Genomic DNA, 72,089 nt, shown 5'->3' on the forward strand with positions numbered 1-72,089 from the left:
TGTAAACCATGTGCAATTATGCATGCTTGATGTTCTTTTGGTTCTACTTGGTTGTCACCCGATCAGTTATTGGTATCCTCCATGGTTCTTGAAATGAGATTCAGAAAATATTACAAACTCCTTGATTTGATCATGAAGAAAATTTGATAAAATTGTTGAAAATAGGGATTGAGATCCTATTGTAAATTGTATTTTTAAACCTTTTTGTATATGGCAATGAAGCTGGGTTTTCTTCCTGATTCTTTCCTGGCTGAGCCTTTGAATTAGGTTAGCCAATAAAATAATGGTTGAGTGTATTTGATTCTCATAATTTTTGATCATAATGTTCAGTTGTAAGAGTGCTCATAAAAATAGAAAAAATAAATTTGCATATATATATATGGGAGAATAGAATCATAGATAATGTTAGGATTTATGAATGTTCAAGTTTTAATTACGATAATGAAGAGTTGAATTGATATAGTGAGTTCAATTATGATGTATAAGTATTGTGATGAGACCTATCAAGAGCAAACCCTATATTACGAAATCAAAGATATTTCATTTCTTGATAAATTTCATGGTGGTTATAATCAAATTCGAATGAGGATAATCCACCACCTTTTAGTTTTTAATTATGTGTATAGTATCATTCACCTTCTAAGTTCTTCAAATATGATCAATTGGACTGAGAGGTTGTATTCTTGAAATCAATAATAATAATTAGAACTTAGAACTCTTACCATGTCCTTGAAGAACCAATATAAAACATACATGTTTAAACTAGAGATGGAGAGACTATTCGTAATATACCCCTTTGCATTGGAATACTTGTATTAAGGAAGAATGTTAATAGTAGAATTATTCAAATCCTTAGTAACATAAATGAAATGCATAAAATGGCATGACCATGCCTTGTTAAAATTATGCTTCAAAAAAAATATGCACTCCCAGGAGTAAAAACTCTATGGAAAATACATGGGGATAAGAATTCATTGCTTCCAAACCACAGAGCATATTCTTGCTCAGATTCCTTTCTAAATGAAATAAGAAACAAATAAATATTATGTAAATCTCATGGGTGCATAATTTCGAATTCATAAATAGGTATAATTTAAGAGAGAGAAAAAAGGGTTATCATCATTATATCTTTTCTTTCACCTAGAAAACTTTATGTATTCATTGCCTCCTTGATCTTGGACGTCAGTTAGCCTTGTTTTAAAAAGGTTTAGTGTCTGTCTCAAGGAAAAGTGTATGGGATGGGTGGGTGACATCATCCTGCCACCTTGTCCCATCCCCATCCTTCTCCATTCCTAGTGGCCAGTTTGGGGTGGTGGCATTTATGTTGAGAAAGGGTATGGAGGTGGTCGCTTTCATTCCCTTAAAATCCCCTTGCTCATCTTTGATCACGTGCCCACCCTTGGGGTTGCATTCCCCTACCTTGGGCTACGTGGAAACGTTGGGAGGAGAGAGCAATGTCAAGACATGACATTAAAACTTGGACGTTGGCTTGCTTGGGAGTAGTATTAATGTTGCAAGTGACGTTTGTTAAAAAAAACTTCAGAATTCATCTCCTTTGCGTACCTTCTTCATGATGCTAAGGTTTGGGGTTGTGTGGGGGGCCTAGGATGAGGTGTAGGGAGGGGTCAAATCAACCTGACTTTTAAGCTAGTGTTATGATTAGTGGTTAGGGTAGGATAGCTGGGATTAGGATAGACTAGAGTTAGTAGGTTAGAGTTAGTTGTGTTTAGGTGTAGGTTAGTTTATTTAATTATTTGATTTTAGCTCCTTTATTAATATCATTTTATATATATTATTTTATATATGTATTTTATATTTGTAGTTAGCATTTTAGAATATGTTTTAGTATAGATTTAGATAGTTTATTATTTATTAGATGGTTGTTTCATTATGTTGTTTTAGTTTAAAGTTGTAAAGAGAAATTGGTTTAATCTAATCAAGTCTTAAGTTAGCATTACGCATGAAATTGACTTATAACCAATTAGTTATATAGTTAGTTTAAAATGAAACCTTAAATCGTTATAGTATAATTAGTTGATTTAATAAAGTTTAAAGATATTTTATGATTTGCTTAAGGACTTTTGTTGTAATTGTTAATAATTTTTAGTTACTTAGTTAGGAATTAATTTTATAAATACTAATTTAATTAGTTTTAATTTAAATAAACTCTAACTGCCTAAACCATTGAATAGTATAAATTTATCGATTAATTGGCTATTTAAATAAGTTTTAATGTAGGTTTGATTGATTCATTAAAGCAAGTAATTTTAATTTCGAACTCAAGTACATTGTTATTTAAGTAATTTTGATTACATATCATTGTAAATTAATGTAATATCATAAGTTATCGATATCAATCTTGTAACAAAAGTTTTCAAAATCTTAACAATGTGATCATTCTCATGTTATAATCTTAAGACGTAATGTAGAGAACCTGTACTAAAAATTCTATCTCAATCATATCAAACTTAGAGCATGTTTAATTATTAGTTTTTAAAAAAAAGAAAAAAAAAGTTGTGTGTTTTTTTTGCCCTCGTAGTTTGGGCATGACATTCTTGAAGATTGAAGCAAGGAAAGGGAAGCTCTACTCAAACTGGTTCATTTTCCATTACCTCTTTGTGAAGGTAAGAATTCTCTTCTCCCTTGTTCAGATTTTATTCTTGTTTCATGCTTATGCTACCTTGTTGTTGTTTGAATGTTTGTATGTTTGTGGGTATGTTGGGAAGCTTTGAAAACCATGTTATTTTGAATGATTTCCTTTCTTGTTTATGTTTGCAATTTTGAGATTTTTTCTTGCATGGGTGTTTTGGTATTACTCACCCTTGGATAGGGCAAAAGTGACAAAATTTTGGGAAAGATCTGTTTAGTTGGACTCCAACCAGTGTAGAGTCTCTTCTCAGGATGAGAAGAGGGAGAAAGGGTAGGGTGTTATGGGCCCCTACCTATCAGCATGAACCTTGTATGATTATGGTATGTTGAAATGGAAGAACAAAAGTTCTTGGTTTATAGCCCCAATTGGGCATCTGTTTGGAGTTGTGCTTGACTTCTCCTGGTTGGAAGAATCCACCTTTCCCTAGTTTTGATTCATTGTGAATCCTATTGTGTAAACCATGTATGAATATGTATGTTTGATTGTCTCTTGGTTATGCTTGGTTGTCACTCGATCAGATTCTGTTTCCTCTACGGTTCGTAGAAATGTGATACAAAATTTGAAATGGAACACTTGAGGAGGGTCATGAAGGAAATGTAATTTAAGTGTTGTAACTCGGGATTGAAATCCTATGTAATTTTTATCTCAAAACCTTGTTGTAATGGCAATGATGCCGAGTTTTCTTCCTGGTTTTTTCCCGACTGAGCCTTTCAATCAAGTTTGCCAATAAAATGGTGTTTGAGTAAATATGCTTGCATTAAGTCTTATACCTTTGTTTTTAGTTTTGCATATGTAATTTTAAAAATCAGATGTGATGGTGTTACCTTATTGGAAATTTTTTATGGTTGGTAATCACATTCGTTTAAATTAGATTTATCAGATAACATGTTGATATATACTTAGCTATGCAATTTTAAGTTTAAAATATGTTAAGAAAATTTGCATTTGAGTTGTGCTTAATTTTTATAATTATACATGTGCGTGAGGAAGTTAAGTGAATTTATTTGAATGCTTGTTTATTACATTTAATCCTATTATCACTTTTAAATATTAAAACAAGACTTGTTGGTGTTCTGGGCATTACATTTTGGTATCAGAGTGCCTGGGTTTCGTAACACTTGGGCAACAATGGATCCATATAAAGTGTGAATGTTTAAAACTACATGAATTAAACATTTTGCATTTTCATATTTGATTGGAAGGAAAATAATTCAATGTTACTATATTAACAAGATATTTAAACTCTGTGTATATTGTTAATAGGGGAAAGTATATCACTCTACCTAAGGTTTGTGAAATTTCAAAATAAAATCGAGTGCAAATTAGATTGCAAACATAGACTTTGGATTTTCCTATGTTGGTTATGATAAATTACTTGGCTTTTGACCTAACTGATTTAATAGATTAACTGGCATGCTATTAGTTAGTAATGATATATAAAACATTATTCCTTTGTCACTACTAAAATTCCTATGGAAGCACCTAGCTTGGAAGAAGAAAATAAAATTTGCAATTTTTATCAAATATTGAGAGAGCTAAAATGCTCTCTGGAAAATGTATGAGAAAAGTTTTAATTCTCTTTTGTAATAGAGAATATTCTTCTATATTCCCCTCAATAGTATATTAAAACAAATCCATATTGTTGGTTGGAGAGGGATGAGACACTGCAGGCCACACCTCCACTCTCCTCTCTTCTTTACCCACTCCCCATGTTGCCTATCATATTTCCTTTAAGGCGAATCAAATGGGAAATCAAATTTGCTTGTTTTGGGAACAACCATTGGTTGGGTGGACTGCCCAACCTTCTTTTTGCATTTACTATCTTAACGTATGCAATGGGCAGAGTCAACATTGGTATTGCAGGCAACTTAAGTTACCTGTCAACTCACCTAACTCTCTCTGCTTTCCATTTGCTCTTGGTCCTCCTTAGTGCCGTTTTCCCCAATGTGTGGTTTGAAGAAATTCAAATGAAGATTTGATTAACACAAGTTAACCTTCAAGGATGGTGAGTGGCACACTTTTCCATAGCAAAAGAAACTCTTGGGCTGCAGATAATTATGTTCAGAAACCCACTTTGCAACTACTGGATCCTGACCATGGTGCTCCACCACAACAAGCCTAGTGCCACAGGCTCAATGAGCATGCAAATATTTTGAAGGAGTTCAGTGTAACATTTTTGGAGGCACTAAAAATGGTTCGACTAGGTCTTCACCTTTGGGCATATGTTAAAGAGGAATGCTCTCAAGGATGAAAAGCACCAATTGATTCATTTACATGAGAACGTTGTAAACCATCAGCATCATAGGGTGTACCCCTTGGTGGAATGGGGAGCGGCAGCATATGCAGAGGCTTCAGAGGAGAGTTTAGACATTGGCAAATCAATTTTTGATATTTGTTTCTAGAGACAAAGGAAGGAAACAATATGCATCTGTATTGGCTCCAGGACGTCCTGAAGATCTCAGTAAAGGAGATGATGGGATTTCTACATAGGATTGGTGTTTGGATGGTCAATATTCAATATATCATGGACTTTTCCTAAGGGCCTGGACAATATATGATGGTGAGCCAGACCCTTAGCTGAAGATTTCATGACGACTGATCTCGCCCTTCATTCCACACAATTCTCGAGAAAGTAGTTTACCTACATGTGCTTTTGCATACACTCTAGTGAACACTGGCAAAGATGCAGCAAATGTGAGCTTTCTCTTTACATGGGCTAACTCGATTGGTGGAGCTTCTCATCTATCAGCGAGGCTCTGCCACCTTCCAAGATGCGTATCCATATTTCGTGCAGACCACCACCTCCAGAGCATCGACCCATTCCCACCTTCAACACACAGGAACAAGACATCCACATAACATCCTCCTTGGATCGCGGGAAGGAAGGATTTGAGTTCAGATTTGTGTTTGAAAATGTCTCCTATGTGGAGAAGCCCTTGGTCAACGTGAGGGGACTCTTGGGAAGCACTTTTCTTGAGTGGCTAGGCGGGCGGTCAAAATGGGGAGAAAGTTTTTATGAAAGTTGAGTTGCTATTAATTATGTTTGACTTATACCTTTTTAAAGTTCCTTTTCCTCCACCTTGCATTTGGGCGTATGTCACCCTAGAAGATCCCCTTGCTGCAATTTGCAGCTCTTGGGAAGAGCAAAGAAACATGGGGAAACTCCCATGACATTGGGTGAGGTGTTAGAGAGTTAGTGGGTAAGTTAAGTTATGTTAGTTATTGTTAGGATTAATTTTAAATGTTAAGGGGATAGAAGATTTTGTTTATTTTAATGGTAATTAACTTAGAATTTAATCAGTTAGTTTTTAGTTTAGTGGAATCTATTATAAGATTAGTATTATGTTAGAATGTGTTAGATGTTAGATAATAGTTAGTTGTTAGGAAAAGCAAGTTAGTTTTAATTTGTTAAATGTTAGAATTAGAATTAGTTTATTATTATTTATTTTAGTTAGTTAAATAAATTGTTAGTGAAATTGTATGTGTAAGAGTAATTGGTATCTTTTAGTTGATGGGTTAATAGGAAATAAAGTTAGTTGTTAAAGGGTTAAAGTGTTAGTATATAGTAAGTTTAATTTCGTGTTAGATGTTAAATTAGAGGTAAATGTTAGTGAGTTAATAGTTTCATTTTAATTTTAGTATTATGTTAAGTTATTTTTGTTAGATGTTAATATTTGTATAATGTTAGGTAAGTTTAGTTAGTATATATGTTGGTTTTGGATTCAATTATTATTATTAGAATTTTAGAGAGGATAATTAGTAATTTAATGTTGTGTTTGCAATAGAATAATTTCTTTCATGTTTTAAGTGAGCAAACAGGGATTGATTTTAAGTAGAGAGTTTTGATCATAGTGTTTCAGTAGTGTAGGTTAGGATGGTAATAATTTTTACTTGGTGATAAATATTGCTTTGTTTTTTATTTATGATTAGTTTTCATGTTTAGAATATGATTGGTTTCATGTTAAAAGGTTGATTTAAATGTTAGGATGACTTTATTTGAAGAGATTAGTGGTATGAATATGTTCTCATAGATTTTAAAAATATGGTAATTAAATTTTATTATACTATCAAGTAACTTGTTAAGTACATAATTAGTTGGCCTTGGAGATTGATCTAATATAGTGTTGATGGGGATAGCTTCATTACCAACTTATAAATTAAGAAACCTAATCGGGGAATGAATCTATCTCGAATGTGGTACTATGAATGCAATTAAAAGGTGATACGTATGTAGTTCGTATGTGGGATCAATTGGAGTTTGAGCGACATAGTCATTAGACCACCATCTTAAATCAATTATAGATCCCTGCAATGTATCTGGAAGACCTGAACTTCCTCATTTTTCTCAGTGACCTTGGTACGGCCACATTATGTCAGTAATGTAAATTTTGTGAGTAATTGGATGTATTTCCTTATTTGTTTGATTTTAGATTTTGGTATTTTAATGTACTTCCTTTTTGCCAATAGTATGATGTGGGGCTGTTTAGCCAACCGTATTATTGATTATTCTATTTTTCCTCTTGGTTATGTCTTTATTCCTTGAGTAAAATTTTACTTTTGTGGCCACTCTTTATTTCTTTACTTCTTTTGTTTCATACTTTTGCGTTGGATGTTTCATCCTTGATGTTGAATTTAAATTTTGAGGCACTTTCTTCTAAATGTTGTTGGCAAAAGTGACATATGATGGGCCTACCAAAGGGATTCATGACAATTAAGTGGATGTGTAACACTAGGGTATGGGGTTTTCAATAAGAGTAGTCATGCCCTACCCTTTCCCAAGACTTCAAGATTAAGTGCAATGATTTTTTGTTAACTATTATGAGTGATGGATTGCACCCCAACATTAATATGGTTAAAGGTTATAAGTAAACTAAATGAACTTCTAGATGAAAAGGTGCAGGTGTAGCTATGGGTTGTTTAGTATCCTATCGAGAAATCAATACGTCATGGAAACTCTAAAGTAACAATGTTTAACCTTGAATCAAGGGACAAGTTGCTTATCATGAAACCTCATTTGAGAGAATCTCATACAACTATTACTCTATGAGTGGGTACATGGAATTTGAAATACCTTCTTTTTTTTATTATTATTAGAGACTTCATAAGTTTTTTTTTTTTTTTTTTAGAGATTAAAATGTTGTTTATATATGACTGATATGTTTTAGGGAATAATTGACCCTGGAAAATGTAACCACGTTAGAATTTTGGATTGAATTTCTCTTTTAACATGGTAATCAGACAAATATGTTACCTCCCTATATAAGTATGTTAATTAGTAATCATTCTTTTAATAAGAGTAAATCTTGGAATAAGTCTAGATAAGGGCTAGCATAGAATGAACATTTTAGTTGTGCGACTTCCGGGAGGAAGTCAAATGCTAGTAGGGGAGGATGTAAGGTCCCTCCTCACATGTACTTATTAAATATGAATTTCTCTGTCAAATTTGTTGTAGGAGATTTGAATGGATATGGAGTAATTTGTAGGTTTTAGATGTCCTAATGAAAATTGAGAACAACAGATACATCCATGCTTTAATACTTAAAGATTAGAGAATGATAATTTTTGCACTAACAATAATACAAGGTGTTTCACTTAATGATGATGTTATTGATTTTGTTACCTCAATGATTAGGATTATATGCATTTAGATAGTTCAATATTCACTATTGGTGATGTTATGAGGTTTAGGTATATGCATGCCTAACAATGATTATTCTCGTACTTAATCTGAATTAATGAATAAGTTATATGTCATATTGATTTAGTAATTACCATTGATTAAATGATGTGAGGCCTCACCCTGACCCTTCGTAGTCTTAGTTGTTACTTTATCATTTTGATACTCACGACTCGAGATGTCAAGACATTATCAGATACTTGAACATATTATATTATTTTATGTTGTGTGATGTTACTTTTAGATATTGACGTTCGTCATTTAAGGTTTTATGTATATGTATGTTGATGAATTAAGTAAAAAGGTAGGATTAACATTTTGGTGTAAGATATTTTAAATGGTTAAGAATTGAATAGGATGAGAGGAACCTTGAATTTGTTATAGATGGATGTTTTAATTTATGTGATTCCTGATACGTATATAGACATATGTACATGTGATTTTTGGGACTACTAATGTGTGCAATGAGTGTGCAGATATTTTAGCCAAAGAAATCGACAGAGGAACAGAACTGATCCCTATGTGCTCATTGTGAAAACCTTGTTGTTCGTAATCAAATTTATTGTGAGATGTATGTATGTATCTTTCTGCGATTAGTAAATGTTAATGTTCATAACTATGTTCTTTTAGTGTTCCTTGACACTCGTGAATTGTTTGTGCTCTATAGTGTGCTAGTTAGGTTAGCTATGTAACCCTTGGACCTAAGTTCAATTAAGTTAGTATCTTTTGCTAATTTGGTTCTTAATCGAGTTTAGTCATCCTTAATCTAGATTAGAGCTTTATCTGCATTTTAGAGTTGTTAGTTGGTCCTAATTATTTCCTAGCTTTTATTTGGCTCTAAACCTATTCCTAAGGCTTTAAAATATGTAATAATTATACCCAAGGGGTATGGGTATGCGTTGGGGGTCTTTTCCAACCCCTAAGCCTCTTTTTTTGACTTTTGAGGTCACTCAAAAAGTCTCTTTTTGCCTTTGTGCGAAAATTGACTATGGCTACCATGAGTTGCTTCACCCCACCTCCACTTAGTGTTTAACCATAGTGTGGGTTGAGTTAGGAGTTTCTAGAATTGTAAGTGGGTGGGAGAAGTTATTGATCCTTTTGGCTAGTTGAGTTTGAGGCTTATTTAGAAGCCTTTCTTGGACTAGTTGAGGGGGTTACCCAATCTCTACTTTTAGAGAGGAGTTCTTGAAGATTGAAGCAAGGAAAGGGAAGCTCTACTCAAACTGGTTCATTTGCCATTACCTCTTTGTGAAGGTAGGAATTCTCTTCTCCCTTGTTCAGATTTCATTCTTGTTTCATGCTTATGCTACCTTGTTGTTGTTTGAATGTTTGTATATTTGTGGGTATGTTGGAAAGCTTTGAAAACCATGTTATTTTGAATGGTTTCCTTTCTTGTTTATGTTTGCAATTTTGAGATTTTTTCTTGCATGGGTGTTTTGGTATTACTCGCCCTTGGATAGGGCAGAAGTGACCAATTTTGGGAAAGGTCTGTTTAGTTGGACTCCAACCAGTGTAGAGTCTCTTCTAAGGATGAGAAGAGGGAGAAAGGGTAGGGTGTTATGAGCCACTACCTGTCAGCATGAACCTTGTATGATTATGGTATGTTGAAATGGAAGAACAGAAGTTCTTGGTTTATAGCCTCGATTGAGCATTTGTTTGGAGTTGTGCTTGACTTCTCCTGGTTGGAAGAATCCACCTTTCCCTAGTTTTGATTCATTGTGAATCCTATTGTGTAAACCATGTATGAATATGTATGTTTGATTGTCTCTTGGTTATGCTTGGTTGTCACTCGATCAGATTCTATTTCCTCTACGGTTCGTAGAAATGTGATACAAAATTTGATATGGAACCCTTGAGGAGGGTCATGAAGGAAATGTAATTTAAGTGTTATAACTCAGGATTGAAATCCTATGTAATTTGTATCTCAAAACCTTGTTGTAATGGCAACGATGTCGGATTTTCTTCCTACTTCTTTCCTGGCTGAGCCTTTGAATCAGGTTTGCCAATAAAATGGTGTTTGAGTAAATATGCTTGCATTGAGTCTTATAGCTTTGTTTTCAGTTTTGCATATGTAATTTTAAAAATCAAATGTGATGGTGTTACCTTACTGGACATTTTTTTATGGTTGGTAATCACATTCATTTAAATTAGATTTATCAGATAACATGTCGATATATACTTAGCTATGCAATTTTAAGTTTAAAATATGTTAAGAAAATTTGCATTTGACTTGTGCTTAACTTTTATAATTATTCATGTGCGTGAGGAAGTTAAGTGAATTTATTTGAATGCTCGTTTATTACATGTAATCCTATTATCACTTTTAAATATTAAAACAAAACTTGTTGGTGTTTTGGGCATGACAACTTGCCTGGAATTCATCACCAGTTGAGATCGATTTCAATCAATGGTCAGGATTAAACGTGAAGTTCAGTCATAAAGGGAGATTTTCTAATTAAAGGGAGTTAACTGATTTAATTTGAGTAAAATAAGGAGTTAACTAATTCAATTTGAGTAGAAAAAGGAGTTAACTGATTTAACTCATTTTTTATCAATAGTGAACTGAAAATTTCCCTTTTTGAACTAAAGAGATATTTTGTTGAGATATTTAATTTAATAAAATGAGATATGCTCTCATAATTACTTTTTTTATTTAATTAAATAATCTTTAATTAATTAGAGACACTTTTCTTATTTAATTAGATAACTTCATTTAATTAATTAGGAATGGCTTCTCATTTAATTAAATAACTCTGTTTAATTAATTAGAAGTAAGTACTCCATTTAATTAAATAATTTCGTTTAATTATTTTAAAATTCTTTTCCAAACTAGTCAACTCAAGTCAACTGTGGTTAAATTTGGTCAACTTTTGGTTAAACTTGATTTTCACGTATGTGAATATGAGCAAATGTGAGTATGAATTCCAGCAACAATTCGATGCAAATTCTCATTCAATCTTTCAAAATAAAGAGATGAGGGTCTCTTAAATAGACTTTCCTGGAAGTCATCAGCGGTTGAGATCGATTTCAATCAACGGTTAGGATTAAAGGTGAAGTTCAGTCATAAAGGGAGATTTCCAAATTAAAAGGAGTTAACAAATTTAATTTGAGTAAAATAAGGAGTTAACTGATTCAATTTGAGTAGAAAAAGGAGTTAACTAATTTAACTCATTTTTGATCAATAGTGAACTTGAAATTTCCCGTTTTGAACTGAAGAGAGATTTTGTTGAGATATTTAATTTAATAAAATGAGATATGCTCTCATAATTACTTTTTCTATTTAATTAAATAATCTTTAATTAATTAGAGACACCTTTCTTATTTAATTAAATAACTTCATTTAATTAATTAGGAATGGCTTCTCATTTAATTAAATAACCTTGTTTAATTAATAAGAAGTAAGTACTCCATTTAATTAAATAATTTCATTTAATTATTTTTAAATTCTTTTCGAAACTAGTCAACTCAAGTCAACTGTGGTTAAATCTGCTCAACTTTTGGTCAAACTTGATCTTTGCGTATGTGAATCTGAGCAGATGTGAGTATGAATTCCAGCAACAATTCGATGCAAATTCTCATTCAACCTTTCAAAATGAAGAGATGAGAGTCTCTTAAATAGATTTTTCTGGAATTCATCAATGATTGAGATTGATTTCAATCAACGGTCACGATTAAAAGTGAAGTTCAGTCGTAAAGGGAGATTTGCAAATTAAAGAGAGTTAATAGATTTAATTTGAGTAAAATAAGGAGTTAACTGATTCAATTTGAGTAGAAAAAGGAGTTAACTAATTTAACTCATTTTTGATCAATAGTGAACTTGAAATTTCCCATTTTTAACTAAAGAGAGATTTTGTTGAGATATTTAATTTAATAAAATGAGATATGCTCTCATAATTACTTTTTCTATTTAATTAAATAACTTTGTTTAATTAATTAGAAGTAAGTACTCCATTTAATTACATAATTTCATTTAATTATTTCAAAATTCTTTTCGAAACTAGTCAACTCAAGTCAATCGTGCTTAAATTTGGTCAACTTTTGATCAAACTTGATCTTTGCGTATGTGAATATGAGCAAATGTGAGTATGAATTCTAGCACAAATTCGATGCAAATTCTCATTCAACCTTTCAAAACAAAGAGATGAGGGTCTCTTAAATAGACTTTCCTGAAATTCATCAACGGTCGAGATCGATTTCAATCAACGGTCAGGATTAAAGGTAAAGTTTAGTCATAAAGGGAGATTTGCAAATTAAAGGGAGTTAACAGATTTAATTTGAGTAAAATAAGGAGTTAACTAATATAATTTCAGTTGAAAAAGCAGTTAACTGATTTAACTCATTTTTGATCAATAGTGAACTAAAAATTTCTCTTTTTGAACTCTAGAGAAATTTTGTTGAGATATTTAATTTAATAAAATGAGATATGCTCTCATAATTACTTTTTCTATTTAATTAAATAATCATTAATTAATTAGAGACACTTTTCTTATTTTATTAAGTAACTTCATTTAATTAATTAGGAATGGCTTCTCATTTAATTAAATAACTTTGTTTAATTAATTAGAAGTAAGTACTCCAGTTAATTAAATAATTACATTTAATTATTACAAAATTCTTTACAAAACTAGTCAACTCAAGTCAACCATGGTTAAATTTGGTCAACTTTTGGTCAAAATTGATATCTGCGTATGTGAATATGAGCAAATGTGAGTATGAATTTTAGCAACAATTTGACGCAAATTCTCATTCAACCTTTCAAAACGAGGAGATGAGGGTCTCTTAAATAGACTTTCATGGAATTCATGAACGGTTGAGATTGATTTCAATCAATGGTCAGGATTAAAGGTGAAGTTCAGTCATAAAGGGAGATTTCCAAATTAAAGGGAGTTAACAAAGTTAATTTGAGTAAAATAAGGAGTTAACTGATTCAATTTGATTAGAAAAAGGAGTTAACTGATTTAACTCATTTTTTATCAATAGTGAACTAGAAATTTCCCTTTTTGAACTAAATAGAGATTTTGTTGAGATATTTAATTTAATAAAATGAGATATGCTCTCATAATTACCTTTTCTATTTAATTAAATAATCTTTAATTAATTACAGACACTTTTCTGATTTAATTAAATAACTTCATTTAATTAATTAGGAATGGCTTCTCATTTAATTAAATAACTTTTTTTAATTAATTAGAAGTAAGTACTCCATTTAATTAAATAATTTCGTTTAATTATTTTAAAATTCTTTTCGAAACTAGTCAACTCTAGTCAACCGTGGTTAAATCTGATCAACTTTTGGTCAAATTTGATCTTTGCTTATGTGAATATGAGAAAATGTGAGTATGAATTCCAACAACAATTCGATGCAAATTCTCATTCAACCTTTTAAAATGAAGAGATGAGGGTCTCTTAAATAGACTTTTCTAAAATTCATCAACTGTTGAGATCGATTTCAATCAACGGTCAGGATTAAAGGTGAAGTTTAGTCATAAAGGGAGATTTCCAAACTAAAGAGATTTAACAGATTTAATTTGAGTAAAATAAGAAGTTAATTGATTCAATTTGAGTAGAAAAAGGAGTTAATTGATTTAACTCACTTTTTATGAATAGTGAACTGAAAATTTTCCTTTTTGAACTGAAGTGAGATTTTGTTGAGATATTTAATTTAATAAAATGAGATATGCTCTCGTAATTACTCTTTCTATTTAGTTAAATAATCTTTAATTAATTAGAGACACTGTTCTTATTTAATTAAATAACTTCATTTAATTAATTAGGAATGGCTTCTCATTTAATTAAATAACTTTGTTTAATTAATTAGAAGTAAGTACTCCATTTAATTAAATAATTTCGTTTATTTATTTAAATATTCTTTTCGAAACTAGTCAACCATGGTTAAATTTGGTCAACTTTTGGTCAAACTTGATCTTTGCGTATGTGAGTATGAGCAAATGTGAGTATGAATTCCAAAAACAATTTGATGCAAATTCTCATTCAACCTTTCAAAACGAAGAGATGAGGGTCTCTTAAATAGACCTTCCTAGAATTCATCAATGGTTGAGATCGATTTCAATCAACGATCAGGATTAAAGGTGAAGTTCAGTCATAAATGGAGATTTTCAAATTAAAGTGAGTTAACAGATTGAATTTGAGTAAAATAAGGAGATAACTGATATAATTTGAGTAGAAAAAGGAGTTAACTGATTTGACTCATTTTTTATCAATAATGAACTGTAAATTTTCCTTTTTGAACTGACGAGAGATTTTGTTGAGATATTTAATTTTAAAAAATGAGATATGCTCTCATAATTACTTTTTCTATTTAATTAAATAATCTTTAATTAATTAGAGACACTTTTCTTATTTAATTAAATAACTTCATTTAATTAATTAGGAATGACTTCTCATTTAATAAAATAACTTTGTTTAATTAATTAGAACTATGTACTCCATTTAATTATTTTAAAGTTCTTTTCGAAACTAGTCAACTGTGGTTAAATCTGGTCAACTTTTGGTCGAACTTGATCTTTGCGTATGTGAATATGAGCAAATGTGAGTATGAATTCCAACAACAATTCGATGCAAATTCTCATTCAACCTTTCCAAACGAAGAGATGATGGTCTCTTAAATAGACTTTCTTGGAATTCATCAACGGTTGATTTCGATTTCAATCAACGGTCAGGATTAAAGGTGAAGTTCAGTCATAAAGGGAGAGTTCCAAATTAAAGGGAGTTAACAAATTTAATTTGAGTAAAATAAGGAGTTAACTGATTCAATTTGAGTAGAAAAAGGAGTTAACTAATTTAACTCATTTTTTATCAATAGTGAACTGAAAATTTCCCTTTTTGAACAGAAGAGAGATTTTGTTGAGATATTTAATTTAATAAAATGAGATATGCTCTCATAATTACTTTTTTTATTTAATTAAATAATCTTTAATTAATTAGAGACACTTTTCTTATTTAATTAAATAACTTCATTTAATTAATTAGGAATGGCTTCTCATTTAATTAAATAACTTTATTTAATTAATTAGAAGTAAGTACTCCATTTAATTAAATAATTTCGTTTAATTATTCCAAAAAAAATTTCAAAACTAGTCAACTCAAGTCAACTGTGGTTAAATCTGGTCAACTTTTGGTCAAAATTGATCTTTGCATATGTGAATATGAGAAAATGTGAGTACGAATTCCAGCAACAATTCGATGCAAATTCTCATTCAACTTTTGAAAACGAAGAGATGAGGGTCTCTTAAATACACTTTACTTGAATTCATCAACGATTCAGATCGATTTCAATCAACGGTCAGGATTAAAGATGAAGTTCAGTCATAAAGGGAGATTTCCAATTTAAAGGGAGTTAATAGATTTAATTTGAGTAAAATAAGGAGTTAACTGATTCAATTTGAGTAGAAAAAAGAGTTAACTGATTTAACTTATTTTTTATCAATAGTGAACTGGAAATTTTTCTTTTTGAACTGAAGAGAGATTTTGTTGAGATATTTAATTTAATAAAATGAGATATGCTCTCATAATTACTTTTTCTATTTAATTAAATAATCTTTAATTAATTAGAGACACTTTTCTTATTTAATTAAATAACTTCATTTAATTAATTAGGAATGGCTTCTCATTTAATTAAATAACTTTGTTTAATTAATTAGAAGTAAGTACTCCATTTAATTAAATAATTTCGTTTAATTATTTCAAAATTCTTTTCGAAGCTAGTCAACTGTGGTTAAATATGGTCAACTTTTGGTCAAACTTGATCTTTGCATCTGTGAATATGAGCAAATGTGAGTATGAATTCCAGACCCAATTCGGTGCTAATTCTCATTCAACTTTTCAAAATGAAGAGATTAAGGTCTCTTAAATAGACTTCCCTGAAATTCATCAACGGTTGAAATCGATTTAAATCAACGGTCAGGATTAAAGGTGATGTTCAATCATAAAGGGAGATTTCCAAATTAAAGGGAGTTAGCAGATTTAATTTGAGTAAAATAAGGAGTTAACTAATTCAATTTGAGTAGAAAAAGGAGTTAACTCGTTTAACTCATTTTTGATCAATAGGGAACTAGAAATTTTCCTTTTTGAACTGAAGAGAGATTTTGTTGAGATATTTAATTTAATAAAATGAGATATGCTCTCATAATTACTTTTTCTATTTAATTAAATAATCTTTAATTAATTAGAGTCACTTTTTTTATTTAATTAAATAACTTCATTTAATTAATTAGGAATTGCGTCTCATTTAATTAAATAACTTTGTTTAATTAATTAGAAGTAAGTACTCTATTTAATTAACTAATTTTGTTTAATTATTTCAAAATTCTTTTCAAAACTTGTCAACTAAAGTCAACCGTAGATAAATATAGTCAACTTTTGGTCAAATTTGATCTTTGCGTATGTGAATATGAGCTAATGTGAGTATGAATTTCAGCAACAATTCGATGCAAATTCTCATTCAACCTTTCAAAATGAAGAGATGATGGTCTCTTAAATAGACTTTCCTAGAATTCATCAATGGTTGAGATCGATTTCAATCAATGATCAGGATTAAAGGTAAAGTTCAGTCATAAATGGAGATTTTCAAATTAAAAAGAGTTAACAGATTTAATTTGTGTAAAATAAGGAGTTAACTGATTCAATTTAAGTAGAAAAAGGAGTTAACTGATTTAACTCATTTTTTATCAATAGTGAGCTAGAAATTTCCGTTTTTAAACTGAAGAGAGATTTAGTTGAGATATTTAATTTAATAAAATAAGATATGCTCTCGTAATTACTTTTTCTATTTAATTAAATAATCTTTAATTAATTAGAGACACTTTTCTTAGTTAATTAAATAACTTCATTTAATTAATTAGGAATGGCTTCTCATTTAATTAAATAACTTTGTTTAATTAATTAGAAGTATGTACTCCATTTAATTAAATAATTTTTTTTAATTATTTCAATTTTTTTTTTGAAACTAGTCAACTCAAGTGAAACATGGTTAAATCTTTTCAACTTTTGGTCAAACTTGATCTTTGCGTATGTAAATATGAGCAAATGTGAGTATGAATTCCAGCAAAAATTCGATGCAAATTCTCATTCAACCTTTCAAAACAAAGAGATGACGGACTCTTACATAGACTTTCTTGGAATTCATCAACGGTTGAGATCGATTTAAGTCAACGGTCAAGATTAAAGGTGAAGTTCAATCCTAAAGGGAGATTTTCAAATTAAAGGGAATTAACAGATTTAATTTAAGTAAAATAAGGAGTTAACTGATTCAATTTGAGTAGAAAAATGAATTATCTGATTTAACTCATTAATTATCAATAGTGAACTGAAAATTTCTCTTTTTAACTAAAGATAAATTTTGTTGAGATATTTAATTTAATAAAATGAGATATGCTCTCATAATTACTTTTTCTATTTAATTAAATAATCTTTAATTAATTAGAGACACATTTCTTATTTAATTAAATAACTTTATTTAAATAATTAGGAATGGCTTCTCATTTAATTAAATATCTTTGTTTAATTAATTAGAAGTAAGTACTCCATTTAATTAAATAATTTCGTTTAATTATTTTAAAGTTTTTTTCGAAACTAGTCAACTCAAGTCAACTGTGGTTAAATCTGGTCAACTTTTGGTCAAACTTGATCTTTGCGTATGTGAATATGAGCAAATGGGAGTATGAATTCCAACAACAATTCGATGCAAAATATCATTCAACATTTCAAAACGAAGAGATGAGGGTCTCTTAAATAGACTTTCTTGGAATTCATCAACGGTTGAGATTGATTTCAATCAATGATCAGGATTAAAGGTGAAGTTTAGTCATAAAGAGAGATTTCCAAATTAAAGGGAGTTAACAGATTTAATTTGAGTAAAATAAGGAGTTAACTAATTCAATTTGATAGAAAAAAGATTTAACTAATATAACTCATTTGTTATCAATAGTGAATTGAAAATTTCCCTTTTTGAACAGAAGAGAGATTTTGTTGAGATATTTAATTTAATAAAATGAGATATGCTCTCATAATTACTTTTTCTATCTAATTAAATAATCTTTAATTAATTACAAACACTTTTCGTATTTAATTAAATAACTTCATTTAATTAATTAGTAATGGCTTCTCATTTAATTAAATAACTTTGTTTAATTAATTAGAAGTAAGTACTCCATTTAATTAAATAATTTCATTTAATTATTCCAAATTTTTTTTCGAGACTAGTCAACTTAATTCAACCGTAGTTAAATCTGGTCAACTTTTTGTCAAACTTGATCTTTGCATAGGTGAATATGAGCAAATGTGAGTATGAATTCCAAGAACAATTCGATGCAAATTCTCATTCAACGTTTCAAAACGAAGAGATGAAGGTCTCTTAAATAGACTTTCATGAAATTCATCAACGGTTGAGATCGATTTCAATCAACGGTCAAGATTAAAGGTGAAGGTCAATCATAAAGGGAGATTTCTAAATTAAAGAGAGTTAACAAATTTAATTTGAGTAAAATAAGGAGTTAACTGATTCAATTTGAGTAGAAAAAGTAATTATCTAATTTAACTCATTTTTGATCAATAGTGAACTGAAAATTTTCCTTTTTGAACTAAAGAGAGATTTTGTTGAGATATTTAATTTAATAAAATGAGATATGCTCTCATAATTACTTTTTCTATTTAATTAAATAATCTTTAATTAATTAGAAACACTTTTCTTATTTAATTGAATAACTTCATTTAATTAATTAGGAATGGCTTCTCATTTAATTAAATAACTTTATTTAATTAATTAGAAGTAAGTACTCTATTTAATTAAATAATTTCGTTTCATTATTTGAATTTTTTTCGAAACTAGTCAACTCAAGTCAACCGTGGTTAAATCTGGTTATGTTTTGGTCAAACTTGATCTTTGCGTATGTGAATATCAGCAAACGTGAGTATGAATTCCAGCAACAATTCGATGCAATTTCTCATTCAACTTTTCAAAATGAAGAGATGAGGGTCTCTTAAATAGACTTTCTTGAAAATCATCAACGGTTGAGATCGATTTCAATCAACGGTCAGGATTAAAGGTCAAGTTCAGTCATAAAGAGAGATTTCCTAATTAAAGGGAGTTAACAGATTTAATTTGAGTAAAATAAGGAGTTAACTGATTCAATTTGAGTAGAAAAAAGAGTTAACTGATTTAACTCATTTTTGATGAATAGTGAACTGGAAATTTTCCTTTTTCAACTGAAGAGAGATTTTGTTGGGCTATTTAATTTAATAAAATGAGATATGCTCTCATAATTACTTTTTCTATTTAATTAAATAATCTTTAATTAATTAGAGACAATTTTCCTATTTAATTAAATAACTTCATTTAATTAATTAGGAATGGCTTCTCATTTAATTAAATAACTTTGTTTAATTAATTAGAAGTAAGTTCTCCTTTTAATTAAATAATTTTTTTAAATTATTTTAAAATTCTTTTCAAAACTAGTCAACTCAAGTCAACCGTGGTTAAATTTGGTCAAGTTTTGGTCAAACTTGATCTTTGCATATGTGAATATGAGCAAACGTGAGTATGAATTCCAGCAACAATTCGATGCAAATTCTCATTCAACCTTTCAAAATGAAGAGATGAAGGTCTCTTAATTAGACTTTCCTTGAATTCATCAACGGTTGAGATCGATTTCAATCAACAGTCAGGATTAAAGGTCAAGTTCAGTCATAAAGGGAGATTTCCAAATTAAAGGGAGTTAACAGATTTAATTTGAGTAAAATAAGGAGTTAACTGATTCAATTTGAGTAGAAAAAAGAGTTAATTGATTTAACTCATTTTTTTATCAATAGTGAACTGGAAATTTCCCTTTTTGAATTGAAGAGAGATTTTGTTGAGATATTTAATTTAATAAAATGAGATATGCTCTCAATCTTTAATTAATTAGAGACACTTTTTTTATTTAATTAAATAACTTCATTTAATTAATTAGGAATGGCTTCTCGTTTAATTAAATAACTTTGTTTAATTAATTAGAAGTAAGTACTCCATTTAATTAAATTATTTTATTTAATTATTTCAAAATTCTTTTCAAAACTAGTCAACTCAAGTCAACCATGGTTAAATTTGATCAACTTTTGGTCAAACTTGATCTTTGCGTATGTGAATATGAGCAAATGTGAATATGAATTCCAGCAACAATTCGATGCAAATTCTCATTCAACCTTTCAAAATGAAGAGATGAGGGTCTCTTAAATAGACTTTCCTGGAATTCATCAATGGTTGAGATCGATTTCAATCAACAGTCAGGATTAAAGGTGAAGTTCAGTCATAAAGGGAAATTTCCAAATTAAAGGGAGTTAACTGATTTAATTTGAGTAAAATAAGGAGTTAACTGTTTCAATTTGAGTAGAAAAAGGAGTTAACTCATTCAACTCATTTTTTATCAATGGTGAACTGGAAATTTCCCTTTTTGAACTGAAGGAATATTTTGTTGAGATAGTTAATTTAATAAAATGAGATATGCTCTCGTAATTACTTTTTTTATTTAATTAAATAATCTTTAATTAATTAGAGATAGTTTTGTTATTTAATTAAATAACTTCATTTAATTAATTAGGAATGGCTTCTCATTTAATTAAATAACTTAGTTTAATTAATTAGGTAGTAAGTACTCCATTTAATTATATAATTTCATTTAATTATTTCAAAATTCTTTTTGAAATTAGTCAACTCATGTCAACCGTGGTTAAATCTGGTCAACTTTTGGTCAAACTTGATCTTTGCGTATGTGAATATGAACAAATGTGAGTATGAATTCTAGCAACAATTCGGTGCAAATTCTCATTCAAATTTTCAAAATGAAGATATGAAGGTCTCTTAAATAGACTTTTCTGAAATTCATCAACGGTTGAGATCGATTTCGATCAACGGTCAGGATTAAAGATGAAGTTCAATCATAAACATAGATTTCCAAATTAAAGAGAGTTAACAAATTTAATTTGAGTAAAATAAGGAGTTAACTAATTCAATTTGAGTAGAGAAAGGAGTTAACTGATTTAACTCATTTTTGATCAATAGTGAACTAGAAATTTTCCTTTTTGAACTGAAGAGAGATTTTGTTGAGATATTTAATTTAATAAAATGAGATACACTCTCATAATTACTTTTTCTATTGAATTAAATAATCTTTAATTAATTAGAGACAGTTTTTTTATTTAATTAAATAACTTCATTTGATTAATTAGGAATGTCTTCTCATTTAATTAAATAACTTTGTTTAATTAATTAGAAGTAAGTACTCCATTTAATTAAATAATTTTATTTAATTATTTTGAAATTTGTTTCAAAACTAGTCAACTCAAGTCAACTGTGGTTAAATTTGGTCAACTTTTGGTCAAACTTGATCTTTGTGTATGTGAATATGAACAAATGTGAGTATGAATTCCAGCAACAATTCGATGCAAATTCTCATTCAAGCTTCGAAAATGAAAAGATGATGGTCTGTTAAATAGACTTTCCTAGAATTCATCAATGGTTGAGATCGATTTCAATCAACGGTCAGGATTAATGGTGAAGTTCAGTCATAAAGGGAGATTTTCAAATTAAAGGGAGTTAACAGATTTAATTTGAGTAAAATAGGGAGTTAACTAATTCAATTTGAGTAGAAAAAGGAGTTAACCGATTTAACTCATTTTTGATCAATAGTGAACTGGAAATTTTCCTTTTTGAACTAAAGAGAGATTTTGTTGAGATATTTAATTTAATAAAATAAGATATGCTCTCGTAATTAGTTTTTCTATTTAATTAATTAGAGACACTTTTCTTATTTAATTAAATAACTTCATTTAATTAATTAGGAATGGCTTCTCATTTAATTAAATAACTTTGTTTAATTAATTAGAAGTAAGTACTCCATTTAATTAAATAATTTCTTTTAATTATTTTAAAATTCTTTTCGGAACTAGTCAACTCAAGTCAACCGTGGTTAAATCTGATCAACTTTTGGTGAAACTTGATCTTTGCGTATGTGAATATGAGCAAATGTGAGTATGAATTCTAGCAACAATTCGATGCAAATTCTCATTCAACCTTTCAAAATGAAGAGATGAGGGTCTCTTAAATAGACTTTCCTAAAATTCATCACCGATTGAGATCGATTTCAATCAACAGTCAAGATTAAATGTGAAGTTCAGTCATAAAGGGAGATTTGCTATTAGAATCTGAAAAGATTAACAACCCTGAAAACTAGTGCAAAGAGTAAATGTTTAAACTATGAATGCAAATGATACAAAATCAAAATAGCATCATAGAGTTAGTCTCCAAGAGAGTAATGCAAATGCTGGAAGAAAAATAGCATTAAGAGGATGCAAAAACAAGAGATGCAAATACAAGCGAGGTAGCATGCTTATATAGGCTAGGAAGAGGGAGGAGGTGGCAACACCAACCAATGAGAAGCAACCATCTATTGGACTAAAGATAGCAAAGTATCTTCCCAAGATAGCTAATGGATGCTCACATGTAGGAAGTTGACACCTCACAATCATTCACCTAATAAGACATGCTTTATTAACCTAAGCGAGATTATTAAATGTGTAGAAAAAATTTAGCAAAATAGGAAAAATAAAAAACTACACTAACACCCCCCCATAAGCAAAGCTTAGGTGGATGTAAAAATGGGTCCCGGCAAGTCAAGCCTGATGATGTACCCATGTACATAAAATTCCCCCAAAAGAGAGATAAAAGTGACTCCCTAAAGTAAATTGGGACTCCAAGTGAGAGGAAGAGGCCCCCCCAAAAGATGAAGCATCTCGCACCTACAACAAAGCTTGCAAATTTTGTCCAGTAGATCCACTTGCATCGAACAATTTTTCTTCCCTTAGAAAAAGGGACAAGATCCCAAGTGTGGTTCCTTATCAAGGAACTATACTCTTCCTGCATAGCTGTATCCCACTCAGAAATACCAAAAGCCTCATGAAAGGATTATGGATTTGAGGCAGTAGCAATGAAGATATGTAGAGCATCCTGGAATTGTGAACGAGTCTGCTTGGTGTCTGATAGATCCCCAACCCAATCACCTGCAAACTGCAAGGTCTGTCTAGCCCAAAGTGGACTAGAAGATGGAGAATCTAGAGGAGAATCATCAACCTATGAATGATGACTAGGAGAGGAAGGAGGTGAGTCTTTTGAATTACTCTCTGCATCAAAAGTGGAGGTAGAAGACTGCTCAAGTGAATCTGACCCATCAGAAGATCTATCATGTATTCCAAGTGACTCCAATGTCAACGTAGAAGGCAACCCTGTGACCATGCTCTACTGGTTAAGCTGATGCAAGTAGTGAAAGTTAAGATGGCCAAACTGCTCATGCCATAATCTTCTCACATCATTAAAGTGAGTGAGCAAAACAGTCAAAGGAGGATCAGGAACAAAGTGAGAAAATATATAGAGTCGTGATTGATGATCTTCTCTCCCAACTGCAACTGTAGAATCATTGTGCAACTCACGTATCTCCACTAAATCAGGAGTGAACTCAACCCGCTTGCCTAAACCTATGTGAGTGATCTGGTGTACCGATAGGAGATTAGTTGACAATGAGGGTACATAAGGAACATCATGGAATGTGTCATCCTCCACATCAACAGACCCTCTCCCACACACCTCAACAAGAGTGTTATCACCCATCAAAATAGAAGACATAGTACACGGCTCCAAGGATGCAAGTTCTTTCTTAGATGAAGTCATGTGGTGTGAAGCACCCGAATCAAGAACCCAAGTGGATGGTGAGGAAGCAACTTCAAAAAGGGCCTTGCCCTTTCCTTTCCCCTTGTTATTTTTTTTTTTTTGTTAGACCCTTCATTAGAACTTTGTTTGATAGACTCAGGAACACTGATATTATTCTTCTCAAGAATGTATGTTAAGTGATCAAGTTGTTTTTGCAAAAATTCATGTTCATCATGACCAGGTCTTTTACAATAGGCACATTTGACCTTTTCTTTCTTAGGCTTATCACCCTTGGAAGATGGTGTATCAATAGTTGCTAGAATTTGATCCTTCTTCTCCTCGCTATTCTTTTGTTTCTTGTCCTTACTATTGTTGTTACTACTTTGTCCTTGTTGTTCTTTTGTGCCTTGGTTGGCAGCCAAGACATGTGACTTAGAGGACTTAAGAGTGCCCATCTGGATTAGCTTATCCTGTTCTCGAGTGAGATTAACAGAAAAATCATCTAAAGATGGCATGGTGAATTGAGTACCAAGTGCACCCTTAGTAGCATAGAAAGTAGAGACAAACACAGAATATTCTGAACTTAGCTTAGAGAGAATACTAAGAATAAGTTGTTCATCTTTCTTTTTAATTCCACATTGTTTTAACTGCAGCCTTAGTGATTTCAATTTGGTGAAGAAATCTTGGATTGTGTTGAAATTGCTTGGACTCAAACTAATTAATTCATTTTCCAACATATGACCCCTCATCGAATCTTGTGTGCCAAATAGTGTTTCTAGCTTTGTCCATACTTCATTTGGTGTATCCAAAGACTCAATGTGAAATAGCAAGTCAGGAGAAATAGAAAAACACAATTTTCCAAATGCCTCATCACATTTGTTAAACCACTTAGGCTTATCTTCATTTTTAGTAGGTTCAGTTTCAAGTTCCATAGTTATCCTATTTAATCCAACTTTCCTTAAGTGAATTGTCATGCGTGATTTCCACTCAAAGTAATTATATGGAGTTAGGATGGGCATATTTGTTTGATCCATGATAAAGAAATGCAAAGAAATGCTAAAAAGAAGAGAACCTAGCCACGATAATGCCCCCCCCTTTTTACTCAATCAAAGAACCCCCCCCAAAGAAATATGATTTGACACTTTATTTTAGTGCATTTATAGCTACTACTAGAAGGAGATACTTAGTGGTCTTGATTTCAATGCATTACAAACCCTCATGAAGAGCATACGCTAAAAATGAAAGTTAGGCACAATAATCAAAGAAAAAAATAGCACCACTATGATCTACTCAAAAAATTGTGCACTTTTAAAAAAAGAATCGCCTCGATACGAGGTCGTATGAGAAAGTTATGATCCTCCAAAGTTTTTAAAATGAGAACTATGCACAATCACGGTTGAGAATCTACAATTTCTAAAGAATTTATGCATGAAAATCAAAAAATAACTCCACTAGTGGATAGAGCACAAAAAATAGCCAAGTTCATAACAAGAATCATCAAAATCAGAGTCTGTATGAACAAGAACGAGACATTTGAAAACTGCATTCAAATCTGTGACTGCCAACGGAGAGAGTTATGGCTGTAGCTTTGCATGCTCGATTTTGAAAAATATATAGCTTGCATGCAAAATCTAAAAGATACCCAGATGGTTTTTCTGGGTTGTGAATAAAACCCAGAAAGCGTTTTTCTTGTTGATGTACAAAAAATGTTGCTGTAGTGTAAATCAGACACCTTTAACAGTAAAAAATGGCTCCAAAAATCAAAAAATGACCCTAGCAACCAAAATATAACATGCAAATGCTGGATCAGCTTCTTAAGTCTATCAATGGCATGTTGGAACCTGCAAAACTGATTGAAAACTCCAAATATGCAAGTTGGTTGTCAGATTTGAGATTGAAATCCCAAAGAAAAATTATTTTTGTCAAAATGTTTTTGATTCTCAAGATCATCCAAAGATGCAAGAGAAGACCATACTTCGTTTTTCAAAAAACTACAATAAAAATTATTTGCCCCCCCCCCCCCCCCCCCCCGAATCTCTCAAATAAGGAAACTAAAATCTACTCTTGCACATAGAAAAGTTTTGATACCATGTTAGAATTTGAAAAGATTAATAACTCAGAAAACTAGTGCAAAGAGTAAATATTTAAACTATGAATGCAAATGATACAAAATCAAACTAGCATCATAGAGTTAGTCTCCAAGAGAGTAATGCAAATGCTGGAAGCAAAATAGCATTAAGAGGATGCAAAAATAAGTTATGCAAATAAAAGCGAGGTAGCATGCCTATATAGGCTAGGAAGAGGGAGGAGGTGGCAACACCAACCAATGAGGAGCAACCATCTATTGGAGTAAAGATAGCAAAGTATCTTCCAAAGATAGCTAATGAATGCTCACGTGTAGGAAGGTTACAGCTCACAACCATTCACCTAATAAGACATGCTTTATTAACCTAAGCGAAATTATTAAAAGTGTAGAAAAAACTTAGCAAAATAGGAAAAATAAAAAACTAAACTAACATTTCCAAATTAAAGGGAGTTAACAGATTTAATTTGACTAAAATAAAGAGTTAATTGATTCAATTTGAGTAGAAAAATGAGTTAACTCATTTAACTCATTTTTTATCAATAGTGAACTGAAAATTTCCCTTTTTAAACTGAAGAGAGATTTTGTTGAGATATTTAATTTAATAAAATGAGATATGCTCTCATAATTACTTATTCTATTTAATTAAATAATCTTTAATTAATTAGAGACACTTTTCTTATTTAATTAAATAACTTCATTTAATTAATTAGGAATGGCTTCTCATTTAATTAAATAACTTTGTTTAATTAATTAGAAGTAAGTACTCCATTTAATTAAATAATTTTATTTAATTATTTCAAAAAAAAATTCGAAACTAGTCAACTCAAGTCAACCGTGGTTAAATCTGGTCAAATTTTGGGCAATTTTGATCTTTGCGTATGTGAATATGAGCAAATGTGAGTATGAATTAAGAAAACAATTTGATGCAAATTCTCATTCAACCTTTAAAAATGAAGAGATGAGGGTCTCTTAAATAGACTTTCTTGGAATTCAACAACGGTTGAGATTGATTTCAATCAACGGTCAGGATTAAAGGTCAAGTTCAGTCATAAAGGGAGATTTCAAAATTAAAGGGAGTTAACAGAATTAATTTGAGTAAAATAAGGAGTTAACTGATTCAATTTTAGTAGAAAAAGGAGTTAACTGATTTAACTCATTTTTTATCAATAGTGAACTAGAAATTTCTCTTTTTGAACTGAAGAGAGATTTTGTTGACATATTTAATTTTAATAAAATGAGATATGCTCTCGTAATTACTTTTTCTATTTAATTAAATAATTTTTAATTAATTACAGACACTTTTCTTATTTAATTAAATAACTTCATTTAGTTAATTAGGAATGGATTCTCATTTAATTAAATAACTTTGTTTAATTAATTAGAAGTAAGTACTCCATTTAATTAAATAAATTCATTTAATTATTTCAAAATTCTGTTCGAAACTAGTCAACTCAAGTCAACCGTGGTTAAATCTGGTCAACTTTTGGTCAAATTTGATCTTTGCGTATGTGAATATGAGCAAATGTGAGTATGAATTCCAACAACAATTCGATGCAAATTCTCATTCAACCTTTCAAAATGAAGAGATAAGGGTCTCTTAAATAGACTTTCTTGGAATTCATCAACGGTTGAGATCGATTTCAATCAACGGTTAGGATTAAAGGTGAAGTTCAATCATAAAAGGAGATTTCCGAATTAAAGGGAGTTAATAGATTTAATTTGAGTAACATAAGGAGTTAACTGATTCAATTTGAGTAGAAAAAGGAGTTAACTGATTTAACTCATTTTTTATCAATAGTGAACTAAAAATTTTCCTTTTTGAACTGAAGAGAGATTTTGTTGAGATATTTAATTTAATAAAATGAGATATGCTCTCATAATTACTTTTTTTATTTAATTAAATAATCTTTAATTAATTAGAGACACGTTTCTTATTTAATTAAATAACTTCATTTAATTAATTAGGAATGGCTTCTTATTTAATTAAATAACTTTGTTTAATTAATTAGAAATAAGTACCCCATTTAATTAAATAATTTTGTTTAATTATTCCAAAATTCTTTTCGAAACTAGTCAACTCAAGTCAACCGTGGTTAAATTTGGTAAACTTTTGGTCAAACTTGATCTTTGCGTATGTGAATATGAGCAAATGTGAGTATGAATTAAGAAAACAATTTGATGCAAATTCTCATTCAACCTTTAAAAATGAAGAGATGAGGGTCTCTTAAATAGACTTTCTTGGAATTCAACAACGGTTGAGATCGATTTCAATCAACGGTCAGGATTAAAGGTTAAGTTCAGTCATAAAGGGAGATTTCCAAATTAAAGGGAGTTAACAGAATTAATTTGAGTAAAATAAGGAGTTAACTGATTCAATTTTAGTAGAAAAAGTAGTTAACTGATTTAACTCATTTTTTATCAATAGTGAACTGGAAATTTCTCTTTTTGAACTGAAGCGAGATTTTGTTGAGATATTTAATTTAATAAAATGAGATATGCTCTCGTAATTACTTTTTCTATTTAATTAAATAATCTTTAATTAATTACAGACACTTTTCTTATTTAATTAAATAACTTCATTTAATTAATTAGGAATGGCTTCTCATTTAATTAAATAAATTTGTTTAATTAATTAGAAGTAAGTACTCCATTTAATTAAATAATTTCATTTAATTATTTCAAAATTCTGTTCGAAACTAGTCAACTCAAGTCAACCATGGTTAAATTTGGTCAACCTTTGGTCAAATTTGATCTTTGCGTATGTGAATATGAGTAAATGTGAGTAGGAATTCCAGCAACAATTCGAATCAAATTCTCATACAACCTTTCAAAATGAAGAGATGAGGGTCTCTTAAATAGACTTTCTTGGAATTCATCAACGGTTGAGATCGATTTCAATCAATGGTCAGGATTAAAGGTGAAGTTCAGTCATAAACGGATATTTAAAAATTAAAGAGATTTAACCGATTTAATTTGAGTAAAATAAGGAGTTAAGAGATTCAATTTGAGTAGAAAAATGAGTTAACTGATTTAACTCATTTTTGATCAATAGTGAATTGGAAATTTTCCTTTTTGAACTGAAGAGAGATTTTGTTGAGATATTTAATTTAATAAAATGAGATATACTCTTGTAATTACTTTTTCTATTTAATTAAATAATTTTTAATTAATTAGAGACATTTTTCTTATTTAATTAAATAACTTCATTTAATTAATTAGGAATGGCTACTCATTTAATTAAATAACTTGTTTTAATTAAATATAAGTATTCCATTTAATTAAATAATTTCATTTAATTATTTAAATTTTTTTTTGGAAACTAGTCAACTCAAGTCAACCGTGGTTAAATTTGGTCAAATTTTGGTCTAACTGTATTTTTGCGTATGTGAATATGAGCAAAGGTGAGTATGAATTCTAGCAACAATTCGATGCAAATTCTCATTCAACATTTCAAAATGAAGAGATGAGGGTCTCTTAAATAGACTTTCCTAAAATTTATCAACGGTTGAGATCGATTTCAATCAACGGTCAGGATTAAAGGTGAAGTTCAGTCATCATAAGAGATTTTCAAATTAAAGGGAGTTAACAGATTTAATTTGAGTAAAATAAGGAGTTAACTTATTCAATTTGAGTAGAAAAAGGAGTTAACTGATTTAACTCATTTTTTATCAATAGTGAACTATAAATTTCCCTTTTTTAAATGAAGATAGATTTTGTTGAGATATTTAATTCAATAAAATGAGATATGCTCTCATAATTACTTTTTCTATTTAATTAAATAATCTTTAATTAATTAGAGACACTTTTCTTATTTAATTAAATAACTTCATTTAATTAATTAGGAATGGCTTCTCATTTAACTAAATAACTTTGCTTAATTAATTAGAAGTAAGTACTCCATTTAATTAAATAATTTATTTTTATTTATTTCAAAATTTTGTTTGAAACTAGTCAACTCAAGTCAACTGTGGTTAAATCTGGTCAACTTTTAGTCAAACTTGATCTTTGTGTATGTGAATATGAGCAAATGTGAGTATGAATTTCAACAAAAATTCGATGCAAATTCTCATTCAACCTTTCAAAATAAAGAGATGAGGGTTTCTTAAATAGACTTTCTTGGAATTCATCAACGGTTGAGATCGATTTCAATCAACGGTCAGGATTAAAGGTGAGGTTCAGTCATACAGGGAGATTTCCAAATTAAAGGGAGTTAACAGATTTAATTTGAGTAAAATAAGGAGTTAACTGATTCAATTTGCGTAGAAAAAGGAGTTAACTGATTTAACTCATTTTTTATCAATAATGAATTAGAAATTTCCCTTTTTGAACTAAAAAGAGATTTTGTTGGGATATTTAATTTAATAAAATGAGATATGCTCTCATAATTACTTTTTCTATTTAATTAAATAATCTTTAATTAATTAGAGACACGTTTCTTATTTAATTAAATAACTTCATTTAATTAAAGAGATCAGATTTCCACAATCCATTGCATAATATATACTTGTTTCTGGATTTGATTGTGTAGATATTTTTTACCATCAACGTTTCGAGTCACGCTACGTGATCCATCATTGGGATGAAAATAGAGCAAGAGATGTAAAACAAAATGAGTTGTAGAAGTTGATTGACCCAAAAGATAAAGGAACCAAGAGGAAAAGAGGTTGCACGCTAACCAAGGAGGAAAGAAGGTTGGACAAGGAACCAACAAGGGCACACTCCACACACAACAAGAAAGAAAGAGCAAAGAAACAAAAAATCAAAAAATAAGAGATCAATCAAATGTAGTCAAAGTAATGACACAACTAACCAATACTTAGAACAAACGAAATATGCACGGACAAACAAATATAAAAAGAAATCCTATGGAAAACAATAAATAAGAAAATGAAGCGAGCAAAATTAACAAGAAATAAAATCAAATAAGGAGACTAAGTAAGAAAGAGGGTGTGAAAGAGAGAGGTAAAAAAAACGGGCAACCACCACTAAGAAACACAAAAATAGTAATGAATAAGAACACAAAAAAATCACAATAAGAAACCAATAAAAATGAAAAGAAAGTCAGAAGATACATATCACTAAATAAGAACAACAATCAATATATATTTATACATGGTTATATAGTTATATGTCTAGTTAAATAAGACACGTGCACACATCATATAACAAGTGTGTGTGTGTGCATGTATTTTATTCAACACGATTGTTAATAGATAAACAATTAAAAGAAACTAGAACTAAACAACCAAAAAAAATTAAAAAGATAGTTGATTAATACATATAAATAAAAATACAAACAAACACTATATATATATATATATATATATATATATATATATATATATATATATATATATATATATATATATATATATATATATAATCAACCACAAGTATACATAGTATAACTACTATGTGCACGCATTTATTATTTAGCCAAATAGTGAATAGATAAAAGAGAAAGAAAAACCAAACTAAACAACCGAAAACTCCAAAATAATGTACAAACCAAAGCGAGTATATATATATATATATATAGAGGAATACATAAAAATATAAGTAAAACAATAAATCTATATAACCTGTTGAATAAAACCTATGCACATGAGATAAGGTGTGTGTACGTATTTTTATTTAACTGGTTATATATAAGAAAGTCACAAATAAAGAAAATAGAGAAAGATAGAACCAATATGTGACAAAAATCTAACGGTAGAGAGAGAGAGAGAGAGAGAGAGAGAGAGAGAGAGAGAGAGAGAGAGCATCAAATGCCAAAAGTTTTATATATATATATATATATATATATATATATATATATATATATATATATATATATATATATATATATAAAGGAAATAATATATAAGCATGGAATAGAAACCTACAAGACATATTGAATATATGTGTTTTATTTAACATGATATATATATATATATATATATATATATATATATCTTAATGCAAAAATAGATTAAAAAATAAAGATAAAGTAAAGAAATATGCAAAGTTAAAAACTCTAAGAAGAAAACAAGGAGGAGAGAAATCAAAGCAACAAGAAATTAAAAACTCAAGACAAAGAAGAAGCACAAGGGCAGCAAGCAAACTGAAAAAAAACAAATAAGGGGAAATAATTAATTAATTAAATAACTTTTTAAAATTAATTAGAAGTAAGTACTACATTTAATTAAATAATTTCTTTTAATTTTTCCAAAATTCTTTTCGAAACTAGTCAACTCAAGTCAACCGTGGTTAAATCTGGTCAACTTTCTGTCAAACTTGATGTTTGTGTATGTGAATGTGAGCAAATGTGAGTATGAATTCCAGCAACAATTCGATGCAAATTCTCATTCAAACTTTCAAAATGAAGAGATGAGGGTCTCTTAAATAGACTTTCCTAGAATTCATCAACGGTTGAGATCGATTTCAATCAACGATCAGGATTAAAGGTGAAGTTCAGTCATAAAGGGAGATTTTCAAATTAAAGGGAGTTAACAGATTTAATTTGAGTAAAATAAGGAATTAAGTTATTCAATTTGAGTAGAAAAAAGGAGTTAACTGATTTAACTCATTTTTTATTAATAATGAACTAGAAATTAACCTTTTTGAAATGAATAGAGATTTTGTTGAGATATTTAATTTAATAAAATGAGATATGCTCTCATAATTACTTTTTCTATTTAATTAAACAATCTTTAATTAATTAGAGACACTTTTCTTATTTAATTAAATAACTTCATTTAATTAATTAGGAATGGCTTCTCATTTAATTAAATAACTTTGTTTAATTAATTGGAAGTAAGTACTCCACTTAATTAAATAATTTCATTTAATTATTTAAAAATTCTTTTCGAAACTAGTCAACTCAAGTCAACCGTGGTTAAATCTGGTCAACTTTTGGTCAAATTCGATATTTGCATATGTGAGTATGAGAAAACGTGAGTAAGAATTTTAGCAACAATTCGATGCAAATTCTCATTCAACCTTTCAAAATGAAGAGATGAGGGTCTCTTAAATAGACTTTCCTGGAATTCATCAACGGTTGACAACGATTTCAATCAACGGTCAGAATTAAAGGTGAAGTTCAGTCATAAAGGGAGATTTCCAAATTAAAGGGATTTAACAGATTTAATTAGAGTAAAATAAGGAGTTAACTAATTCAATTTGAGTAGAAAAATGAGTTAACTGATTTAACTCATTTTTTATCAAAAGTGAACTAGAAATTTCCCTTTTCGAACTGAAGAGTGATTTTGTTGAGATATTTAATTTAATAAAATGAGATATGCTCTCATAATTACTTTTTATATTTAATTAAATAATCTTTAATTAATTAGAGACACTTTTCTTATTTAATTAAATAAATTCATTTAATTAATTAGGAATGGTTCTCATTTAATTAAATAACTTTTTTTAATTAATTAGAAGTAAGCACTCCATTTAATTAAATAATTTCGTTTACTTATTTTAAAATTCTTTTCAAAATTAGTCAACTCAAATCAACCGTGGTTAAATCTGGTCAACTTTTGGTCAAACTTGATCTTTTTGTATGTGACTATGAGCAAATCTAAGGATGAATTTCAGCAACAATTCGATGCAAATTCTCATTCAACCTTTCAAAATGAAGAGATGAGGGTCTCTTAAATAGAATTTCCTGGAATTCATCAACGGTTGAGATTGATTTCAATCAACAGTCAGGATTAAATGTCAAGTTCAGTCATAAAGGGAGATTTTCAAATTAAAAGGAGTTAACAGATTTAATTTGAGTAAAATAAAGAGTTAACTTATTCAATTTGAGTAGGAAAAGGAGTTAATTGATTTAACTCATTTTTTATCAATAGTGAACTAAAAATTTCCCCTTTTTGAAATGAATAGAGATTTTGTTGAGATATTTAATTTAATAAAATGAGATATGCTCTCATAATTACTTTTTCTATTTAATTAAATAATATTTAATTAATTAGAGACACTTTTCTGATTTAATTAAATAACTTCATTTAATTAATTAGGAATGGCTTCTCATTTAATTAAATAACTTTTTTTAATTAATTAGAAGTAAGCATGCCATTTAATTAAATAATTTCGTTTAATTATTTCAAAATTCTTTTTGAAACTAGTCAACTCAAGTCAACCGTGGTTAAATCTGGTCAACTTTTGGTCAAACTTGATCTTTGCGTATGTGAATATGAGCAAATGTGAGTATGAATTCCAGCAACAATTCGATGCAAATTCTCATTCAACCTTTCAAAATGAAGAGATGAGGGTCTCTTAAATAGACTTTCCTAAAATTCATCAACGATTGAGATCGATTTCAATCAACAGTCAAGATTAAAGGTGAAGTTCAGTCATAAAAGGAGATTTTCAAATTAAAGGGAGTTAACATATTTAATTGGAGTAAAATAAGGAGTTAACTGATTCAATTTGAGTAGAAAAATGAGATAACTTATTTAACACATTTTTCATCAATAGTGAACTAGAAATTTCCCTTTTTTAACTAAAGAGAGATTTTGTTGAGATATTTAATTTAATAAAATGAGATATGATCTCGTAATTACTTTTTCTATTTAATTAAATAATCTTTAATTAATTATAGACACTTTTCTTATTTAACTAAATAACTTCATTTAATTAGTTAGGAATGGCTTCTCATTTAATTAGATAACATTGTTTAATTAATTAGAAGTAAGTACTCCATTTAATTAAATAATTTTGTTTAATTATTTCAAAAAAAAATTCAAAATTTGTCAACTCAAGTCAACCCTAGTTAAATCTGGTCAACTTTTGGTCAAACTTGTGTAACGCCCCGCCAAGGGATCCAAAATAATTAACCTAGAGTTTCACTAAGTTTGTTAAACATATATATATATATATATATATTTTTAAAATGTAATTAAATTTTTAATTATTAATATATGTTATTAAATTTTAAATTATGTTTAAAATTAAAAGATTTCATTGTTAATTTTTATTAATTAATAGTTATTAAATATTATTTAATAAATGAATGTCAATAATAGTTATTGAATTAGTTAATAATTATAAATATTATTTATTAGAGATTTTTGTTAAAAGACATTATTAATTATTTATTAATTATTAAATAATTTATAATTATTAAATTAGTACGATAAGTTGGTATTGGGAATTAACTAAAACTAATAAGAAATATCATAATTATGTTAGTATTTAAAAATTTGATTGAGATTATTATTATTATTTAATAATCAATTATTATTATTTTTAATAATTAATAAATGATTATTATTACTCTTTTAGTCATGATTTTCTAAGATCGAGTATGAGTTTAACTCATAGGGTAATCTATGAAACTTAGTGTCTTGAAATAAAGATTAAACTGGAAAACTAGACTTTACTTTTAACTCAAACAATGTGTTTTCTAGATTAAACCCAACTATGACACTAGGATGTTCTCTATGTTCTATCTATGATTTGAGGTGTTGGGGGTTGATTTAGTTTGATCAGTTTAGGTTGTTACCAGAGGCTCGGGGTTGTGAATGTGAAGTTATGATGATTTGGTCTCGATCTTTCTTAACCCGACCATGGTAATGTGATGGAGTGCTCTATGACATATTTGTGATTACTGTTTGTTGTTGCTTTCCAGTTTCCTGGTATGAAGTTGAAGTGTATGTATATAAGATACCTGACTTAACCATTTTTGAGTCTCGATCAATTATATTTGATAATCATTTTTGAGTCTCGATCAGTTATACTTGGATTGCTTTTCGATCGCTTGAGAGGACTGAAGTGTTTGTTATGTTCTTGATGATGTCATGTGTTGACTTGACCATTTTGAAATCTTTGATCAGTATTGTGATTTATCATTGATGCCTTCAGTTGTTGATAGAGAACTGTTGTGATCATATGATTATTATTTGATGCTTGCCTGTTGCTCATGAGGAACTGATGTAATTTTTGTGGCTTATCTTTTATGATGTTTTTTCAGTTGCTTGTATAGGACTGAGGTGATTTTATTATGATTCTTTGATTTGTGATTTCATGAGCCTAGGGTAGGTTATCTATGTGTAGTGTTGAGAAGTGGCTTGCAATGAGTTTAAATAAATGCTAATTAAATATTATAATGTTCTAAATTATCCTTAAACTTTTATCTCCAAATTTAATTCTTTTTATTTAATTAATTTCTCAATTAATTAAATATAATCAAATATTAAAATATCATAATAATCTTCTATTAAATTAAATCATTAATTAATCATTTTAATTAATTTCTTTTATATTTAAACTCATGCTTAGATCATGCGATCTAGAAACCTTTAATAATTTAATATCTTTTCCACTTTTAATTTATTTAAGAAAGTTTAATTGATAAAATATTTATTAATTCAATTAATAATAATATTTAGCATTTATTTAAAAATGAAATCTAAATATATATTATTATTAAATTAAATAAATATTATCACATTCTAAAATTATACTTAAAATTTTTATTTCAAAATTTAACTCTTTATATTTAATTAATTTTTCAATTAATTAAATATAATTAAATATTAAAATATCATAATAATTTTCTATTAAATTAAGTCATTAATTAATCCTTTTAATTAAACTTAATTAATAGAAAATACATCAAGGTCTCATAAAGCAACATACGAAAACCCATCATAGAAAAATACATACTAAATCAAACAAAAGGGTTATAATCACGAAATAACATCATTTGATGCATTCGGAGAGTACTTAACTCAGATACTTGCCCTAATTATCAATTAGGACAATTGGCTAAAGGGTTTAGGATTTGGACTTAAGAGTTTATCTCCCCTCTCTTACCATTGAGATAATGCGATAGGGTACGCTCATCCTAGCAATTAAGGGAAGTCGATACTCGGTACCTGCAACCTGCATAAAATCCACGCATGTACAGACAAAATATTCTAAGCTAAATAGACAATGGCAGGAAGTGGTGCATCATGTAGATCCTGACTAGCAGGTGACTACGACTCCCTTCCTTAACCACATCAGAAACACCATACATAAAGAAAAAAAACACGCACACCATACACATGCAGTATGGGGTAAGTATCCATAAGAAAGCACATGTGATAATAAACCATATAACTAATCATCATTGATAATTGAAAACATTGAATAATCATCATACATGCATGAAATATAGAGTACCAAGTCATCTCATCATTTAATAAATTGAGTGTAAAACAACATCTGATAATCTGAAAGTAATGCTACTAAACATCAAGTATAAAACTGGCCTAAAAGAGTTTGGCAATTAAAACAAAATGTGAACTAGGGGTAGGCACTACAACTTAATTTTTGCGTATGTGAATATGAGCAAAGGTGAGTATGAATTCTAGCAACAATTCGATACAAATTCTCATTCAACCTTTCAAAATGAAGAGATGAGGGTCTCTTAAATAGACTTTCCTGGAATTTATCAATGGTTGAGATCGATTTCAATCAACGGTCAGGATTAAAGGTGAAGTTCAGTCATAAAGGGAGATTTTCAAATTAAAGCGAGTTAATAGATTTAATTTGAGTAAAATAAGGAGTTAACTTATTCAATTTGAGTAGAAAAAGGAGTTAACTGATTTAACTCATTTTTTATCAATAGTGAACTAGAAATTTCCCTTTTTGAACTGAAGAGAGATTTTGTTGAGATATTTAATTTAATAAAATGAGATATGCTCTCATAATTAATTTTTCTATTTAATTAAATAATCTTTAATTAATTAGAGACACTTTTCTTATTTAATTAAATAACTTCATTTAATTAATTAGGAATGGCTTCTCATTTAATTAAATAACTTTCTTTAATTAATTAGAAGTAAGCACTCCATTTAATTAAATAATTTCATTCAATTATTTCAAAATTCTTTTCGAAACTAGTCAACTCAAGTCAACCGTGGTTAAATATGGTCAACTTTTGGTCAAACTTGATCTTTGCGTATGTGAATATGAGAAAATGTGAGTATGAATTTTAGCAACAATTCAATGCAAATTCTCATTCAACATTTCAAAATGAAGAGATGAGGGTCTCTTAAATAGACTTTTTGGAAATTCATCAATGGTTGAGATTGATTCCAATCAACGGTCAGGATTAAAGGTGAAGTTCAATCATAAAGGGAGATTTTTAAATTAAAGGGAGTTAACATATTTAATTGGAGTAAAATAAGGAGTTAACTGATTCAATTTGAGTAGAAAAATGAGATAACTTATTTAACACATTTTTCATCAATAGTGAACTAGAAATTTCCCTTTTTTAACTAAAGAGAGATTTTGTTGAGATATTTAATTTAATAAAATGAGATATGCTAACGTAATTACTTTTTCTATTTAATTAAATAATCTTTAATTAATTATAGACACTTTTCTTATTTAATTAATAAATTCATTTAATTAATTAGGAATGGCTTCTCGTTTAATTAAATAACATTGTTTAAGTAATTAGAAGTAAGTACTCCATTTAATTAAATAATTTTGTTTAATTATTTAAAAATTCTTTTCAAAACTTTTCAACACAAGTCAACCGTGGATAAATCTGGTCAACTTTTGGTCAAACTTGATCTTTGCGGATGTGAATATGAGCAAAGGTGTGTATGAATTCTAGCAACAATTCGATGCAAATTCTCATTCAACCTTTCAAAATGAAGAAATAAGGGTCTCTTAAATAGACTTTGCTAGAATTCATCAAAGGTTGAGATAGATTTCAATCAACGGTCAGCATTAAAGGTGAAGTTCAGTCATAAAGGAAGATTTCCAAATTAAAGGGAGTTAACAGACTTAATTTGAGTAATATAACGAGTTAACTGATTCAATTTGAGTATAAAAAGGAGTTAACAGATTTAAATCATTTTCTATCAATAATGAACTGGAAATTTCCCTTTTTGAATTGAAGAGAGATTTTGTTGAGATATTTAATTTAATAAAATGGGATATGCTCTCATAATTATTTTTTCTATTTAATTAAATAATCTTTAATTAATTAAAGACACTTTTCTTATTTAATTAAATAATCTTTAATTAATTAAAGACACTTTTCTTATTTAATTAAATAACTTCATTTAATTAATTAGGAATGGCTTCCCATTTAATTAAATAACTTTGTTTAATTAATTAAAAGTAAGTAATCCATTTAATTAAATAATTTCCTTTAATAATTTCAAAATTCTTTTCGAAAGTGGTCAACTCAAGTCAACCATAGTTAAATCTGGTCAACTTTTGGTCATACTTGATCTTTGCGTATGTGAATATGAGCAAATGTGAGTATGAATTCCAGCAACAATTTGATACAAATTCTTATTCAACCTTTGAAAATGAAGAGATGAGGGTCTCTTAAATAGACTTCTCTTGAATTCGTGAATGGTTGAGATCGATTTCAATCAACGGTTAGGATTAAAGGTGAAGTTTAGTCATAAATGGAGATTTCCAAATGAAAGGGAGTTAACAGATTTAATTTGAGTAAAATAACGAGTTAACTGATTCAATTTGAGTAGGAAAAAGAGTTTAATGATTTAACTCATTTTTGATCAATAGTGAACTACAAATTTCCCTTTTTGAACTGAAGAGAGATTTTGTTGAGATATTCAATTTAGTAAAATGAGATATTCTCTCATAATTACTTTTTCTATTTAATTAAATAATATTTAATTAATTAGAGACAATTTTCTTATTTAATTAAATAACTTCATTTAATCAATTAGGAATGGCTTCTCATTTAATTAAATAACTATATTTAATTAATTAGAATTAAGTACTCCATTTAATTAAATAATTGCATTTAATAAATTCAAAATTTTTTTCGAAACTAGTCAATCATGGTTAAATTTGGTCAACTTTTGGTCAAACTTGATCTTTACGTATGTGAATATGAACAAATGTGAGTCTGAATTTCAGCAACAATTCGATGCAAATTCTCATTCAACCTTTAAAAATGGAGAGATGAGGGTCTCTTAAATAGACTTTGTTGGAATTCATCAACGGTTGAGATAGATTTCAATCAACGGTCAACATTAAAGGTGAAGTTCAGTCATAAAGGGAGATTTCCAAATTAAAAGGAGTCAACAGATTTAATTTGAGTAATATAAGGAGTTAACTGATTCAATTTGAGGAGAAAAAAGAGTTAACTGATTTAACTCATTTTTTATCAATAGTGAATTGAAAATTTTCCTTTTTGAACTGAAGAAAGATTTTGTTGATATATTTAATTTAATAAAATGAGATATGCTCTCATAATTACTTTTGGTATTTAATTAAATAATCTTTAATTAATTAGAGACACTTTTCTTATTTAATTAAATAACTTCATTTAATCAATTAGGAATGGCTTCTCATTTAATTAAATAACTTTGTTTAATTAATTAGAAGTAAGTACTCCATTTAATTAAATAAATTTCGTTTAATTATTTCAAAATTCTTTTAGAAACTAGTCAACTCAAGTCAATCGTGGTTAAATCTTGTCAACTTTTGGTCAAACTTGATCTTTGCGTATGTGAATATGAGCAAATATGAGTATGAATTCCAGCAACAATTCGATGCAAATTCTCATTCAACCTTTCAAAATGAAGAGATGAGGGTCTCTCAAATAGACTTATTTTGAGTAAAATAAGGAGTTAACTGATTCAATTTGAGTAGAAAAAAGATTTAACTCATTTAACTCATTTTTGATCAATAGTGAACTGGAAAAATTTTTCTTTTTGAACTGAAGAGAGATTCTGTTGAGATATTTAATTTAATAAAATGAGATATGCTCTCACAATTACTTTTTCTAGTTAATTAAATAATCTTTAATTAATTAGACACACTTTTTTTATTTAATTAAATAACTCCATGTAATTAATTAGGAATGACTTCACATTTAATTAAATAACTTTCTTTAATTAATTAAAAGTAAGTACTCCATTTAATTAAATAATTTTGCTTAATTATTTCAAAATTCTTTTTGAAACTAGTCAACTCAAGTCAACCATGATTAAATCTGGTCAACTTTTGTTCAAACATAATTTTTGCATATGTGAATATGAGCAAATGTGTGTATGAATTTCAGCAACAATTCGATGCAAATTCTCATTCAACCTTTCAAAATGAAGAGATGAGGGTCTCTCAAATAGACTTTCTTGAAATTCATCAACGGTTGAGATCGATTTCAATCAACGGTCAGGATTAAAAGTGAAGTTTAGTCATAAAGGGAGATTTCCAAATTAAAGAGAGTTAACAGATTTAATTTCAGTAAAATAAGGAGTTAACTGATTCAATTTGAGTAGAAAAAGGAGTTGACTAATTTAACTCATTTTTTATCAATAGTGAACTGGAAATTTCCCTTTTTGAACTGAAGAGAGATTTTGTTGAGATAATTAATTTAATAAAATAAGATATGCTCTTGTAATTACATTTTCTATTTAATTAAATAATCTTTAATTAATTTGAGACACTTTTCTTATTTAATTAAATAAATTCATTTAGTTAATTAGAAATGGCTTCTCATTTAATTAAATAACTTTGTTTAATTAATTAGAAGTAAGTACTACATTTGATTAAATAATCTCGTTTAATTATTTCAAAAAAAATTTTGAATTTGGTCAACTCAAGTCAACCATGGTGAAATCTGGTCAACTTTTGTTCAATTCCAGCAACAATTCGATGCAAATTCTCATTCAACCTTTCAAAATGAAGAGATGAGGGTCTTTTAAATAGAATTTCCTAGAATTCATCAACGGTTGAGATCGATTTCAATCAACGGTTAGGATTAAAGTTGAAGTTAAGTCATAAAGGGAGATTTCCAAATTAAATAGAGTTAACAGATTTAATTTGAGTAAAATAAGGAGTTAACTGATTCAATATGAGAAGAAAAAGGAGTTAACTGATTTAACTCATTTTCAATCAATAGTGAACTGAAAATTTCCATTTTTCAACTGAGGAGAGATTTTGTTGAGATATTTAATTTAATAAAATTAGATATGCTCTCGTAATTACTTTTTCTATTTAATTAAATAATTTTTAATTAATTAGAGACACTTTTCTTATTTAATTAAATAACTTCATTTAATTAATTATGAATGGCTTCTCAATTAATTAATTAACTCTTCTTAATTAATTAGAAGTAAGTACTCCATTTAATTAAATAATTTGGTTTAATGATTTCAAAAAAAATTTTGAAACTAGTCAACTCAAGTCAACCGTGGTTAAATCTGGTCAGCTTTTGGTCAAACTTGATCTTTGCGTATGTGAATATGAGCAAATGTGAGTACAAATTCTAGCAACAATTCGATGCAAATTCTCATTCAACCTTACAAAATGAAGAGATGAGGGTCTCTTAAATAGACTTTCCTGGAATTCATGAATGGTTGAGATCGATTTCAATCAACGGTCAGGATTAAAGGTGAAGTTCAGTCATAAAGGGAGATTTTCAAATTAAAAGAAGTTAACAGATTTAATTTGAGTAAAATAAGGAGTTAACTGATTCAATTTGAGTAGAAAAAGGAGTTAACTCATTTAACTCATGTTTGATCAATAGTGAACTGGAAATTTCCCTTTTTGAACTGAAGAGGGATTCTGTTGAGATATTTAATTTAATAAAATGAGATATGCTCTCGTAATTACTTTTTTTATTTAATTAAATAATCATTAATTAATTAGAGACACTTTTTTTATTTAATTAAATAACTTCATTTAATTAAATAACTTTGTTTAATTAATTAAAAGTAAGTACTCCATTTAATTAAATAAGTTTCTTTAATTATTTCAATTTTTTTTTGAACCTAGTCAACTCAAGTCAACCGTGGCTAAATCTGGTCAACTTTTGGTCAAACTTGATCTTTGCGTATGTGAATATGAGCAAATGTGAGTATGAATTCCAACAACAATTCGATGCAAATTTTCATTCAACCTTTCAAAATGAAGAGATGAGGGTCTCTTAAATAGACTTTCCTGGAATTCATCAACGGTTGAGATTGATTTCAATCAACGGTCAGGATTAAAGGTGAAGTTCAGTCATAAAGGGAGATTTTCAAATTAAAGGGAGTAGACAGATTTAATTTGAGTAAAATAAGGAGTTAACTAATTCAATTTGAGTAGAAAAATGAGTTAACTAATTTCACTCATTTTTTATCAATAGTGAACTGGAAATTTCCCTTTTTGAACTGAAGAGAGATTTTGCTGAGATATTTAATTTAATAAAATGAGATATGCTCTCATAATTACTCTTTCTATTTAATTCAATAATTTTTAATTAATTAGAGACACTTTTCTTATTTAATTAAATAACTTCATTTAATTAATTAGGAATGCCTTCTCATTTAATTAAATAATTTTGTTTAATTAATTAGAAGTAAGTACTCCATTTAATTAAATAATTTTATTTAATTATTTTAAAAAAAAATTAGAAACTAGTCAACTGAAGTCAACCGTGGTTAAATTTGATCAATTTTTGGTTGAAACTTGATCTTTGGATATGTGAATATGAGCAAATGTGAGTATGAATAAAGGGAGATTTTCAAATTAAAGGGAGTTAACAGATTTAATTTGAGTAAAATAAGGAGTTAACTGATTCAATTTGAGTAGAAAAAGGAGTTAACTAATTTAACTCATTTTTTATCAATAGTGAACTGTAAATTTCTCCTTTTCAACAGAAAGGAGATTTGGTTGAGATATTTAATTTAATAAAATGAGATATGCTCTCATAATTACTTTTTTTATTTAATTAAATAATCTTTAATTAAATAGAGACACTTTTCTTATTTAATTAAATAACCTCATTTAATTAATTAGGAATGGCTTCTGATTTAATTAAATAACTTTGTTTAATTAATTAGAAGTAGTAACTCCATTTAATTAAATAATTTCCTTTAATTATTTCAAAATTCTTTTCGAAACTACTCAACTCAAGTCAACCGTAGTTAAATCTGGTGAACTTTTGGTCAAACTTGATCTCTGCATATGTGAATAGGAGCAAATGTGAGTATGAATTCCAGCAACAATTTGATGCAATTTCTCATTCAACCTTTCAAAATGAAGAGATGAGGGTCTCTTAAATAGACTTTCCTAGAATTTATCGACAGTTGAGATCGATATCAATCAATGGTCAGGATTAAAGGTGAGGTTCAGTCATAAAGGGAGATTTCCAAATTAAAGGGACTTAACAGAGTTAATTTGAGTAAAATAAGGATTTAACTGATTCAATTTGAGTAGAAAAAGGAGTTACCTGATTTAACTCATTTTTGATCAATAGTGAACTGAAAATTTCCCTTTTTGAATTGAAGAGAGATTTTGTTGAGATATTTAATTTAATAAAATGAGATATGCTCTCATAATTACTTTTTTTATTTAATTAAATAATCTTTAATTAATTAGAGACACTTTTCTTATTTAATTAAATAACTTCATTTAATTAATTAGGAATGGCTTCTCATTTAATTAAATAACTTTGTTTAATTAATTAGAAGTAATTACTCCATTTAATTAAATAATTGTGTTTAATTGTTTTAAAATTCTTTTTGAAACTAGTCAGCTCAAGTCCACCGTAGTTAAATCTAGTCAACTTTTGGTCAAACTTGATCTCTGCATATGTGAATATGAGCAAATGTGAGTATGAATTTCAGCAACAATTCAATGCAAATTCTCATTCAACCTTTCAAAATGAAGAGATGACGGTGTCTTAAATAGACTTTCCTGAAATTGATCAACGGTTGAGATTGATTTCAATCAACGGTCAGGATTAAAGGTGAAGTTCAATCATAAAGGGAGATTTCCAAATTAAAGGTAGTTAATGGATTTAATTTGAGTAAAATAAAGAGTTAACTGATTCAATTTGAGTAGAAAAAGGAGTTAACTCATTTAACTCATTTTTTATCAATAGTGAACTGGAAATTTCTCTTTTTGAACTGAAGAGATATTTTGTTGAGATATTTAATTTAATAAAATGAGATATGCTCTCATAATTAGTTTTTCTATTTAATTAAATAACCTTGAAGTAATTAGAGACAATTTTATTATTTAATTAAATAACTTCATTTAATTAGTTAGGAATGGCTTTTCATTTAATTAAATAACTTTGTTTAATTAATTAGAAGTAAGTACTCCATTTAATTAAATAATTTTGTTTAATTATTTTAAAATTCTTTTCCAAACTAGTCAACTCAAGTCAACCGTGGTTAAATCTAGTCAACTTTTGGTCAAACTTGATCTTTGCGTATGTGAATATGAGCAAATGTGAGTATGAATTTTGGCAACAATTCGATGCAAATTCTCATTCAACCTTTCAAAATGAAGAGATGAGGGTCTCTTAAATAGATTTTCCTAGAATTCATCAATGGTTGAGATCGATTTCAATCAATGGTTAGGATTAAAGGTGAAGTTCAGTCATAAAAGGAGATTTTCAAATTAAAGGGAGTTAACAGATTTAATTTGAGTAAAATAAGGAGTTAACTGATTCAAATTGAGTAGAAAAGTGAGTTAACTGATTTAACTCATTTTTGATCAATAGTGAACTGAGAATTTCCCTTTTTGAACTGAAGAGAGATTTTTTTGAGATATTTAATTTAATAAAATGTGATATGCTCTCATAATTAGTTTTTCTATTTAATTAAATAATCTTTAATTAATTAGAGACTTTTCTTATTTAATTAAATAACTTTATTTAATTAGTTAGGAATGGCTTCTTATTTAATTAAATAACTTTGTTTAATTAATTAGAAGTAAGTACTTCATTTAATTAAATAATTTCGTTTAATTATTTGAAATTTTTTTTCGAAACTAGTTAACTCGATTCAACCATGGTTAAATTTGGTCAACTTTTGGTCAAACTTGATCTTTGTGTATGTGAATATGAGCAAATGTTAGTATGAATTCTAGCAACAATTCGATGCAAATTCTCATTCAACCTTTCAAAATGAAGAGATGAGGGTCTCTTAAATAGACTTTCTTGGAATTCATCAATGATTGAGATCGATTTCAATCATAACATACATAACAGAATACATTCTTTAAGATCCCTTAAAGTTAAATTGCATACATGAATCCATCTAGTACAACATCCACATGAAATAATAATGATAAGTCCAATGTTTATACATTACATTTCAAATACTCAATCATCCACTGTTCATGTCATAGGGTATGACAACCTCAAAAAATATACATACATAGAATAAGGTACATCATCCTATTCTAATCCATGATACATCAAAGTAGAGATAATCACATGATACAAAAAGATATACATCCATCATAAAGATCAAACATAATAAACTAAGTGCACGGTTCCTCCCAACCGTCAATAGCATCATTAGACCATTGTGGATCCTAGCCATCCCTCTGTGTATAACATTCCAAATCCCCGAAGAGATCATCGATATTACATAGTAGGAATGTCACTCCTAATATATACAACATCATATGTAGAAAATAATCTAACATGCAAATAAAAGCATAAGATAACATCATCTACCATATGCTAATTATCAATGAAAAAGGATACATATCCACCATCATAAAGGACGCATCAGCCACAATGTCTCAATGAATCTCAAAATGATAAGAGTGGAAAATACACTACCACTCGATCGTGTGGTAGCTAAGTGGTCCACTCCCACCATGCTAAGGAGATAATCTCAAGTCCCAAACAGGCTATCAAAATCACATAACACATATCTCTATATGTCCAGGAATCCTAAAAGTATACTAACTCAAGGTTCCAAACACAAAATCTGACATCTAATCCTAGAGGCACACAATGATATGTAGGAACCTACTATGCAAGCGGGAAAGTGTCATCGTAATTATCATGTACAAGTTACCCTAGCAGTTAGCTAAACTCCAGGGGTCCATATTGATTTCATGCCGCCACTAGTATCCTCTCATACTGACAAGGCATACTACGGAATGCAAGGTCGCAACCATGTGTCTCACTACTCCCATCCTAGCCTGTACAAGCACTCAAGACATGGGCGAGAACAAACCACTTATGTTTTTAGGTTCATTCAGTTAGTATTAGGTGTGAATGTTATCACTTATTAATCCAACTTACAATGAGTTACCCTGGCAGTCTCTTAGGGCCCCGACCCCCATTGCAAGCCATTTTCCGTCACTACATGTAGATATACTACCCTAATGCTCATGGACTCATAAATTTCAAAATCACAAAAGATAAACCATAAAATTATCAAATATGCATAAAAGCATCAAATCTCCATGAGCTAACATCTATAGAAAATCATGAACACAACAGCTCTCTATTGGCAATTGAAGTATCACTAATAATCAAATATCCAATGGTTCTCAATAACCAAAATATATATTTCAATCATACTGATCGAAGACTCCAAAAATGGTTGAGTCAAATATGTCACATCATGACATCACCAAGAATAAATCCACATTTCAGTCCCATCATGATGACTAGAAAATAACCAAGGATAACTGATCGATGACCAAAATAATGGTTAAGTCAAGTGTCTCATACATAAGAATCTCAACTATAACAATCAGTAATCACAACCAATACATAGAGCATTCCATCACATAACCATGGTTGGATTTATAAAGATTGAGATTAAAACATCATCATGTCACCACAATCACATAACCCCCAAGCCTCTAGTAGACGTTCTATACTGGTCAACACTAGTCAACCCAAAACCCAAAATAATAGCATAAAGAATACACAATGTAAACACATGTTTTGGTTTTACAACTTGAATTGTAGAGATCTCAGTTTAAGTTCCCAAGTTTGAAGAATGAATGGAGAAACACTCATATTGTTTTTGGATATAAGTTTTCCTTAACAGAACTAAAAAAAATCCATTTTCCAATTTATAATATTTGTTCGATACATCCCCCACCAAACTATAAATTCCTTATTTAATAATTTAAAACAATTAAATTATTAAATAGTTGAAAGTTATTAAAGAGTCACCTTTATGAAAATATATCTTCACTATAAATCATTGATCAAATAATAATAACTTAAATTTATAAATAACTTATTTACATATTACATATATACATATATATATTTAAATATATATATACATACATACATATGTAAATATATTAATACATTTTCATAAAATCGATTTAATAATTTCGATTGACACCATATTATATAGCAATGTGAATCGATTGTTTACAAAAGTTTTAACATAACATTTTTTTTTGCATAACATTAACATCAATTAAACCCCTCCAAAACTCTTGCTGCGGTACATAGTACCTACCGTCGCAGGCACTGCATCGACAACGGGTACGTAGTACCCCTGTCGCCGTAGACCTGCGACAGCAGGTCTCTGCCTTCCGCAGGTGCGGGGTATGAATTGTGCCCACAGCATTATAATATACACTTGTTTCATGCAATATGAATCGCGATGCGATTTATTAAATTTCTCACTGCAATTTATCAATCGCTCAATTCGGTGCATTATATATAAATATACATAGGTATACATATATATATATATATATGTATGTATGTATGTATGTATGTATGTATGTATGTATGTATGTATGTATGTATGAAGATCTGAATATATAACCATGTATGTTTTTTTTTTTTTTCACAAAGATTATATCTACAATTATGAATGCATATAAAATTCTTCAATAAAATTAATCTACCCATATTGAGAATGCATATAAATATGAAACTTTTCAGAAGACATATGGAAGACACGAAGAAGACAAGGAATGTGAGATGCGAAAATAGCATAATTAAAATCACAAGAATCTACTCGAATTCTGATGCTAAATCGCTCTTCCTCAGAAAATTCACAGAGCAAGCTCCTCCCTTCTTCAGAATTCTTGAGTCCTCCAATGCTCCAATTGCTCTTCCAATGCTGTGTCTAAGCTTCTATGAATGCCTGAATATAAAGAGCTTTGCGAAAACATCTAGAATGCTTCTAGAAACAGCAGGAAGGTGTCACCAACTAAGCATGGGTCTTTTCCAACCTTCAAGATGAGCCATAGAGTTGTAGACACCATGTGCTTAATTGATGCACTAACCCCCATGTTGTTGAGACATGAGAAATAGAGAAGTGCATTAATTCTCATGCAAGCTTATAACTCCAATTTACTTTTTATATAATTTCTATTTAAATATTTATAACTTACATTTTAACTTTATAAATTTTATTATTATTATTTATTTGTTACTTTATTATTATTTTATAATTATTATTAATTTTAATTTCTAATTTTCTTTTATTTAATTCATTTTGTCTCAATAATTCACATTTAATTAATTATAATCAAAATATCAAATAACATGATATTTTATATTAATTTCCTCAAATCATTAATTTATTAATTAAATCTATTTATTAAGACTTAATTAATAGATAATTCACCATAGACCTCCAAGATAGAATATGAAAACCCATCATAGAGCAAATCACTCAAAATCAGTCTAAAGGGTTAAAAATCATGAATTATGTCATCCGACACATTCGGTGGGTAAAATATCCAGATACTTGTCCTACCTCACTAGGACAATTGGTTTAAGGGTTTGGGATTTGGACTTGAGAATTTATCTCCCTTCTCTTAAAATTGAGATAGTATAATAGGGTACGCTCATCCTAGAAATTCAGGGAAGTCGATACCTAGTACCTGCAACCTGTAGAAAAACCATGCATGTACATATAATATATATAATGCTAAGCTAAAAAGACAATGGCAGGAAGTGGTGCATCATGTAGATCCCGACTAAGCAGGTGACTACAACTCCCTTCCTTAACCACATCAGAAACACCATACAATAAGAAAACATGCACACCATACACATGCAAGTATGGGGTAAGTATCCATAATAAAACACATAAGATAATAAACCATCCATCTAATCATCAATAATAACTGAAAACAATATAATGATCATCATGTATGCATGAAATGTAAGGTCTAAATGGTCTCATCTTATAACCACTGAATCCATAACATAATGTCTGATAATGTCAAAACAATACCACTAATCTATCCACATAAAACTAGTCTATCATAGTCTGATAATATTAACAATGTCCAAAAAAGATGTGAACGAGGGTAGGCACTACATCCACCCCCCCTTGGGTTAGGCTTGCTCCTAGAAGCCTACAAACAAGTAGGGATATAACTCCCTACATCTAGCTGCATCCTCCCAAGTAGCTAAAGAATCATCAGTAGGGTCCAATTGGACCCTTACCTGCTTGATGGTTCGAACCCTGAGGGTCAACCTCCACTACTCAAGAATATGAACTGGCTCCAAAGCCAGTTGCCCGTCCTCTACCTGCAATGCATTCCAATCAAGAACATGTACAATATCAGGAATATATTGCTGAAGCACTGAAACATGGAAAACATCATGAATGCGAGCTAGGCTGGGCGGTAGAGCAAGGCGGTAAGCAATCGGGCCAATCCTCTCCAAAATCTCAAATTGTCCCACAAAGCGAGGTGCTAGCTTAGAACCCTTTCCATATCGGATCAGACTCTTTCATGGTCGCACTCTCAAGAAAACCTTATCACCCATAGCAAACTGCTTATCAATCCTATGAGCATCGGTATACTTCTTTTGCCTATCCTGTGCCATAGTCAAATGCTCATGGATACACACTACCTGTTGCTCCATATCACAAAGCATCTTAGTTTCCAATAGGATGCGATCCTCAAGACTGTCCCAACTCAATGGTGTATGACAAGGATGCCCATATAATGCCTGAAATGGTGCCATACCAATAGAACTATGATATCCGTTGTTGTAAGCAAACTCCACTAAGTAGAGGTAATCCTCCCAATGTGTTTGCCTATCCATCACATACATCCATAGCATATCCTCCAAAACCTGATTCACCCTCTCTATCTAACCATCAGTCTTTGGATGATATGCCAAACTAAAGTTTGACTTCCATCCAAGCTCATGCTGCAATGATGTTCAGAATGAGGATGTGAATGCAGGATCCCTGTCAGAAATGATCTTTCTAGGAATACCATGTAATCTCACAATATCACGCATAAAGACATTAGCTACAGAAGCTGTTGTGTAGGAAGACCTAATCGATGAAAAATGTGCCACCTTAGTCAACCGATGAACGGTGACCATGATAGCATCATGACGTCAAACTATCATAGGTAATCCTACTATGAAATCTATGGAGATGATATCCCACTTCCAAGAAGGAATAAGATTAGGCTGCAAAAGTCCAGCCGGGTGCTAATGTTCTGCCTTAACTCTCTAACACTCAAGGCACCTAGCCACAAAATCAGCAATATCTTGCTTCATCCCAGACCAAAAGAACAAATGTCTCAAATCAGCATGCATCTTCTTGACACCTAGATGTGCTGAGTAAGGTGTACGATGGGCTTCTGCCAGAATCAAGGTGCGAAGCTCATCCGAAAATGGCACATAAATTGTCCCCAAATGTCTTAAAAGACCATCTGATTCTCGAACATAACTTGCAAATTTACCTTCCAAAGATCTTCCTGAATCAATCTCTCTACACACTTCCTAATACCATGAATCCGTAGGAAGTGCCTGAAGAATCCGACTCCTTAAATCCACACTAAGAGTCATCGATGATAACACATGTCTCCTGCGACTCAAAGCATCTGCCACCACATTCTCCTTACCTTGAATGTACTTAACCACAAAATCATATTCACATAAAAACTCCATCCATTGCCTCTAGCGAGCATTCAAATTAGGCTGAGTAAAAATGTACTCAAGACTACGATGATCGCTATGTAGCTCAAATCTGTGCCCCAACAAGAAATGTCTCCACCTTGTCAAAGCATGAACTACTGCCGCTAACTCAAGATCATGTGTAGGATAATTTAACTCATGATCCTTGAGCTTGCGTGATTCATACGCAATCACCCGTCCATTCTGCATCAACACTACCCCAATCCCTTCAAGAGAAGCATCTGTACATACCATGAAATCACCTTCTAGATTAGGTATAGCTAGAATCAGTGCACTGGTCAAAAGCTCCTTGAGCTTCTGGAAAGCTTCCTCACATTTCTCTATCCATACGAACTTTTTTCCTTTCCTTTGAAGAGAAGTGATAGGATGTGCTATCCGAGAGAAGTTTTGGACAAATCTACGATAATAACTAGCTAACCCCATGAAAATATGAATCTCTGACACATTAGTCGGTGTTGGCCAATCTATTATCACCTAAATCTTTGCAAGATCCACTAAAATACCATCACCTGAAATAACATGCCCTAAATACTGAATCTTTGTTTTGAAGAATTCACATTTAGCTGCATTGGCATAAAGCTGATTGTCCCCTAAACACTGCAAAACCAACCGCAAGTGTTCCTCATGCTCCTTTTGAGTCTTAGAATATATCAATATGTCATCAAGAAACACAAGTACAAACCTGTCCAGATAAGATCAAAACACACCATTCATCAAACTCATAAAAACTGATGGAGCATTAGTCAATCCAAAAGGTACCACTGTGAACTCATAATGCCTTTAACGAGTTCGAAAAGCAGTCTTGTGAATATCTGCTTCCTTAATGTGAAGTTGGTGGTATCCTTACTTAAGATTAGTCTTGGAGAATACTGTAGCTCCCTTGATCTGATCAAATAAGTCATCAATCCTAGGTAAAGGATACCTGTTCTTAATAGTCACCTTATTCAACTGTCTATAGTCAATACAAAGGTGCAAAGAACCGTCTTTCTTCTTCACAAAGAGCACTGGAGCTCCCCATGGTGATACACTAGGTCAAATGCTCCCTTTGGCCAAAAGTTCCTCTAGCTGAAGACGTAGCTCACCCAATTCCTGTGTCGTCATGCGATAAGGAGCTTTAGAGATAGGCTTTGCTCTAGGAATCAGATCAATACTAAAGTCAATGTCCCTCTTTGGAGGCATGCCTGGAATCTCAATTGGAAAAAAATCTGCATACTCCTGCAAAATCAGGTGATCTAAAGTCTCCCTCATGGGATCTTTTTCACCAAGATCATTTACCATAATAGAAAATATCTAACATCCCTTCCGAAAACTTCGCTTCAATTGCATAGTAGAAATCATCCACAGAGATATAGGCCTTGGTATTCCAACTATCTGCACATCATTCCCTTGGTCATCTTGGCACATAATAATCTTCTTCCTACAATGTATACTGGCTTTATGAGATCCAAGCCAGTCCATGCCTAAAACCACATCATAGGAACCAAGGGGTATGATTCGAAGATCCACTACAGTATCAAAGCTTCCTAAGCTAAGCCCACACTTATGAACTACAAAATCTGTGGAGACCTTAATGCCTGAGGCTAGTTCTGTAGACACCTAAATTTGATTACATTGCTTTGGTAATCCTATTTGGTTATCTCTAAAGGAATCATTAATTAAATTCCTATTTAATTAATCCTTTGCCATCCCCTAGCTGATTAATTTAATTAATCATCTATAGTCCTAATTGATAAATCAAATAACCTATTATTTATCAATTAAATCATATTCTTCTATCTAAATCCAAAATCGCCATTTATTAAATAAACCTATTTGATAAATAAAACCCTCAAATCTAATAACCCCTAACCTATCCTAAATCCCCTTTTTAGCCTAATCCACCCCATCCACCCATACTAACCAAGCTTAGCAACTAACTCACCCACCCTCATGAATGCCATCCACTTGCAAATCTCTAACATCCCTAATCTAATCCTAAACCCAAGCCTAATCCACCCCCTAATGTTGTCACATTCCCTAGGCAAGCTTAAAAATTTCTTAAGCCAAGGAAAGTCAACAATCTTAACTCCCTCCAAAATATCCCAACCACCCAACAATGAATGCTCTTACAAAAGCCATAAAGACTCTTACAAGCTCTTACAAGCCATAATGAAGGGTCTTTATGAAGATATTATCCTTTGAGCCTCCTTTGTTGACTCATCCTTCCCCTTTCCTCCATCCACTCACCTTGTGACATGTGTCACTCCGTGATTGGTGCTAAACAAGCACAATCCATGTGCTCCCTTTTGAGTGCATCCTAGCCCTCCTTAAGCTTTCATCTTTCCTTCCATCTTAGCCCTCCATCTCTCAAGCCCTTAGCCTATAAATTGAATCCCCTCCCAAGCCATTTCATCACAATCTTGGAGCTAAAGTTATAATGCCCTTTTGAGAGCCAAAAGCCATCAACCATACCCTTATGATGCCAAATTGAGAGCTCACAAAGCTACCAATTTGCCATTTTTCATCTCCATTGAAGCTAGTTTTTGGGAACCTTGAGCATACATCCCAATCTTTAGACCCATCTACCAAGCAAGGAGCTAAATCCCATTGGGAGAGTCTATTCATTTGGCTCACATTTTCAATTGGGGTTTCCTCTTTAGTCTCTCATTTATGTTATGGTTTATATGCTAGTTAATGCTTTTGTTTTTTAATAGATTAGTATTACTTGCTAACATATTTCTCATATACAAGTTCCACTTGCCAACCACGATCTTGCTTCACCGCATCCAGCTTACACTTAGAAACTATAGATGGTGAAATAAATGAATTTGTAGCTCCTAAATCAAACAATACTGAAAGAGATATACCTCTAATAGCACCTGTGGTCTCAACCACTGTTCCTTGATGATCTGCCTGACGCTAATCAACTGCTGCAAAAACTCTATGAGCTCTACCTGCATCACCAACTGTAGGCTCTGAAACGGTAGGTCTAGGTCCTAAAAATTGAGGTTCTCGTTGAGGACACTGAGCTGCATAATGTCCAATCTGACCACATGAAAAGCATTTCGTATTTCTGCCAGAACCTCTTCACATAGGTGGTACATTTGATTGCTGGCGACTGTTCCTGCTCACAAAAGACTGGCTACTCTGAGCTGGCTAATTAGACTGATTTTGTTTATTGCATTGAGCATTGCAGTTGTTCTTGGTGTTAGCATCTTTGCCACCGCCTTGAGCTTGAGAATTTGATCCCTTCTATTGCCATGTCTGTTGAGACTGTTGCTGATACTGTTTCCCCTTAGCAAAAGAAAACTTCTTGTTACCACCTGAATTGTAGTTTCTTTTAGATCCTGATGCCGCTGGCGCTCCTACAAAACCACCTTGACCAAGGTTGACACTTTGCTCAACAAGGATAGCTTGATGCACCACATCCTTGAGGGATTTTGGCTCAAATACCTTAACTCCCCCAATAATACAGTTACTCAAACCCCTAATAAAATGTTGTGTCAACTAAGCAGAATTTTCATTGAACCCTGAAAAAGACATAAGCTCATAAAACTTATGCTCATACTCGGTCACTAACAAAGTGCACTGTCTAAGATTATGAAATTCATTAGCCCTTTGTTGTTTCCATTCCTCTGGTAGGAATCATTCATGAAAACTTTTTAGGAATAACTCCCACGTAACACTGCTCATATCAATTCCCAACTTCTTCTCCTCAATTGTCCACCAAGTGGCCCCAAAATTCTCTAAATTAGTGATCGCAAATCTTGCCTTAACATTGTTGTCGAACTCCTACATGGCAAAAATCATGTCGAGGGAAATAAACCACTGCTTGGCCACATAACCAGAACCTTGCCCATTGAAAGGCTTAACCTTGGATCTTGAAAGATCCTTCAAATGAGTGGACACAATGGACCTCTGTCGTTCCTTCCAAGGACTTCTAGATCTGGGTCTATGCTCTTGTTCTGTTTGATGCACTTTAGGCTATTCTTGAATAGGAGGTAGACATTATAGAATAGTTTGCATCATCTGTCTCAAACCAACCTCCTCAAACTCAGCTTGGTCTTCTCTACGGCTCTCTTCCTGCTACCTACTAGAGTGCTCTTCCCTGCTCTCTACATGAGCCAATCCCTCATGGGCAGACTCATGGACACTGATAGCTCTACCACGACCTCTAACAGAAGACCTAGTCCCAGATACCATCCTACAACAGTACAAGGTACTAAGTTTAGTTCTATGTTTAGGTTTAAGTAAAATTTTTAGTTTTGAAACTAAGTGTTGAAGTATGAAAAATATTCAAGTAATAGTTTGAGTCCTGTTTCAATTCACCTAGATCAAGTTTGGAAAGTTACACTTAATAGTTCAAAGTTTTAGTTGTTCCAAAATACTCAAAGCTCCTAATGTACAAATGCGGGCTTTGATACCAAATGTAATGCCCCGCCAAGGGTTCCAAAGAATTAACCTAGAATTTCACTAAGTTTAGTAGCATTTTTTTTTTTTTTTGAAAATAAATACCATATATATAACTCATGCACAATAACGGAAGCAATAGCATTGTCCATCATAACATACATAATAGATTACATTCTTTAAGATCCCTTAATGTTGAATTACATACATGAATCCATCTAGTACAACATCCACATGAAATAATAATGATAAGTCCAATGTTTATACATTACATTTCAAATACTCAATCATCCACTGTTCATGTCACAGGGTATGACAACCTCAAAAAATATACATACATAAAATAAGGTACATCATCCTATTCTAATCCATGATACATCAAAGTAGAGATAATCACATGATACAAAAACATATACATCCATCATAAAGATCAAACATAATAAACTAAGTGCACAGTTCCTCCCAACCGTCAATAGCATCATTAGACCATCGTGGATCCTAGCCATCCCTCCATGTGTAACATTCCAAATCGCCGAAGAGATCATCGGTATTACATAGTAGGAATGTCACTCCTAATATATACAACATCATATGTAGAAAGTAATATAACATGCAAATAAAAGCATAAGATAACATCATCTAACATATGCTAATCATCAATGAACAAGGATACATATCCACCATCATGAAAGACGCATCAGCCACGATGTCTCAATGAATCTCAAAATGATAAGAGTGGAAAATACACTACCACTCAACCGCGTGGTACCTAAGTGGTCCACTCCCACCGTGCTAAGGAGATAATCTCAAGTCCCAAACAGGCTATCAAAATCACATAACACATATCTCTATAAGTCCAAGAATCCTAAAAGTATACTAACTCAAGGTTCCAAACACAAAATCTGACATCTAATCCTAGAGGCACACAATGACATGTAGGAACCTACTATGCAAGCGGAAAAGTGTCATCGTAATTATCACGTACAAGTTACCCTGGTAGTTAGCTAAACTCCATGAGTCCATACTAATTTCATGCGGCCACTAGTATCCTCTCATACTGACGAGGCATACTACAGAATGCAAGGTCACAACCATGCATCTCACTACTCCCATCTTAGCTTGTGCAAGCACTCAAGGCATGGGCGAAAACAAAACACTTATCTTTTTAGGTTCATTCAGTTAGTATTAGGTGTGAATGTTATCACTTATTAATCCAACTTACAATGAGTTACCCTGGCAGCCTCTTAGGGCCCCGGCCCCCATTGCAAGCCACTTCTCATCACTACATGTAGATATCCTACCCTAATGCTCATGAACTCATAAATCTCAAAATCACGAAAGATAAAACATAAAATCATCAAATATGCATTAAAACATCAAATCTCCATGAGCTAACATCCATAAAAAATCATGAACACAACAGCTCTCTATTGGCAACTGAAGTATCACTGATAATCAAATATCCAATGGTTCTCAATAACCAAAGTATATATCTCAATCATACTGATCAAAGACTCCAAAAATGGTTGAGTCAAACATGTCACATCATGACATCACCAAGAATAAATCCACATTTCAGTCCCATCATGGTGACTACAAAATAACCAAGGATAACTGATCGATGACCAAAATAATTGTTAAGTCAAGTGTCTCATACATAAGAATCTCAACTATAACAATCAGTAATCACAACCAATACATAGAGCATTCCATCACATAACCATGATTGGGTTTATAAAGATCGAGATTAAAACATCATCATGTCACCATAATCACATAACCCCCAAGCCTCTGGTAGACGTCCTATACTGGTCAACACTAGTCAACCTAAAACCCAAAACAATAGCATAAAGAATACACAATGTAAACACATGTTTTAGTTTTACAACTTGAATTCCTTATTTAATAATTTAAAACAATTAAATTATTAAATAGTTGAAAGTTATTAAATAGTCACCTTTATGAAAATAAATCTTCAATATAAATCATTGATCAAATAATAATAACTTAAATTTTAAAATAACTTATTTACATATTAAATACATACATACATACATACATACATACATACATATATATTAATATGTTTTCATAAAATCGATTTAACAATTTCGATTGACACCATATTATATAGCAATGTGAATCGATTGTTTATAAACATTTTAACATAACGTTTTTGTTGCATAACATTAACATCAATTAAACCCTCCCAAACTCTTGCTATGGTACATAGTACCTGTGGTCACAGGCACTGTGCCGACAGTGGGTACGTAGTACCCCTCACACCGTAGACCTGCGATGGCAGGTATCTGCCTTCCGTAGGCGCGGGGTATGAATCGTGCCCATGACATTATAATATACACTTATTTCATGCGATATGAATCACGATGCGATTTATTAAATTTCCCACTGCAATTTATCAATCGCTCAATTCAGTGCATTATATATAAATACACATAGGTATATATATATATTAGTATATATATATATATATATATATATATATATATATATATATATATATATATATATGTATGTATGCAGATCTGAATATATAACCATGTATGTTTTTTTTTTTTCACAAAGATTATATCTACAATTATGAATGCATATAAAATTCTCCAATAAAATTAATCTACCCATATTGAGAATGCATATAAATATGAAACTTCTCAGAAGACATATGGAAGATATGAAAAAAACAGGGAATGTGAGATGCGAAAATATCATAATTAAAATCACAAGAATCTACCCAGATTCTGATGCTAAATCACTCTTCCTCAAAAAATCCACAGAGCAAGGTAATCCCTTCTTCAGAATTCTCAAGTCCTCCAATGCTCCAATTGCTTTCCCAACACTATGTCTAAGCTTCTATGAATGCCTAAATATAAAGAGCTTTCAGGAAACATCTAGAATGCTTCTACAAACAGCTAGAAGGTGTCACCAACTAAGCATGGGTCTTTTCCAACCTTCAAGATGAGCCATAGGGTTGTAGACACCATGTGCTTAATTGATGCACTAACTCCCGTGTTGTTGACACATGAGAAATAGAGAAGTGCGTTAATTCCCATGCAAGCTTATAACTCCAATTTACTTTTTATATAATTTCTATTTAAATATTTATAACTTTCATTTTAAATTTATAAATTTTATTATTATTATTTATTTGTTACTTTATTATTATTTTATAATTATTATTAATTTTAATTTCTAATTTTCTTTTATTTAATTCATTTTTTCTCAATAATTCACATTTAATTAATTATAATCAAAATATCAAATAACATGATATTTTATATTAATTTCCAAAAATCATTAATTTATTAATTAAATCTATTTATTAAGAATTAATAAATAGATAATTCACCATAGACCTCCAAGATAGAATATGAAAACCCATCATAGAGCAAATCACTCAAAATCAGTCTAAAGGGTTAAAAATCATGAATTATGTCATCCGACACATTCAGTGGGTAAAATATCCAGATACTTGTCCTACCTCACTAGGACAATTGGTTTAAGGGTTTGGGATTTAGACTTGAGAATTTATCTCCCTTCTCTTATCATTGAGATAGTATAATAGGGTACGCTCATTCTGGAAATTCAGGGAAGTCGATACCCAGTTCCTGCAACCTGCAGAAAAATCATGCATGTACATTTTATCAACGGTTGAGATCGATTTAAATCAACGGTCAGGATTAAAGGTGAAGTTCAGTCATAAAGGGAGATTTCCAAATTAAAGGAGTTAACAGATTGAATTTGAGTAAAATAAGGAGTTAGTTGATTCAATTTGAGTAGAAAAAAGTGTTAACTCATTTAACTCATTTTTGATCAATAGTGAATTGGAAATTTCCCTTTTTGAACTGAAGATAGATTTTGTTGAGATATTTAATTTAATAAAATGAGATATGCTCTTATAATTACTTTTTCTATTTAATTAAATAATCTTTCATTAATTAGAAACACTTTTCTAATTTAATTAAATAACTTCATTTAATTAATTAGGAATGGCTTCTCATTTAATTAAATAACTTTGTTTAATTAATTAGAAGTAAGTACTCCATTTAATTAAATAATTTCATTTAATTATATCAAAATTCTTTTCGAAACCAGTCAACTCAAGTCAACCGTGGTTAAATCTGTTCAACTTTTGGTCAAACTTGATCTTTGCGTATGTGAATATGAGCAAATGTGAGTATGAATTCCAACAACAATTCGATGGAAATTCTCATTCAACCTTTCAAAATGAAGAAATGAGGGTGTCTTAAATAGACTTTTCTGAAAAATTCATCAACGGTTAAGATCGATTTCAATCAATGGTCAGGATTAAAGGTGAAGTTCAGTCATAAAGGGAGATTTCCAAATTAAAGGGAGTTAACAGATTTAATTTGAGTAAAATAAGGAGTTAACTTATTCAGTTTGAGTAGAAAAAGGAGTTAACTAATTTAACTCATTTTTGATCAATAGTGAACTGGAAATGTTCCTTTTTGAACTGAAGAGAGATTTTGTTGAGATATTTAATTTAATAAAATGAGATATTCTCTCATAATTACTTTTTCTATTTAATTAAATAATCTTTAATTAATTAAAGACACTTTTCTTATTTAATTAAATAACTTCATTTAATTAATTAGGAATGGCTTCTCATTTAATTAAATAACTTATTTTAATTAGTTAGAAGTAAGTACTTCATTTGATTCAATAATTTCGTTTAATTATTTAAAAATTCTTTTCAAAACTAGTCAACTCAAGTCAACCGTGGTTAAATCTAGTCAACTTTTGGTCAAACTTGATCTTTGCGTATGTGAATATGAGCAAATGTGAGTATGAATTCCAGCAACAATTCGATGCAAATTCTCATTCAACCTTTCAAAATGAAGAGATGACGGTCTCTTAAAAAGACTTTCCTTGAATTCACCAACGGTTGAGTTCGATTTCAATCAACGGTCAGAATTAAAGGTGAAGTTCAATCATAAAGGGAGATCTCCAAATTAAATGGAGTTAACAAAGTTAATTTGAGTAAAATAAGAAGTTAACTGATTCAATTTGAGTAGAAAAAGGACTTAACTGATTTAACTCATTTTTTATCAATAGTGAACTAAAAATTTCCGTTTTTGAACTGAAGAGAGATTTTGTTGAGATATTTAATTTAATAAAATGAGATATGCTCTCACAATTACTTTTTCTATTTAATTAAATAATCTTTAATTAATTCGAGACACTTTGCTTATTTAATTAAATAACTTCATTTAATTAATTAGGAATGGATTCTCATTAAATTAAATTATTTTGTTTAATTAATTAGAAGTAAGTACTCCATTTAATTAAATAATTTCATTTAATTATTTCAAAATTCTTTTTGAAACTATTCAACTCAAGTCAACCATGGTTAAATCTGGCCAACTTTTGGTCAAACTTGATCTTTGCATATGTGAATATGAGCAAATGTGAGTATGAATTCTAGCAACAATTCAATGCAAATTTTCATTCAACCTTTCAAAATGAAGAGATGAGGGTCTCTTAAAAAGACTTTCCTGAAATTCATCAACAGTTGAATTCGATAACAAGTCTTTCATTAACTAAACTCCATAGAATGGAGAAAAATACTTTTTCAAATAGAAGCTCCTGAAAGAATCATAAAACTAGATGAGAGCTTTTGATTTTAAAAAAGATGAGCAATCAGATCAATTCATAATGAATGAGTAAATGACATTTGTTCCATTATATATTAAACAAATGCTACTAAGAACTTATAATCAAAACACATATTGTTAGAATGATACTACTACATTAAACTTCTCTAATAGACATACGATCGCTTATCAGACATGGGACTAGATAGTTGCATTTTTTCTCACCCATATAAAGTACTTGGAAGTAGAAACGGGGAAAAAGTAGCATGAAATTGGGCTAGAAGTTAAAATATGTGATGCATGGAATTGCTCTAAATTAGGGCTCTTTGGAAGAGAACTAAGATTTTAATTGTCAGTAAGAACTATGGGTTTGAAGGTCAATTTCACTAGAGACAACTTCCACAACTCTTGATGTGTCGAACCTAGGATCTAATCTTCAGAAAACAGAAAGAGTTTAGCATGGAAAGTAAGGTAGTCTTTGTCATGATCTTAGAAGAATCATTAGGAGGAGCTATCCTTCTCTTTGATTCCTGAGAAGAGTTCATCATGAGCTCTAATTGAAGTATTATCAATTCAAATATATTTCTTAATACATTTATGATATGCTCAAACATTGTCAATTCCACTATTCATGATAGGAATAACGATAATACTGAATTGATATTGATATTAATTAAAGCAATATTATGATGCTTAACAAAATTAATAATCAATATCGGTAGTATTACTAATATATATAATATTAGTAATTAATCATTGTGTTTAATAAATCTATAATAGTAATTTATGAGTATCATTTAATTAATTATTAAATAATACTTATTTTGTTGGAGTTTGTAATTGTTTCATGGCCAATAAATATTGTTTAAAAGGAGTCATAAGTTTTAATTCAAATAATGTGAGTTATTATTATTAACCATTTAAATAATGTATAAAAACCTATTATTAATAATAATTTAATTGGGAGATTTAAGTTATAACAATATTTAGTGAAGTCTCAATTAAATCATTATTAATATTTTAGGTTTGTAAGTGGCAATCTATTATTTAATCTAATTAAGAGAGAATTAATTAGGATAAAATAATAAGAGAAGCAATTAAATTAAGTTTTGCAATTATTACAATATTAGTTCAAGATGAATTTCTTGAAAATCAAAGTGCATAACTCTAATGATTTAAACAAATGGGATTTACTTGAGAGCATGATAAACATGAAGTATTGTTATTGATATAGTCGTGTAACCATTAGTTAATTTAATTAATTGTAGAATTAATTAAATTTAACTGTTAATTAGGTTATGTGATGGATATTGTGGATTCAACTTAATGCTTTCCAGTTACTCATAGAGAATTGTTGTGAATATAGTGAATTGTCTACTGATGCTTACTAGTCGCTTGTACAAGACTAAAATGTTTTACGATATTTCTTTTACACTATGTGGTTGGATATCATGATATGTCCTATGTTTCAAAGTGAAATTTATATTTATATGATTTACCTTGTGGAACATTTAGGTGTACCTGGATGGAAGTACCCTCTTATTGCTAGGTTGCTTGTTAAGGAACCGAGTTTGATTATGAATGTTTAGGTATGGGACACAACTGTGTATTATGCTCTCAAGAGAGGTTGTCTAGGTACATGTCTTGGGAGTGGCTTGTAGTAGGGGTCCGGGGCCCAAAGTGGTCAGTACCAGGGTAACCTATTACAAGTTAAATAATAAGTGATAATCTAGTAATTAATAATTTTGGGAAACACACTAAAAAGATAAGATAGGGATTTGACCCACCCATACCTTGAGTGCTTGTATAGACTAAGGATGGGGATGGGATGATTGTATCATCTTCATGAGAAGGATTTTTGGTTTCCACATGTGCCACGTTGAGGGTCTGGGGTTCAGAGTAACCCGTCCAGGGTAACTCAACGCTTGAGGGTCCGGGGTCTATTGAGGGACCAGTCCAAGGTAACTCAAGCAGCCATGTGATGACACTCCCTAGAATGTAGCCTAAGTCTCCTTTGTAGAGTTTGTGTGTACCTTTAATGGTGTAATTATTATTGAATGTGCTTATTATAATTATTGATTTTCATTGATGATGATTGGCGATTTTTGGATGATGTACTCTTGACATTTGGATTTTGACTTGAGTTTATCTTCTTCAGCACATTCTTTGTTGGCATTTACCTTCCTTCTATTCTTGGATGATTATGATGGATGTTATATCTTATGTTAGATGTTATTTTCTAACATGATTCTTTATATTGATGATTAGCAAGTGATAGACAATGCTATTTACTTATAGAATCATCTTATGCATATGTTGCAGCATGTTAGATTTCTTTTTGCATATGATGTAGTATGTTTTAGGAGTGACAGTCCTACTATGTTAATACTGATGATCTCTTCGGTGATTTGGAATGTTATGTGCGGAGGGATGGCTAGGGTCCACGATGGTCTAATGATGCTATTGACAGTTGGGAGGAACTGCACACTTAGATTAATTGTGTTTTATGATAGATGGTTATTGTTTATGATGATTGTTATATCCTTAGTGATGGATGGATGTATCATGCATGTTATTTGAATGTACTTGTATCATGGATTTAATAAGGTTGATGAATCATTATCTTTGCATTTTTATATCCTTTTGAGTCATTCATATCATGTGGCATGTTCAGTAATTGATTGAGCATTCAGAATTGATTTGCCAAAATGCATTTAGAACAAAAGAATATTATCAATCTTAGGCTTTCTATAATTTATAAGAATGTGGAAGTAGATGTTGTTAAATTTAGTATGATTAAATTAAGTTTCACTCAACATTTTGGGATCCTTAAGGAATGTAACCTGTTAGGTATGCTTTACTTGATTAAATGTTAATGCTTTCGCTATCATGATTTGATGTGAATGGTTGATCTTTCATGTGTTAGGAAAAAAAATGTTTGTGGCAAAGTTTGTAAAAATCTAGGTTTATTCTTTTGGGATCCCTTGGTGGGGCGTTACATAACATAACATAGATACATAACAGATTACATTCTTTAAAGATCCCTTAATGTTGAATCAAATCTAATAATAAATATTCATCTAACATCACATCCTTATGAAATAACAATGATACATCCAATGTTCTTAAACAATATGCAAGTGTCCATTTTGTAATTACATTTTAGATTGCTCAATCATCCACAGTACATGTTATAAGGTATGAAAAAGCTTAAAAGAATAAACATCCATATAATTAAAGTACATCATCATCCAATATTAGTCCATGATGCAATTAAAGTAAATGAAATCACAAACCATACATGATACATCATCACAAAAGACATAAACATACATTATAAGAGATAACCATACATCACAAACATAAATAACTAAGTGCACGGTTCCTCCCAACCATAAATAGCATCATTAGACCATCATGGATCCTAGCCATCCCTCCGTGCATAACATTCCAAAGCACCGAAGAGATCATCGGTATTAACATAGTAGGAATGTCACTCCTAAAACATCCTACTAACATGCAAAGTAAAGCATAAAGTAACATCATCTAACATATGCAAATCATCAATGTGAGCAACATACCAGTAAATACATCTATCATAAAGTATATCATCTATCATAATGCTCCAAGAACAGAATGAAAATAAATACCAACCAAGAAAGCATTAGCCACAGTGTCTCGGACGCATCTCAAATGATAAGAGTGAAAAATACACTACCACCCGATCGCGTGGAACCTAAGTCGTCCACTCCCATCGTGCTGAGAAGATAATCTCAAGTCCCAAATAGGATATCAAAATCACATAGCATAAATCTCTAATAGTCCAAGAATCCTAAAAGTATACTAACTCAAAGGTTCCAATCACACAAAACTGACATCTAATTCCCAGAGGCACACAATGACATGTAGGAAACCTACTCTGCAAGCGGGAAAGTGTCATCGTATTTATCACGTACAAGTTACCCTGGCAGTTAGCTAAACTCCACGGGTCCATAATGATCTCATGCGGCCATTAGTATGCTCTCATACTGACGAGGCATACTACGGAATGCAAGGTCACAACCATGCGTTCTCACTACTCCCATCCTAGCCTGTACAAGCGCTCAAGGCATGGGTGAGAACAAAAACAATTATCTTTTTAAGTTCATTTAATCCCTATTTAGTGTGTAAATGTTATCACTTATTAATCAAACTTACAATGAGTTACCTTGGCAGCCACTTAGGGCCCCGGCCCCCATTGCAAGCCACTTCTCGACACTACAATTAGATTACTTACCCTAAGCTCATGGAATCATAAATCACCACAGTCTTGTACAAGCGACTGTAAATAAAATATAAAAGATAATCCATAAAAAGAATCATCAAATATCCACAATATAAGCATCAAATATCCATAATAAGAATCATCAAATCTTCAAGATAAGAATCATCAAATCTCCATGAGCATCTGAAAAAACATCCATAGAAAATCATGACCACAACAGTTCTCTATCGACAACTGAAGGTATCATTGATAATCATAAATATCCATTGGTTCTCAATAACCAAAAATATCTTGAAATCATACTGATCGAAGACTCCAAAATGGTTGATTCAAACATGTCACAACATGACATCATCAAAAAAATATCAACATTATAGTCCCATCATGGTGACTAGAAAATAATCCAAGGATAACTGATCGATGACTAAAAAATGATTAGCTCAAGTGTCTCATACACATACATCTCAGCTTCACACATGAAGACTGATGAACAAATACAAACATTTCATAGAGCATACGATCACATTACCATGGTTGGGCTTATAAAGATCGAGACCAAATAAGATCAACATGCCATCATATCTCATAACCCCCGAGCCTCTGGTAACAACCTAGGACTAGTCAACACTAGTCAACCCAAAATCCAAAACAAGAAACATAAAGAATACACGATGCAAACTCATGTTTTAGTTTACTAAAATTATATAGCTGAATTAAGTGTCGAGGTTTCCAATTTTCTGTTTGCAAGAATACTTCAAGTGTATAGGATTTACCATTTGACCTACACGTCAACCCATTTGTTTCCTTATAGCATTATTTTTAAGAATAACTTAATGATAATTATTTACTCATTAAACTGATCATTGTTGACCCTTAATCAACTTGTTCTCTTTATTTAACTATGATCAATATTCTAATTGATTAACTCTTCTTTAATGTTACTTCAACTTTCAACATAATCAAAGAATCATTATTCGTTTATAAAAGAACCAATTACTAGTCTTCGAATAAGAAGAATATAACTTTATTAAAATTATCAATTAAATCAATAGGTACACCATCCATGACCTATTAACATTCTAATAGTTTTCAATTCAATATTACTAAGTCTCACCATTAAAACATCTAAGGTCATTATTCAAGTCATCAGAACAAGACCTATCAACTTGATATCAGTATTTCTACAATCTCATTAAAAGAATTATATCAATTAAATATTCTATTACATAGCATAATTATTAATTAAATCTAATTAACTCTAATTAATTCAATTAATAATTACAAATCTAGTTGACTAATAACTAACAATAGTTTGTGTGTAAAAAGTCATCTACAATCCAAATATTCATATTAATAGTTCAATAACTTGTTAATAACAAGCTATGTTGAAAATCTTATTAATAAATCTATAATGACCACCTTCGCCATTTTATCAATGAAAACTAACTTTTCCTTGACAAACCTATATTATTGATAATCATTTAATTAAACCCCATTTGATTCAACTAATTATCAATCAACTATATTCCATTTCATTAACATTAGGATTAGTAATAGTTTAATAACTAATAACAAGTTAAAATAAATCTACGATAACAGATTCTTTATTATTTTTGCTAACAACGATCTCACTAGTAAATTAAATATAACTACCTTAAGAATCGTTCTCTGGATAAGATTTACCAATAATCAATAGGTAATCATTTGTCCAAAATAATTTTTGATGATTCTAAGTATAATGATCACCAACTTCATTAATCACAATTTCATTCATGGTAACATGAATTCATTTCCATTGTATTTCCCCCCCCTTAATTTGATCTCAACTAAATTCTTAATACTATACTTCAATTATTAACTAATCTCAATTAGATTGAACTTAATTGAATCTATATATAAACTTATCTATACTTTCTTTCATTAATAATTTGTTAAACTTACCAATTATTAATAAATAATAACTCGCTAATAATTTCAATATTCAATTATAATGATTGATATTCGAACCAATCAATGAATAACAACTAAATCACTAATATCTTTTTTCTTTTAATTTTCTCTCACTTAAAAATCTATTTACTTAAATTGTCTAATAATTAATTACACTTCTTCTACTATTAACTAATCTTAATTAAATTTGATTTAATTAGATTAGATAATAAACCATATAAAACTAATGCATATTAATAAGATTCTAATAAGGAAACATTGTAATAATATCTTTAATCTATTCCATGCTTTGATATATTATTTTTGTGAAGTTTAAGCATAAAGAATTTTTGGTTATGGAAAATGGAGAAATATCTGTCCTTGAATAAAATAGTCTGAGTACGACGGCCATATCTCCCTAATGAACCATTCGATCGGGCTGAAATTAAAATATGTTGGAGAGGGCCAAGTTGTGCTAGTTCTGACTAGAGCGATCGAATAAATTCGATTTCGATAAAAAGTTATGAATGACTGAGTTCGGGTCTATCCAAGGGGCAGCGACAGGACAGTTTGTGATGAATTAAAAATTTTCTCTCAAAATAATTATTTTCTAAATTTAACCATAAAAGGGTTTGTTCATACGCATCTAAAAATATAATTGATAGAAAGATTACATCTAATCATTCGAATTTTCACCATAAAATTTATATTTTAATTCCAAATCTTGTCTTTCTAATTTCACAATATAAATTCCAACCCAAACTCGATTCATATCTAATTATTTCTCCTTAATTGGATCTAAGATTTTTCTATTGTTTTCTTCTTAACCAAATAGCATATCTAGATTCCAATTTTAAAATTGCAAATCCAATCACAAAGAATATTCAGACACATATAACAGATACGAGGAAGACAGGAAGAGAAAAAGTGCAAATAAATTATGTGATTATCACGAGTGCACCTGGACACTGATGCTAATTTGTCATGCCTCAGAAGTTCATAAAAAATCCCTTCCTTCTCCAACATTCACAATTCCTCCATGATCCAAGCCAATCGAATCCTCCAAGTGACTAGAAGAGCTAGAAAGAACATAGAAACATGTAGAAAATATATGAGCATATGAACTTCTCCAATGCATGTAACCTTTGAAGCTTACATTTTAAGCTTGTAGCTTGTAGCTTCCACTTAGCTTGTAGCTTCCATTCAGCTTGTCCAAACACTTTAGGAGAGCCTCTATTTAAAGGCATCTAAGATGCATCTAGAGTGTCTCTAGAAAGAACTAGAAGATAAGCATGACAACCAAGCATGGGTCTTCTCCAACCTTCTAGATGAGTATTAAGGTTGTAGACACGATGTACTCAAATAAAATGCTAACTTCTAAGTGTAGAAAACTTGTGCATTCTTAGAGTGCAAACTCCGGTGTTGTCTACATGACAACTTTCGAGAATTTGCCAACTCCTATGTGAGCAAATATTAAAATAATGCACATTAATTAATATAATATTTATTTTTACTCTTTCCAATTTAATTAATTAATTTATTAAATCTCATGCACTTACTTTAATAATTTCACTTTTCAATTTTAATATATTTATATTTTAATCTCATGAAATCTAGAATCTTTTAATAATTTAAAATATATTTTCCACTTTTAAATTTCATTTTCCAAAACTTAATTGCTAAAATATTTATTAGCTTTAATAATAATATTATTTAGTCATTTATTTAAAAATGAGCTCCAAATATATTATTATTAAAATAAATATTGTTATATTCCAAATTTAAACTTTTAACTTTTTATTTTCAAATTTAATTATTTTATTTAATTAATTTTTTAATTAATTAAATAAAATAAATATTAAAATACCATATTAATTTTTCATTTGATTAAACCATTGATTAAATCTTTTTTAAATTAGGCTTAATTAATAGAAAATACAGCAAAGACTCATAAGGTAAAAATATGAAAACTCATCATAGCCAAAATACATACAAAATCAAACCAAGCGTTTATATCACGAATTACGTTATCCAACGCATTCGGAGGGTACTCAACTCGGATACTTGTCCTAATTTTCCAATTAGAACAAATGGCTTAAAGGGTTGAGATTTGGACTTGAGAATTATCTCCCCTCTCTTATCATTGAGATTATTTGATACGGTATGCTCATCCTGGCAATTCAGGAAAGTCGATACACGGTACCTGCAACCTGCATAAAAATCACACATGTGCAAGCATAATATATACTAAACTAAACAAGCAATGGTAGGAAGTGGTGCATCGTGTAGATCTCAACTAGAAAGTGACTACGACTCCCTTCCTTAACCACATCAGACATGCCATACAAAAGCGAACACGCAAAGCAAACAAGCACACCATACACATGCAAGTATGGGGTAAGTATCCATAAGAAAACACATATGATAATAAACTATCTAACTAATCATCATTAATAACTGCAAACACTGAAAATAATAATCATGCATACATGAAATGCAAAATCAAAGTAATCTCATCACATAATAAACTAAATCTATAACACAATATCTGATAATCTCAAAAGAATGCTGCTAACCAACAACAGAAAACTAGCTCAAAAAGAGTTCAGCATTGATAACAAAATACGAACTAAGGGTAGGCACTACATTCAACCTTTAAAAATGAAGAGATGACGGTCTCTTAAATAGACTTTCTTGGAATTCATCAACGGTTGAGATTGATTTCAATCAACGGTTAGGATTAAAGGTGAAGTTCAGTCATAAAGAGAGATTTTCAAATTAAAAGGAGTTAACAGATTTAATTTGAGTAAAATAAGAAGTTAATTGATTCAATTTGAGTAGAAAAAAGAGTTAACTGATTTAACTCATTTTTTATCAATAGTGAACTGGAAATTTCCTTTTTTGAACTAAAGAGAGATTTTGTAGAGATATTTAATTTAATAAAATGAGATATGCTCTCATAATTACTTTTTCTATTTAATTAAATAATCTTTAATTAATTGAGACACTTTTTTTATTTAATTAAATAACTTCATTTAATTAAATAATTTCGTTTAATTATTTCAAAAAAAAATTCAAAACTAGTCAACTCAAGTCAACCGTGGTTAAATCTGGTCAACTTTTGGTCAAAGTTGATCTTTGCATATGTGAATATGAGCAAATGTGAGCATGAATTCCAACAACAATTCGATGCAAATTCTCATTCAACCTTTCAAAATGAAGAGATGAGGGTCTCTTAAATAGACTTTTCTGAAATTCATCAACGATTGAGATCGATTTCAATCAACGGTCATGATTAAAGGTGAAGTTCAGTCATAAAGAGAGATTTTCAAATTAAAGGAAATTAACAGATTTAATTTGAGTAAAATAAGGAGTTAACTGATTCAATTTGAGTAGAAAAAAGAGTTAAATGATTTAGCTCATTTTTTATCAATAGTGAACTAGAAATTTCCCTTTTTGAACTGAAGAGAGATTTTGTGGAGATATTTAATTTAATAAATTGAGATAGGCTCTCATAATTACTTTTTCTATTTAATTAAATAATCTTTAATTAATTGGAGACACTTTTCTTATTTAATTAAATAACTTCATTTAATTAATTAGGAATGACTTCTTATTTAATTAAATAAATTTGTTTAATTAGTTAGAAGTAAGTACTCCATTTAATTAAATAATTTCGTTTAATTATTTCAAATTTTTTTTTGAAACAAGTCAACTCAAGTCAACCGTAGTTAAATCTGGTCAACTTTTGGTCAAACTTGATCTTTGTATATGTGAATATGAGAAAATGTGAGTATGAATTCCAACAACAATTCGATGCAAATTCTCATTCAACCTTTCAAAATGAAGAGATGAGGGTCTCTTAAATAGACTTTTCTGAAATTCATCAACAGTTGAGATCGATTTCAATCAACAATCAAGATTAAAGGTGAAGTTCAGTCATTAAGGGAGCTTTCCAAATTAAAATGAGTTAAAAGATTTAATTTAAGTAAAATAAAGAGTTAACTGATTCAATTTGATTAGAAAAAGGAGTTAACTGATTTAACTCATTTTTTATCAACAATGAACTAAAAATTTCTCTTTTAGAATTGAAGAGAGATTTTTTTAAGATATTTAATT

This window comes from Cupressus sempervirens, chromosome 11 (genome assembly GCF_028749045.1).
Source record: "Cupressus sempervirens isolate cs-2001-9-10 chromosome 11, ASM2874904v1, whole genome shotgun sequence".
Lineage (NCBI taxonomy): Eukaryota > Viridiplantae > Streptophyta > Pinopsida > Cupressales > Cupressaceae > Cupressus > Cupressus sempervirens.